The sequence below is a fragment of the Gallinula chloropus genome (assembly GCF_964237585.1).
Source record: "Gallinula chloropus genome assembly, chromosome: 20".
Classification (NCBI taxonomy): Eukaryota; Metazoa; Chordata; class Aves; order Gruiformes; family Rallidae; genus Gallinula; species Gallinula chloropus.
This window is the reverse complement of record NC_140105.1, coordinates 6,945,359-7,016,440: the sequence shown is the minus strand read 5'-3', so window position 1 is coordinate 7,016,440 and position 71,082 is coordinate 6,945,359. Positions and strand designations below refer to the sequence as shown.

General features: G+C 47.1%; 2 protein-coding genes across 3 annotated transcripts in view; both read left to right on the top strand.

The window, feature by feature from the left end:
- PRKCA (protein kinase C alpha) overlaps positions 1–22,523 on the top strand; it is a gene marked incomplete at both ends in the record, with an annotated part of 142,935 nt that extends 120,412 nt beyond the window's left edge. For both annotated transcript variants that reach the window (XM_084273498.1, XM_084273497.1), the window contains 9 exons: positions 3,691–3,834; positions 4,655–4,828; positions 5,958–6,049; positions 7,656–7,718; positions 8,210–8,348; positions 14,337–14,417; positions 15,835–15,942; positions 18,375–18,515; positions 22,359–22,523. In XM_084273498.1, the coding sequence (XP_084129624.1) occupies positions 3,691–3,834; positions 4,655–4,828; positions 5,958–6,049; positions 7,656–7,718; positions 8,210–8,348; positions 14,337–14,417; positions 15,835–15,942; positions 18,375–18,515; positions 22,359–22,523 (1,107 nt within the window). The remainder of the gene's footprint in view (positions 1–3,690; positions 3,835–4,654; positions 4,829–5,957; positions 6,050–7,655; positions 7,719–8,209; positions 8,349–14,336; positions 14,418–15,834; positions 15,943–18,374; positions 18,516–22,358) is intronic.
- A 26,479-nt stretch (positions 22,524–49,002) lies between these two features.
- CACNG5 (calcium voltage-gated channel auxiliary subunit gamma 5) lies at positions 49,003–52,459 on the top strand (the record flags this gene model as incomplete). Its single annotated transcript, XM_084273517.1, has 5 exons — positions 49,003–49,210; positions 49,919–50,005; positions 50,630–50,770; positions 51,407–51,552; positions 51,965–52,459. 5 exons carry the CDS (start codon positions 49,003–49,005, stop codon positions 52,220–52,222), a joined length of 840 nt encoding a protein of 279 aa, XP_084129643.1. The 3' UTR covers positions 52,223–52,459.
- Between the last annotated feature and the right edge of the window lie 18,623 nt (positions 52,460–71,082).

Below are 71,082 nucleotides of genomic sequence, written 5' to 3'. Positions count from 1 at the left end.
CCAATGCCCCACATGTTGGAATGTGCCAAAAGCTGAGGAGAAGTGGTTTTCTAGCAAAGCATCTGTTCAGAGAATTGTTTCCCATGTGGGTCCTGACAGGAAATTACCATTGTTGGGTGTGAAGAAGCTTTGGGAGTCATTGTACATAATGTCATTAAACAGCTCCAGTGGGCACAGCCAACTGGATGCTCAACCAGAGGTGAGGGGAAGGCCCACTCGGATGTCAAAACCCTGTGGAAATGGCCGCAGCAGATGGGTAGATGAGGCCTGCTCCACAGGCACACCGAGCCCAGCATGTTTCAGATGTATTTTCTCCAAATCTTTGCTGAATCTTGTCAGCAAATTATTGTTTCCCTGTACCTCGCAATGAGACAGAACATTCCCTCACTCTGTGGATTTTCTCTGGCTCAATGTAAAATAATTTTGATATGTGAGGATGTTTTCCTAATCTTTTAGTTGTAAGCAGAAATCATTCATTCAGGTTCTGAAATACTTTTGTTTTACCCCATATTCTGGGTTAACTTCTGTAAAAAACAGCATGGTTAAAGGCTTTCCTTAAATCCATCCACATCAACTATTTGTGATGAGTTGTGACGCTTCAGCTGAGTTTAGAAACTTCTGTGAAGCTTATGAGATGTTTTTGTTTAGGTTTGTACCTCAGGATGAGTTGAAAAACATGGAATATACACAGCAGCTAATTCTTGAAGCCAGGTAATAAGTACTAGATCTTTCAGGGTTTACTTAATGAAGATGCCTTAACTGTCCCATCAAGAACTTGGTGGCACAGGTAGCATCTGGAATGCCTTGGCCATGTTTATCTGATGTTTTTCAATGCCTGTAGCCTGATTTTGTTGCAGTAGCTTTGGAATATTTTTAAATAGTACTAAGAAGGAAACAAAATTACATGCCTGAGGCTAAGTCATAATTGAACCATGTTGCGGTAGTATTTTGGGAGGCTCTTAGTGGATCATCTGTGAAATGGTTTGGTTTGGATTATTATTCTTTCCTTATTCTTTTTTTTTTTTCCCTCCCAGTACATGTTTGCCAGTGTTGAAATTTCCAGTGTATTTTCACTGGGAGAATTCACATGCTAAATGCAAAAAGCTTTTTCCCACATGCTCATGAGCAAAATGATCAGTGGCCTAGCTGATGGGAAATATGGACCTTTGATAAGCTTGTGATCATTTAATAAGGTCATTAGGCTGTTCCACTTTGGGTCCGTGTGCTTTCATTGAGTCAGCCTGGTTGCTCTCCAGCATTTTGCAGATGCAACGTTCCTACGCTTTCTTACAAAGGGTTTGCAACAGGGTTCTCTGTTTACATGGGCTAATGCACCAAGACACCTCTGATGAGATAACCAGCTTGTCAGCTCCTGTCTGCCTTAGCCATCTACCTGGAGCAGGTGGCACCATGACGGCCTGGCCAAACATCAGGCACCTGATGTTCTCCTCCAAAATCTACCGTATGAAAACAGAAGTTACCAATTAGAGAGCAACCTCTAATTTAAAAATAATAAAAATGGAAGTAGAGGAGCATGTTTCTAGCTCATGGAATGTAAATGTTTTCCTGTAAGGGGTGCAGAGAGGCCTTGTGTTGGTTCTCTGATGTTATTTTAAGATGCTACCTTCAGATCCCAACAATCTCTTCTCGCCAGTGTTTGCTCTGGGCGAGTGCAATGCTTTCAGCTCAGGGATCCAGCAGAGGACACAACTGCCTGCTGATCAATCTGCCACACTGGTTTGATTTGGTGGTTTTTTAAAAAGAGCTGTTGACCCTCCGAGCCTGGGCCTGCAGCGCTGCAGAAAGCATTCCCTGCCCCGACAGCAGGTATGTACCCCAAGAAACCAACTGCCTTGGAGCAAAATCTGATCTGTGATTTGGAATGATACATCTTTTCACACAGGCTGCCAACAACCTACCCATCGGGTTCAAAATGCAAGAAATAAAGCTTGAGTTTTCCGTTCAGGGCCTGGTTTGGATCTCCCTTACTTGTTGTAGACATGGATATTTAAATTGCTGCTTCTTTCACAAGATCAGAGGCTGGCGAAGCTGCTCCTTTAAATCATTTCTTCACCTTGTACAAATAAAGATTATTAGGATTTTTCTCTTTTTTCCCTGTTTTGCTTATGGCTCAGTCTTACATTGCGGCCTTGAAAGGAGCTGAGTCCCACCGAGGCAAGACGTGACCTCTCCTTTACCGACACTGGATTTGTCCCAGCAGTCAGATCTGCGGTGGGATCCTTTGCAGAACCAGGGACAACTGTATCACAATTTTAAAATTAAAGATCAGAACCACCACAGTCCATATCCCTGTGACAGGGTGTGAGGCTTCCCGCATTTAAGTTGCAGGAGCAGTCACCACTCGGAACGTGCATTTTAAGTGACGTGTGGCTGTTTTATCAGAGGATCACTTGACATTGCTGCCTGCAGTAGTAGAGCGCTGGAGTCTTTGAATCCAGTCATCCTTTTCAACTTAGGATTTTAAACTCGTCTGGGGAGAGGAGAGTCTCCATCTTCCACTGCCAGCGAGGCTGCCGAAGGTGTAGGGCAGGTCAGGCTTTTAAGGTGATTTATGGTGTGGCTTTGAGTAAACTTTAATTCCTGTAATTTTCTTTACCTCTAAAACAGTGATAATATGCAAATACTGTCCTTTCACAGTGCTGTGAGGAAAGTAGTTATCCTTAAATGTCAAGCAGATGTCAAAGGCACAAAGTAAATTAACCATATTAGAGGCTATTTGCAAAACCAACACACTGGATATGGATAGATGGGGGAAGCACTTACATCCTGAAGTGTTATTAAACCTGCTCGGCTTTGCTTCTGCTGGTGTATGGGATTATTTTGAGAAAAAGAGGGATGTTATGTTGTAACCTGTGTTATCTTTTGGTGAGTCTTACTTTTCTCTCTTCTATTAACTTTGAGATTTGAAATGCAACTTACTTGAGCAATTTCATGGTGTCTCATAAGAAATACTGAGACTGTTGCAACCTTCTGCAAGCCAGACTGTCTTGCCAAGGCAGAACCTTTGTATGTAGTATTTCCCTTCCTCCCTTTTCCAGATCAACACTTGATTGAAAATCAGAGTTGATTGTATTGCTAGTTTGAAAGTGGCCATGTTCATCTGCATTAATTCCCATGTGTTATGTGGTTTGGTTTTTTTAATGTAGGTTATTTTTCTTAATGCATGTCAAAGATTTCCTAACTCTTGTTGTGCAGTGACTTTAAGAATTGCATTTTAAAAGAGAATGTATTGAAGAAGCTGTTTCTATTCTAAAATACCCTAAGTAGAATATGGCATGATATCTTTGAAAGCCATTATTTTGTATTTAAAACCAAAACTACTAGATAAGCCTGCTTTTGGCATGAAAATAAATTATTTTTTCCTTTGGCTTTGGTTTTTGCTTTGGTTTTGCTCTTCTAACCAGATAAGTATATCTGCTTTTATCTGGTTATAAATGAGCACAGTTTTCTACTTTAATTCACTTGATAATGTCAGAAATATTGTTGGAATGAGTCTTTGAAGCTGTGTCTGTGCAAATTTTGTTATGCAGCCTTTCTCCTGGGAATGCCACCTCAAATATGGTGTATCTCCAGTTCTAACCTTCACCCTGTGATCCGTTCTGCCAAGAAAACGGGCTGCTCTTCTTACTTCCCTGTTTTTGTGTGTGTATGTGTGTGTATATTCTTCAGAAAGCCAAACTTGGGCCAGCTGGTAACAAAGTCATTACTCCAACAGAAGACAAGAATTCAAGTGTGCCATCCAACAATCTGGACAGGGTGAAGCTGACAGATTTCAACTTTCTCATGGTTCTTGGAAAAGGGAGCTTCGGGAAGGTAGAAACTCTTGATAACTATTTTGCTCACATTCACATCATTTTTTCTTTTTTTCTTTTTTTCCTTTTTTTTCTTCTTTTTCTTTTTTTTTAACTTGAAGAATGAACAAATAATTCTCTAAGAATCCAAATACAGAGTCAAAAGGATGATGGACATTTTTAAGGGGAGATGTCTTAATGTGGAGTAGCATGATTCACTAAGGCCTGGCAGGCTTCAGTCATGATTGGGCAGTTTTCTTGGAAAAAAACAGAACTTATAAAAACCCCTTAGACTTTTGGGCAGGACATGAGACAGGTACTACCTGTTAGATCTTTACTTGAAGAAGCCATGCATGCTTCTTGGCAGCTTCAAGAAAATGATGTCTACTTTTCCAGCTTTACAACCTAGGTCAGTCTCCCAGTTCTGGGAGTCACCAACATTGGTAAGGCTGAATACTGGGACAACACCAGGAATGGTGTTTGTGTGTATATATTTATTTATTAGCTGAAAGAAAGGGCTGCTGTTTTCCTGTCTGAACAACCCCTTATATGATAAAATGCCCTTTTCTGAAGGAGTCCCTTGGGACTTAACATTTTATCAGCCTGCTGGCCATGTGCCTGTGATTAACCAGAGGAGTTTGGCACAGGCTTTGTCTGAACTGACTGGTACAGCTCATTGCAGCGGGTGAGTAATGATGATATTTTGGGAGTTTTGATCAAGTTAGTCTATACCAATAAAAGGAGAGGTTGGATTGCCATCTATACAGATCTTGGGGCGTATGAGTCACGTTCCCTCTTTGGTAGGTAGGAAGAATTTCACCGTGTTGTTTCTCTGTGTGCAGGTGATGCTGGCAGACAGGAAGGGGACAGAGGAGCTCTACGCAATCAAAATCCTGAAAAAAGATGTGGTGATTCAGGATGATGATGTTGAATGTACAATGGTTGAAAAACGAGTCCTGGCATTGCAAGATAAGCCACCGTTCCTGACACAGCTCCACTCCTGTTTCCAAACAGTTGTACGTGAGCTCTGTCTTTCCTGCCATCCTGATGTTTTCCATGCTATCTGATGGTGGATTTTATCAGCTCCTTAACACTTATTATTATCCAAACTACTTATCATAGCTTCTGCACATAGGAAATTGGGAAGAAAGAGATGCCCCATGTACTTACCCCTTGTATTTTAAACATAAAACCTAGGCTGAAAGATTCCTCCATACAGGAATTCAAGCAGACCTGTGTGACAACTGATGAATTCAATCATGTGTGCTTTGCTATGTCAGACACAAACATGGATCCCCAGAGGTTCCTAAATACTTCTAAGGATCTGAGAGGAGTATGTGAAAGGTCTTCATGGCTGTTATTATATTGGGAAGTGATTAGCTGTGAATCAGTTTGATGGATTTCATTTTGGTTTTATCAGTGAGATAGAAGAGGTCCTAGTGAGAAATAAACTCCTGTCTCCCTCTAATTCTTTATCTTTCAGTAACTTCATTTGGAACCAAAGAAGTTTGGTGTCATTAGTAAATGAAAAATCACTTTGTTTAATCTTATGTTTCTTTTGAGCAACTACATTTTAAGTGTAAGATCTTTAGTACAAATGTCTAATGCTTTCTGGCTAAGGAGGATGGAGGAAATGCTGAAATATGTGTCAACAAGAAATTAATTTAGTGTCACTTGTAACAGGCCCAGGTACTTATGTAGACTCTACGACTACTTTTCTTCTTTAAAAAAAAAATGTAAAAATATTCTTAAATACCTCCCAGTTTTATTAAGAAGGATGAGACATAGCCTCAAAGCAAGACTATTAATCCATCTTCAATTTTATTTTTTTACATTTATTTTTAGAGATATTTTTCAGACAGATCTCTATGTGAATAATGATGGGAACCATTACAGACATGTAATGTATAAAAATGCATCACTAAAATTGGCAAATCTAGATGGATCTCATCAGTCATTTGCTCTTGCAGGTTTTACAAAACATTCCACTTACATTTCCTGATCTATCCATTTTGCCAGAATGTACAACCAGTCCTAATAACCTTAAAAGCTTTATAATAACATATTAGTGACTTTTTTGCTGATCAATGCATATCTAATATCTTGCCTAATTTATTTACGTGCATCTTTCATACTTTACCCTAGGACCGTCTGTATTTTGTTATGGAGTATGTGAATGGTGGTGATCTCATGTATCACATCCAGCAAGTAGGAAAGTTTAAGGAGCCACAAGCAGTGTGAGTGTTCCCATTTGCCTATTGAAATCATGGCATCGTCATGCTTAACGTTACTCTGTACAAGGATGAGGTTTCTTTATCACACTCTCTAGTAGCACCTTCCCAGGCTCGGTACAAAGTCTGGACTGGCCTCTTTGGAGTGTGTTTTTTAAGCTGTCCAGGGCCCAAAAGTTTCTTTTGAAAATGTGTTTGCACACAGAGACCAAAGGTAGCTGCACCTTTCTATTCCAAAATACAGCACAAACAAGGGCATCCAGTGCCTATTGTAAAAGTAACGAGAGTTTAACCAGGGCATCAGGAAATTAAAGACATTACTTGGTGTTCTGGTGATGGTTTCTAAAAGTTAATATGAAAAAAGTGAGTAGAACATTTCAGTCTGAATTCATGTTAGAGGGGAAAGTAACACAAATAGACTCAGCATTGCAATATAAATTATCATTTATACAAGATAAATTCAGTGTATAGCTTATAAGAATTTTGGTGACCCCACTTTTTTATATAAGCTTTATTTGGGATGAGTTAATAAATTATTAGAAGTTGTTTATGTACAGGGTAATTGTATATCTGGTGTATCAGACAGCAACTGATAACAATCTGTAGCATATTCAAATGTGAATAGTTCCCTTTGAGTCATGCTTATAACATCTCATCATCATTTATTAATGTTTCATAAATCATTTACCAATGAAACTTTAAAATCAAGCGTGACCAACAGATTTAAGAATTCAGCTAAAATAATTTCTTGTTTTGATTTAAGTAATCAGGGCTGATTTAAATGAGAGGCCTTCTGGAGACAAGTATTTGAGATACAGAAGTACATTTCAACACTGTGCTGAATAAAATCTAGATGGTGTCAGATCATCGATGACTCCAGCTAATGCAACTTGCCAACACCTGCTGAGAGCTATGGTGCTTTATGACACCTTACATCTGTGGAGCATCTCCAGGCACATGTGTTCACAGGCACCTCTGATCAAGTCTTTTAGTGCTAAGCTTTACATTCCCTGATGCTAGCCTAATAATTAATCTCATCTTCAAATCATCCTCTTGCACGTAATGTGCTCAGTTCCACTGTGACTGGATTCAAACATCCATCAATATTATCTATCCTTTAACTACATTCAGCAATTATATTTTATATGGTAATCATTTGAATTATCTTTATGCAATTAATCCATTAAGAGCCTGTATAAAGGAATACTATTTCTGCAGATTATTTCATGCTGTGTGACTTGCACTGTGAATTGAGCTGCATCCTGAATTCAGGATTGATATGTGATTAGAGATAACGACCTTTGCAGGCAGAGTCAGAGTCAGATCAGTGCAGTGAAATGCTCTGCTCCAGCTGCACCATTTTGTTTGTGGCCCAGGGAGACATTTTCAATTATTTTTTTTTTAAATTCTGCATTATTTTATCATGAAATAGTCAAAATAATTTGTTAAAGTCAAATTGAAGTGTGGTATCTTTTTTCTCGTCAGCAGTCTCTATATATGATATACTCCACATGTTATTATACTTTCAGTCTTTACCAGATACATTGCTGAAATATTTTGTCATAAGGAAATCATGGGGCAATAACAAATGTGTTTGGTTTTTTTCACACAGGTTCTATGCAGCTGAGATCTCAATTGGGTTATTCTTCCTCCATAACAGAGGGATTATTTACAGGTGAGTATAATCTGACATAAGTAATCGTTGAACTGTCTTTAAAATCCCAAAAGGATAGGTTTCTGTAACATTTTAGTGTGTTTTTAAAGCATTTTATACAAAGCAGACACTGCAGTGCTCTGTTGGCTGCAGTGGTGCACAGTAAACCACAGTCACTTTACCTTTGCCCAGCTCAACTTGAAAATGTGAAACCTTCTCTTCCACATTCCCATGTGATGTTTCATGGTTTTGCACATTGAGAAGTCTTGGTGTGAGTGTGCTCACAGTCATCTCCCTCTGCCTTTCCATTAGTTGTCCAGTTTCAGGGCTTATGGTCATTCTTACATATCTGCAGTGGGGTGCCCAGTGCCCTGTGGGCTGTAGATTGCTGTTCACATGCACCCCTGTCCCCTCTGCCCCCAAATAGCCACACATATTCCTCACCTAGACTCAAATGAGTTTGCCCTAGTTGAATCTAAAGATTAACATTCAATTCCTGTGATTCTTCACAGAGATCTGAAATTAGATAATGTGATGCTGGATTCAGAAGGACACATTAAAATAGCTGATTTTGGAATGTGCAAAGAACATATGTTGGATGGAGTAACAACCAGGACCTTCTGTGGCACTCCAGACTACATTGCACCGGAGGTAAATATTGGCCATTGCAAGAACCTCTTAGTCCCTGTGTGCATTCTAAACACCCAAGTTGAAGTGGCTGTAACTCTGATGCTCTGTGGATGGCACCATTTATACTGCTGCAGGAATACTGGATAATTTGGTGAATTAAAGCATATTTATTGATAAGACTTAACTGTTTTAAAAAAAATAACTAGTTGATTGAAAGCTTTTTATGGGATGGGTGCTTCAGATTTTGTTTGTGCTTGCAAGACCAAAAAAGCAGGATCACCACCCTGTGTTTTAAATCTGTAGCCTGGAAATGTTTTGCTAAACTTTGTGCTTCAGTTTGTGAAGTCACAGAGACTTCCTGGGTGTTGCTGAGGTCATCGATGAGGTCATCAAGTGAGTTGTTAGGAACAAATACAGCTTCTTTAACAGATTTCTCCGTAAGTTCACACAGCTGCCAAAATGCTGTATCTCAGGGCTTGTTTGGCACTTTCAGGAAATCACAAACCGCTTGTTGATTTTTGGGAAAGGACTCAGTGAGGTCTGGAAGCTTTTCACTGACTTCCCTGCAAAGCTACTGCAGACTTTTCTAGGTGTTCTGGGTCACTGCTCTTGAGCTCAGGAAAGCTCTGGTTGTTAAAAGCCTGAACAAAGGTGTAAGATCAAGTTTGAGTGGAGTTGACATAAAAAAACCTTAATTTGCCTCAAGTGATCTGTGATTTGGTGATAGCTGTGCTAACACTCAAGCCACTGAAAATCACATTCAAGCTTAACTGCAGTGGGTCTAAGAATGACGATTTGATCATAATAAACACAGCTATGCTTTAAAGTACTGTAACTAATATGAGCTTAGAGGCAAGGTTTTTACTCTGGATACGATTTGTATTTCACTAGTTTAGGTATAAAACGTTAAAAACAAGCACATGTGGTGATTTGGAAACGATTCAAATATATTAATATTAAAATCTGGTGTTTGTGCATACTGAGCTTTCAAGAGTCCTGATTTGTTTGGCTGCAAATTCAGTGGAAGAGGCTGGATCCTCATCCAAGATCCTCCGTGTTTCACCGAGTGCTGGGCAAGAGGCAGCTCTGGCTGGAACATTGCTGGCTGGAATTGAATGTTTGTTGGAATGTGGTGTATTTGTACATGGACAAATAAATTAGTGTCTAAGGTGAATTTTGTCATCTCTCTGAAATTGGAATGAAAAATAGTTTGGGGTTTGTTGGGTTTTTTTCCAGTTGCTAATTCGTGCTTTCCAGAGTGAAATATTGTGTATGATAAAAGCTTGTTTTTTCACAAATCGCTGCTGCTTGCGGCAGGATACCAGAGCAGCCAGAGCAGTATTTCATTTTCTCCTGTCAAAACATAAATGAAGCCAATATTACAAATTTTAAAGTGTCCTTTCTGTGGCAATAGTCCTGTGCCAGTTAATACCAAAGAACGTGTTGTCAGTGCCAAAGTGCTCAATATATGGGTCAGCGTTGGACGGATTTATCTTATATTTGGAAATTTCATATGAAGAAATAAACATTTTACCAAAACATTCAGCAACTGGGAGGAAATCAGTCTTAGGCTTTCTGTTTTCTTACAAACAGATTTGATTATGTTTTAGTCGGCTGGTTTTCTTTGATTTCTGAAGCCATTATTGTGACTGACAAATTGCTAACTGGGTCTGTGGCAAACTTCAAAGGAAGGTTCACACTTTGCTTGTTGATGCATTTCAGCACGTTTCCATGGGCTAAAATTTATAAATTTATAATAGATTATAATGAGGGTTCATTTGCACAGCACCATTCCCTGCTGGGTGGAGATAAATGAGCTAAATCTAAATAAAGAGTTGAAGGTATCTAGCGTAGGGTAGCTCTGTGAGCGTGTCACGCTCAGACGTAAAGGATCAGCTCTTTCCATCAGTGTTTGGGAAGTAATGTGGTTGTCATGGGTCTGAAGGAGCCCGTGCTGCCTCTACGTGACTACAGGCATAGTTCAGAGAGAACACGGCTGGGAGGACCGCATGGGGCAGCTCAGCTGGCTCCACACAAACCATCTCTGGGTAGAAAAGGTGGTGAACACAGCGATGCACTCAGCAAAGTGGACTTATGCCCTTTGGTGTACTGTGAAATAACACTGTCCCGCTCTGCTGAATGGGAAGTTGGTGTTTGTTACCTACATGTGCACTGTGCACAGAGTTCCTACTCATTTCTTCAACCTCTGCAGTGTGAGGGATGTGCAGAGTTAAACTGGTTGCATCCCAGGGTTCATTTCTGCTTCTGTCAGGCAGAAAGAGGTTATCCAGTCAAGAATTTTTATCCATGTGCTGAACTTAAATATTAATGGTTAGAGTGGTAAAATAGCAGTGAGATCAATTAATATTTGTATTTCCTTGGCCAGTCAAGAGAGACGGAGGGAAATGGATGTCAGGCAGGTTAGTGGGAAGGGGTTCTGCCAGCACAGCCCACTGCCTGCAGTGCAGCACTGAACCCCACCGTCCCCACAGCATCCCTGCAGCAGCTAGAGCACTAACTTTGAATTTCAGCAGAATTTAATTAAAAACTCCATTCCCCTTTTCCTCCATCTAATAGTCTCAAAACATTCCATTCCAACCTTGCATTTGCTGGGATTATGGGATGCTAAGAGGTATTACAAAAGTTTGGAAAGTGTGCATTTGACTATGTCTCATGCTAGTAATATTTATTTCTTTTAATAACTGGGTTTTAACTTTTCCAGTAGACGTAAGATATGTTTGCAAAAGACTTTCTCTTGCCTCTGGGATATAATTTTTTCATACCAACTGGCTACCAGCTGCAAGCTGCAATGATCTAAACATTCCGACAAATTGCTGGTATTAATCTCTGTGTCCTGCTCTTAACTGTGTGCCTGCCTCAGAGGAAAAAGGGGGAGAGGGGGGAAAAGTGAAAGAGAAAAAAGCAATCACCATTCCTCTGCCAGTCTGGCTTGATGGGGAAGGTCTTCCTGAGCTCTCAAATCCACAGCTCCTGAAAAGGCAGAGCTCTTAAAATGTGGAAATAGGTAGGGAAAATGGGATATTGGAAATGTGAAAGGAGATTATAAAGGCTGTCATTTAAATTAATGATGGGAAAGGAAGGGGCCTGTCAACCTTCCACTCCTCCCTGGCCAGTGGAAAGCAGAGATCATAGCTGAAGGAGGGTACAGGGCTTCGTTTCTGGGCACACGAGCTCCCTCACTGCTCTGTGGGTCTGCTCTGCACACCGCTGAGACAGGTCATGTCAATACACCTCTTCTTATTCAAAAAGACATCAAAATTTGTATGAGCAGAGAGGATTCTTTTGGCAGCCGCCGTGAGGCCAGCAGCGATGGCGTTGGGCACAGCCTGTGGTAGGCAATACCTGGTGATTCTGGGGGAGGAGGAAGCAGCTGCAGGAAATGCAACGTTCAGAACTCACTGGTTTGGTACCAATGTGTGTTTGACTGTATATTGAAAACTCATCTGTATCCTCCCACATGTAATTCCTCCCTTGAAGTGAGAGTTCTTTCCCCTCACTTACATGTTCCAGTGAACGCTCAGAATAGCTCCTGTTGTTACGAGAACAGCGGGTTGGTGAATGAACAGGGCAGATTGCTCTTCTGCACTTCACTCCATCATCATCTAACCAGGACTAAGCTGGTGATTCAAATGGAGTCCATTCAATTGGGATTCGAAGGGAAAAAGCTTCCACTGTAGAGCAGCAGACCTGCACTGACAGCGCCGCCTTTCCCTACGTCACTATAGGCTCAATGAAAACACAGTGTTTTCATTGCATTTGCAGTGGGACCTTTCCAGTGCCAATGGGATTGATATCCATGTTTATTTATCAAATCCCACCCTTCCATTTTGCAGCTGGTCCAGGTGTGTGCAGCTCAGAGGCAGCTCTGGTCTGTTCCTCAGGTGCTTCTGCTCTTGTCAGCATGAGGCATCAAATAAATACTTCAGCCAGTGACAGAGGACAAAACATTAGTGACTCTGACCATATGTTAGGTTCAGTGTTAGGAGCTTTTCTCATGCTAATTGTGTCTCTTGATGATTCTGTGATATTTTTTCAGAAGCTCAGATTTAACACCATTACATTTGCTGATGAGAACGCTATTTAGAGAGCAACCCAGTCTTGACTCACCTCTTGTTGGATAAACAAACAGCATCACTGAGTCTGTGCTTTGCTGCGTCTTTCACTTCATGATGTTGCCTTGCCATATGTAAAAGATGTCTTCTCCTCAGTAATCCCATCAAACTCTTTCACAGCAGGAGGACACTGGCCTCTGTCAGGACAGACCTGACTGCCAGGGTGAGAACCATGGCAGCGTAGCAGCCTTGGCTTTCTCAGTGCCATGGATCCATCTTTTCTCATTTGCTAATTGAAATAAACTGTTCCTACCAAAGCCACTTAGAGGGACGGAGCACACTTACTGCACAAAACGTTCTGCCCTTACAAATTAATGGCTTTCTGAAAAATACCCTTGCTTTTTTCTGATCCAATACTCTTTTCCATGAGGAGAGATTCTCAGAGAAGGGCTGTGGATGAAATGTTTTACCATTTTCTGTGTGAGAAGGCTAGTATTTTTGCTGGATACAGTTTTGAATGTCTTTGGACTTTAAAGAAGCAACATTGATTCCAGTGACTCATTGGGAACTTCCTGGTGATAGAAATTAAAAGGACAGTAACCAAGTATGTCACCAGCTATAAAATGAAATGAATGTCCCAAATATATATTTTAAAGCCCTTATTGCTGCTAAAAGACAACTAATAAAGATTGTCTTTGTGCCTTCCTCCAGCTGAGAATCTTGTTACTGCCTCTGGTTGTGTAATAGATTTCAAAGCACGATCGATTTAGAAATAGTTTCCTTTAGAACCATTGCAGTAATTTTTAATTAATGTGCTGCTGTTATCCCAGCGAAAAACATATATTCACATAGAGACTATAATTCCACTTCGTAGCCAGGCGGTCCTGCTTCACTGAACTGGTGACTCACTGTTTTCCTGAGAAACTACAAAACTTACCAGTTCAACTTGTCTTCCAGACAACTGAAAAATCTAGGGCTTGTGATGTGTACTCATCATAGTATTTTGTTTCAGAAGCTACATGACTGCCTCGGTTCTCAGCTTGGTCTGGTGGAACACTGGGGTTGGAGGATCTCATCCTGCCTTCCCCAGTATGGACAGGCAGTGGCCAGCACGTCCTGCACCCCTTCAAGTTTCAAAATATCCCTTCACAGTTATTGAGAAGGAGATCTGGGAGAACATCTGCACCTCAAAACTCCTCTGTAGCGTGCCCAAATGCATCTCTTAAATAAATTAACACTGATCTCTGAAGAGGCCTCGATTAAAGAAGATGACGCAGGAGGGGACCTGTGTGCTGCTGGCACTCACGGCCTTCCGTTGTGTCAGGACTCAGTTTGTGCTTCTGCATGAGTCAGATGTGAGCCCAGAGGATGCAAAATACTTGACATTTCCATTAGGCTGAACAGCAGAAACCCCTTTCTTCTCGGTGTAGCTGGTATCTAGCTTCCTCCTCTGAGTAACTTAATCATGCAACATGGGAGAACGTAACCCAGCTTTTCAGTGTCTTCCTCTTTCTTAAATTTTTACTCCTTTTATAGCAGGACAGAAATATAAATATTGAAAAGAAATGAAAGGCTGAATTATTGATAATCTGTAAATCAAGTGAGTCTCGTGATTTCAAGCTTTGACATAAATGGGTGAATCAGGTTCTTTTGCCTTGTGTTCTATGCTGTGCTGCTGTGCTCCCTCCTGTGCCTCCAAATGCCCATCCCAAGGGCTCCTGAGAGCCACATTTCTGAGGACAGCAGAATACCAAAAGATGTGGGTGGGTTTAGATGAACGTTTGCAAAGCAATCCAGCTCCCACTGCAACCAGTGATTAGCTGGGGTGAGGATTGCAGGATTGGCTCTCTGGGCTTTTTCAAGGAAATACATTCATCTCAGTATGTCACTATTTATCTGATATGTCACAAGACTGTCACTGTTTGTGGTTATACAGATTATTGCTTACCAGCCGTACGGGAAGTCTGTGGACTGGTGGGCGTACGGAGTGCTGCTCTATGAGATGTTAGCTGGCCAGGTAAGAGTTAGCCTCTGTTTGCTGTGACCTCCTTCTCCCTCTCCCAACACTGCTCTGTTTCAAGGCCTTCTAAAGAGTTAAACCCTTGGGTGATGAACTTGTGGCCTTTTATACCAATATTATCTCCTTGTACTCTTGACTGACTCCACTGAGAATGCATTTAGGCTTTAAGCTCTTTATATTGCACCCACACAATCAAGCACTGCCTTTGAACACAGCTTCTTTGTGCTGTAATAACGTTATAAATAGCCAGCTTCAAAACTGAATGGGAGACACTTGAGTAGAAAAATGCATGTCAGATGGAAGAAGTACCATTTAGTAGTTTGAAACCATGGGGAGACATAATAAGAGCATGTATATGCTCTGCATTGCAGTTAAGGCACAAGAATACAGTGTTTGTGTTGTATGTCCTGGGGGCAAAGCCTGGGTCTCACCACTTGAAATACACGGGGTTACAGACCCCTCGCGCTGCACAGTTAATGAGATGCTGCTCTCTGACTCGCTCAAGTAGAAAAGCAACGCTGTGCTGCAGTACACAGCAGACAACTACCAACTTTGAGGAGTTCTATCAGTCCTGGGCTGACACGGATTTGTGCAGTTGGCTTTCAGCGAGCGCCAGTGAAAGGCGTGTGTTTCCTAAGCTTAAAACCTACATTTTGAACAAAAGCCTTCAAACAGTTGCTCCACTAAACTCCAGTCAACATTGGAAAAGTTTTTAAAGTGAGGCTGTTAAGTTGTTAAGATTTGCAGCCTGCATTGCAAACACTGGGCACCTGAACACTGTTGAGAAAATGAGATTTCCCAAGGTGAGCCCTGCCTAATGCCCGGCTCTTGGGGACTCACCCCTAGGCACTCTCCTCATCCCCTCTGTTTCAAAATAAAATGCTTGTGCTACAGCCTCCCCTTCACAGAGGCAGGCTCTACTGCCCTGTCTTCTAAAACCAAGTGGATTTTAACTGGAATTGAGTGAGAAATGGATATACCTTAAGAGAAGGTCATTGAAAGTTGCAGTCTTCAGACTGCACCCTTTGAAGTATTCCAGAATACTTTGAAGTATTCTGGTGCACAGTAGCTTTAAAAGCTGATTAAAGATGATCATGAAGATAATCCTGCACGCATGTCATTAACCTGGCTGCTATGCTGGGTGCAGAAATGAACTTTTCTCCTTGATTTCTACCTGAGACTGCTAAACACACAACTTCTGGGTCAGAAGATGCAGCTTGGTGTGTATTTCTGGGCGAGGACCGCTGCTGTACACAATTTGCTTTGGGCATCTCTGACTGGAGACAGGTTGTTGGGCTGGGTGACCGTAGTATCAGTGTGGCCATAGCATCCTCACACCATTTCATAACAAGGGGGGTAGTTTTCAGAAAGCCCCCAAGCCAGTAAGTAACTCTCTGTGATTTATTTTCAACAGCCGCCATTTGATGGAGAAGATGAAGATGAACTTTTCCAGTCCATAATGGAGCATAATGTTTCCTATCCAAAATCACTGTCCAAAGAAGCTGTCTCCATCTGCAAGGGGGTGAGATAGATGCTTCCCTATCATTAAGTTCCTTTTTGGCAATCCTTGTGAATAACTACATTTGTCTGGCTTCGACACGGCACTGGAGTATTTTTTCAGTAGAACTTCTGTCAGTCTGTGCTAAGCTGTATTGTCATGAAGTTCTCATCACTTGGTGTCACTGAGAAGCATTCAGCTCTTCCTGCTATGCCTGCTTGGTTTATGGTAAGAACAAATGTCAGAATCAGTAGCTGCCAAATGCAGAGCAGAATTTATGAACAGGACGATGGTGTGAAACATCTCCACCCACGTTACCTCTCAGCCCTCTGCAGCACAGCTCCAATTTCCCAGGGTGAGGAGGTTTCTCAGTTTGGATGGGTACCAGGTACCCCAGCAAGTCCTCAGCCCACTGTGCCTAATGAGAGCAGCAGAGCAAATGAGTTAATAAGTGTAATTTTTAAATGTCAGTAAAGATGAGCTGCTGTGAAAATTTTGAGCGTAAACACAAGGAAACTGGGGGGAGTCCTGATCCAGTGGTAACCTGGGTGGCCTAAAATTCATTATAGGTTCTAAGTCAATTTAGGTTTTTTCTTCAGGAACAGATTTGACTCCAGAGGATTAGCTCAGGAGGAAAAGAATTCGTTTGACTTTCCTTTGACTCGGTGTGATTCCCTAGAGTCCTGCCAGTCTGCAGCTTTTCCAAAACACTGTCTGAAAAGCATTACTTGATGTCTTTCTTACACTGATAAAATATGACTGCACTTAATATCAGTTAATTTGGTATTTACTTTTCTCCTTTCTTTCGCAACCATTTATTGTACATGAGCTGGGTATTAATCCCTTAAGGAAAAATCATCAAGGAAAAAAAAAAGCTGTTTGAAACAACAGGGTAGCAGGACAGACTGCTCTGATTTTGGAGCCTATCCCAGTGTAGATATGCTGGCCAGCAAAACCAAACCTTGATGTATTTTTGTAAAGTACGTGCAGATTGATGCCTCATCGTGAAAAATCGTATATTCAAAGAGCACAGTTTGAACTTGATCTAATTACTGTGATTTCAGCTCTCCTGCTTGCTGCTCTTCTACCAGATGCTTATGCAAAGGGAGATCAGAAAGCTAAAATTGCGTTGCTGTGCTAGGCTTAAGGTCAAGCCCCTGTGACACTAACACATTCATCATCTGTATTAAACTAACAAATTAACCCCAGATTTCAGCAGGCATTACCCCTGAGCTGAGAAGTCAGTGTGAGAAAGCTCTGAACCTCATGGGTATCAGCAGCTCAGGAATCCTGGGACTGTGCACCATGGGGCAAGGCAGACGTGCCCCCTGTGCTCCTGAACTTGCATTGTCTGCTTGGCATCTGTCCCATCAGTTCAGAGGTGATTGGGTTTGGTAGATGCAGTAACTTCAGAGCAGAATCACTGTTCACAGCTCCATGTATCACCTGCCCTTAAAGCAAGGCGTTTAGGAAAGGTAATGAAACCAGAGAGGTGGCTGTTCAGCTTGAAGCAGGATGTGGTTCCTAGCCCGGTGCACAGCCGACTTCCCAGAGTCTGCTGAGAGTCGCTTTTATTTTAGGTTCAGAATTGGAATGAGATCAACTCAACATTTGGAGGGAGACTAAAGCAGCACAGCTGAGGTTTGAAAAAAGATGTGTTGAAGTATCACTCAGCAGTATATTAATCATACATAATTTGTAAAAGAGCTTTAAAAAGTCCCCACAATACTGGAACTGAGAGTTGAAGGCTACATTGCTCAATTCCTAATGTACATATCAATTGAAAAGGCTTTGAGGAGCTTGTTAATTAGGAAGTGTATTGCTGTTTCCAAGCATGCAGTGCTGGTGGGCTTGGGTGGGGTTTTTTTCCCCTAAATCTGCTTAATCTGTGCAACTGGGTGTAGTATTGACCGAGATGTCATTAAGAATGCAGGGGAGGAAACACAGATTAGATATTGTCACCTGGGTGCCAACACATTGTAGGCTCTGTAATGAGATGTCTCCAACAAGCCCAGAAAAATGAAAGGGGTGGGGGTTGTACTTCATACAGCTTTAGTATATTGGAATTTATTAAGTTTAATGGATTGTTGAGGTAGGGCAGAAGCTGTTCTGGAGATTTATATGACTGATCTGAAAGTCTGAAGGTGAAATTGAGGAGTGAGTTGTGACCTGACAGGACAGCAGCATGCCCTGGGCACTGCCTGCCCACACCTCCAGCGGCAACCTCTGCCAAAGAGGGAAAAGCTCCTGAGTGCAGCCTTGATTTCGCTGCAAACATGCTGTCTCCTGTAATCAAACAAGAAAACTAATCAAAAAATGAGTTTCAGCTTTCCAGAACAATTTTATTAGCAACTTGCATCTTCAGGAGAGAAGCGAGAGCGTCACAGTCTGGGGAACATCTGTCCCACTTTCACTCCAGCATTAAATCTAACCATTTGGTGTTTTCTTCCTAATAGCTAATGACTAAACATCCCGCAAAACGCCTTGGCTGTGGCCTTGAAGGTGAAAGAGACATCAGGGAACATGCTTTCTTCAGGAGAATTGACTGGGAAAAACTGGAAAACAGAGAGATTCAGCCACCTTTCAAACCTAAAGTGGTGAGTGAGATGCCAAGTGCTTCCCTGGATAAATGTGTCAGCAGTGATGCCTTCCCGTGGGGTGAGGTTAATGCTGACTTGATGGTGCTGCAAATGTGGGACACTTCTAAAATAAGGCAATTTGATTATGGCAGACCAGGCTAAATCTGCTCCTGTCTTGGCACCCTGTAGCATAACCCAGTGTGCTTTGTTCCTTGGAAAAAAGTCACTGGGTGGTTTGAGTCCCGACTGGACTCATGCACCACATGAAAGGTTGAAACTGGGAAGCCTGGTGTAATTCACATCAGACACCAGAGCCTGTGTGCAGCTCCTGAACAGCATCCAATGTTGATGATTAAAGGTACCTGAATTACTGGGGTAAAATTCTTCCACAGTGGGCTGCACAGCACAGGGGGTGTATTCCCCATTCCAGAGTGGCAGCTGCTGGTCTGGCAAGAATATTCCCGGTTTGTGCACACGTCTCTGTAGGAATGTTGTAGAGACACAGACAAGTGGAAGATATCCAGGCCTGGAGGTTGGTGGCCCTGCCTGTGGCAGGGGGTTGGAACTCTGTGATCCTTGGGGTCCCTTCCAACCCAGACCAGTCTATGATTCTATATCCTAACTCTGTAATATAACCTGAAAAGCTCTATTTGTTGACCCAGAATTTCCTTCAGTGTGTACTGAGCTTTATTGACAGGCAGAGAAAAGTATTTGCACCCAAGAACAGAAGCAGCTGTAAATTGTTGTGTCCTACCATTGAATTCTTCTCTTAACACTTTTTTATTCCAACAGAGCCACGTGGCTGGCTGTAGCACTGCAGCTATAGGGTCACTGCTCTGGTCACTCATTTATTTACCACATGGTATCACACACTAATGAATGGAGGGAGGCTGCTACCCCCTGGCAGAATATATTCCTCCCTTTTTGTGTGCAGATGACTTTTTCACATCACCAGGAGGGGACTTGTGTGCCAAGAAGAGTGGTTTCTGCTGGGGGACATGCTCTGTTCATACAGTGTGGGGTTTGCACCCAGGGAAGGGTGTAAATAAGTAGAGTGGGTGGTGCTGGCAGCCCTGCCCAGCCCATCCCCAAGGGTGCTGTCCTCTTTAAAACATGTTTGAGGGAGATTTTCATTACAAGCTTCTTGAGTCAAATTTAAAGCTGATCGTAAAGCAAACCTGCCTTCACATCTGTAAGTTTTATTAGCTCAGACACTAAGTGCTTAGACTCTCCTTGAAGCTAAAAGTGATGCCAGCATGAAGGTCCTGCAAGCTGGAAGGTGCAGTCTGGTCCCGTCACAGACCATTTCATGATGGGTCCTGGCTCCTCTGCAGAGCAGCTGTGCTCCATCCCCCTGGTTAGCGCCTGTTGTTTATACAGGCTGTTAGTAAAACACACCAAGGTGTATTCACACAGAGCCTAACTTTCCCAGAGGAAAATCATTTCAAATCCAAGTCTGATATTTATGTAGCCCACGTATAGCTTGTTTATCGTGACTGCTGATTCTATTTATATGGACTCTAGGAAGAAAAGAGCACACAACCCTTAGTCTGTTTGAAGACACGGGGTATTTATAGGCTTTGTTTGAGGTGTTTTTTTTCCAGAAGGTCTTTCTAGGTGCACCTTCCCTAGGAAGTGTGATGCTGCAAGAATAATCCTGCTGCTTTTGCACACAGGCATGGTTCTCATGCAGCACGGAGCCACAGATTTTGGGTCAGCAGTTGGTCAGTTTAAATAACATGTTCCCTTCCAGATTGACATTTCACAGGCTATAGGCAGGGACTGATGATTTGGCACAAGGACATTTCACTCACGATTGTAAATTGAGGAGTTCCAGGAGCGTCCTGTATCTTCAGTACTGCATTGACCCTCACAATAGCAATGCTGCTCTCTAATGTGACGACAGATATGAAATTGAAGATGCGAATTTATCAATAAAGGATCATATTAGCACCCAAAAAATACAGAAATTCCAAGTAAGTTATTTCTCAGCCCTTACTAATATATGCAGCACTGAGAGGCTTCATGGAGTCAGAGGCTTTGGTTTCCATATACAGCTTTTTTAGTACCTTCCACTTCTGGGGAGGGGGGAAGAAAATAGAACGTGATTTTGTGGCAGAATGGTGCCTATCTGCAGAACATCTTTTTAGCAAAAAGTCTGCCCTGTATAAACAGCCCTTCTGTTGCTGCTCTGAGTTGATTGTGCTGCCTCTAAATAAACCTGACGGTTAATTTGGGGATACATCAACTTTAATTCCAGTGATGGAGAGGCTTCCCCATGTCCGAGCTCTGCTCTGTCCATTCTTGTTCTCAGGGATTCTGTACCAAAATGCATTGGCTTCAGTGGGCACCAGGGTATTTGGTGAGTGCAGAACCCTGGGTGGAAAAAGCAGACTACCATTAGTCTGTAACCCATTGCAGTGTCCCTCTGCTTGTGTTCCTCCAGGACTGAACAAGGGTCCTGCTGTGCACACCGTGCTCTGGTACCTGAGCATGAGGTTTTCATCTGAAACATAAACCAGCTTGTGCCCAAGGCAGCAACAAGTTCTTTGCAGCTCAGATCAGGCAGCTTGTCCCAGGAAATGCCAGGGGCTTTGCAAAGTCAGACACTGTGACCAGTATCCCTTCTCAGGATAGTCTCACCTTCAGATTTCCTTAAGCAGCTCCTGCTCAGCTGGTTCCATGAACGCGTGGCTTCAGTCATGTCGTATTAGTTCAAAAAGATCAACTGCTCTATTGTATGAACCATCTCCCACCCTCTCCAAGCTATATCCTCTAAGCCTGAAGACAAGTGTGATGTTATCTTCTAACCCCACAAGTGGATATATTCACTGACAAAGTTGTGTCAGAGCAGCAGTCCTGCAGGGATGGACAGAGAGCAGAGGGCCAGGGACAGCGGGAAGGAACATCCAGCGCCTTTATTGCACAACCACACTTACCTGAAGATCTGTTACAGCAGAGTTTGGAGAGAAGCAGATTTACCAAGTTCCTGTAGCCCTCTGCACAATATTCAGTGCCTAGTTTTCCTCAAATACACTTATATTTTCTTGCACCCGACCTCATTGTGTTCCTCTCCCACCTTCATCCTTTTTAACTTGCCTCTAACCCTCTCAGGTGATGCCTGCGTTCCTCAGAGCTGCCCTTCCACAAACCTGATTTCTTTTGTTTTCTGTTCTGCGTGAGCTGTGTTCAGCCTGTAGCTAAATATAACCCCCCTCCTCACCTGGTCACTGAGAGACACATCTCTCCTCTCAGACAAAGAAAAAAAAAGGAGAAAACCTGTGATAGTGCATTTTGTAATGGGGAACGTTCCCAGGACACACTCATTCCCTGTCCTAGCTCCCTCCTGCAGTCCCCAGGAGCACTGCTGTCTTTTATGAATTTACAAGAGTACAACAAAGAATCAAAGCATATAAATGAATTGCATTAAGCCTTCTGCAGATCATAAAGGAAACAGAGACTCACACGACAATTTAATTTTGCATCGTGAAGGTTTTAAGAAGAATAAAATGACTTGACAGATAAAAGATCTCTTGCCAGTACACACCCATAAATATGATTTTTTTCTTTTTTTACCCCAGTAATTCTGAATGGTTAAGCCTCTTTACCTTGTCACCTCACGCTGACTCTGGTTTTCATCAGAATTCACTTATTAGAACTTCTCCACCTGGTTTGTTTGGGGTTGGGGTATTTTTTTTTTGTTAAAATAATCTGAAAAGAAAATTTTCCCTTAACTTCTCCTAAGGAATGAGGGAAAGCCTTGCATGTATCCTGAAAAATCCACCAGAAGCTGGAACTGCCAATGTATCCCTGGGCTTTTTTTCAGCCTTTTTCCTGTTTTTCTTTGTTTTTCCCTTGCAGTGTGGCAAAGGTGCCGAGAACTTCGATAAGTTCTTCACACGAGGACAGCCGGTGTTAACGCCCCCGGATCAGCTGGTCATCGCTAACATAGACCAAACCGATTTCGAAGGGTTCTCTTACGTCAACCCCCAGTTCATACATCCCCTTTTGCAAAATGTAGCATGAAACAGGAGGAAAGGAACAGATCCCACAGTGGGGAACGGCCCTTAACCCTACAATTTTTAGGCTTCTGCCTTGTCGATTCCATTTGGGCCTGGAAATTGTAGGGTTAGAAAGTGGAAGACTGGGGGAAAGGCCACTTTAGTCAGGATTTTGGCTTTGCAACAGTGATGTTGTCTTAACAGGAGATAAATTAGTGTATGGTGCCCGCTTATCCTTCTAGAAGTCACCACTGACTTGTCTAAACTTACCCGTTTTTTGGTACGTTATATATTTTTGTAACTTCCCACTGTCCTTTTGCTCCCTTTTCCCCTCTGCTGGGTTAGAAACAATCTAACAAAAGAGAAAACAAACCAACTAACTAAACCAAGCCAACTTTGAACCCCTAGTCCGGTGTGGATGCTGGGAGATAGGAGCTCTCAGCCCCGAGGGACTGCTCCTCCCCTGCTCTTCCTGGTGACTTCGGGGAGATCAGCATCACCAGAGACTGGAACAGCGGCGGCACCGGGGAGGACAGGCATTGCAAAAGCATTGCTGAAAGTACTTGTTTCAAAAATAGGACAGAAATAAGTTGAGGAGGGGGGGTGGGGTAAGGAATAAAATCAAACTAGACCCTGAGGCTTCATAAACCGATCCTGTACGTGACACCAAGTCTAAACGCACTTCAGCGGTGGCCAGATCTTTGCTCTAGGATCTTTGCTAAGTAGCATGTGATAAACTCAAGGGTGAAATTTTGTCTTTAATAATAATAGTAATAATTTTAATAATATTTTTGTGAATTTTAATCTCCATGAGATTATTCTGTGATCCAGGGTGCCATTGTTTGTTCAGTTAATTTAATTTACGCCACTCCTCGAGTTTACTGTTAACTGGTTCTGAAACCGACATTTTACTATGGAGCTTGTTAACCTGGAATGTAAAACAAAACTGCAGTCCCTTAAATCTCACTTACACATGTTTATTTATAGTCTGCAGGATAGGGCAGTAAATCAAAGAAAGCATTATGCATCCTAAATTAACAACAAACGCAGCCCCGAGTGACTTCCTGATTTCTTTGGAATTTCTCATGAAAATCAAGTGAGATTTAGTCTTAAATTAATCAGTTTTGATTCAGAAAACTTGGGGCTGTAGAATAATCAAGCCTGAAAGAAGCAGCACCTAAAACGTTTTATTGACAGAATGGAATTTAATACGATTTTACATATGCTTCATGCAATGAATTTTGCATGTTTAGGTAATAACTCTTAATAATAAGGGTTAATAATAAGCAGATCTATAGTACTGACATAATCATATCAAGCATAAAGAGTATTATAAAAATTTTATAAAACAAATTGTGCTTTATTTGTGAAAGTTCTTGTTCTGAATTACATCATTTAGATTTAGCTAAATGTTTTCTTGCTCTTGGTTTTTACTTTAGGTTTCGGATATTGTTAATGGCTTAGGGTATAATCCCTTTTTTTAAAAGTAGATCTACTTTTAAACAATAATTGCTACTCGCAGGTTTTATACGAGGCTCGATGAGGCTTTCATTTCACGTCTGCATATTACTTACAGAGAAGGAAATGGGCTTTATTTGCAGTGATGAACACTGTAATTAATGCAATCTTCTCCTCTCCTCTCACTTAGATAAAAAAAATTTTGATATTTCCTCTTACAACTTACCAGAAGATATTAATGCAAATAGCAGTAAATATTTTTTGTGCATATTTGGGGTTTGTTACAGCATGTACAATAGTAGCCAGTGCATTTCCCTTTCCTTTTCCCCTCTGCCTTGTTGGTGTGAGCAGCCATAGGCACTGTCTGTCTGTCAGATGTGCATGACGATGCCAGAAGCATGATGTCTCTGTTGCTGCATGCAGACTGAGTACGATTTTTTCCAGCATGTAAACATACTCAACAAGTAAGATATTTGCCATACAAGACTTAAATTTATACTAGAATATGTAACTGGCGGGGGGGTGGGGGGGGGGAAGTTGGGAGGGGAATCCACTTTCTAATCATCTTTTATGACAATAAAACATGGAACGTGTGCCAAAGATTCTGTTAGAAAGATCCGGTCCTGCGAGCTGGGAGCCAGGGGGGCAGGTTTGAGGTGTGGGGATGGCCTGTGGTGGAGCGGGGTGGTTTTTGGGTGAAATGCAGTGCCCTCAGGAGCCATGTGCTTGGTGTCTAGAGTGTGGGATTGGTGACACCCCAGAGGCAGCCCCAGCCCTGAGCAAGGAACATCTCCCCGGATCAGGACGAGGGGGTTCAATGAGCCAACCGAACCCTGCTGAGGCCCAACGAGGGGTCCTGGCTGACTTAACACAAACTCAGATTGTTGCCTAATTAAACAGAATTCACGTTTTTAAAAAAGATTTTAGGAGTAAAAATTTTTAAACCAGTTTGTGTGAAATATCAGCCAAGCCTCAAGGTTAATTTTCCTCTTGTTATATTGTATACTTTTAAAATGATGAAAGCCTGGCCAAGGGCAGTATTCCGGAGTGCTTAGGTTTTCCTGAATGCCCTTACCCTGCCATAGTTTAGGAAAATCTGAGCGTCATGCTGTAGATGATAGATTCGGCAGGTTCCTGAGGCTCAGATTTTGAGGGAAGGGGCTCTTCAGTCAGTCTGTCTGCCAAGAGACGGTGTTACATGGGTTCTAACAATGTGAAGTGAAAAAGAGACCTTTGAAGAAGGAAAATACTGGGAGAAATACCCACACATGTGTTTTGGGACTAAGTGAAGCAGAACAGGGGCAGAACTGAACCAAGCCAGAAACAGGCAGGACATCCCCTGGGTCAGTGTTCCCAAACAGTTGTGGTTTTCCTGGTGAAATGCGACTTGCACAGGGAAGTCCCGTTGCTACGCAGCTGTGATGGTTGGTGCTCTTCGCACCAGAACGGGGCATTAAAGAGCTGGTCCAACCTCTGAACAGGGCTGCTCGATTCCTGGCTGCTTCCCATACCCAGTTTCTGAGGCACTTGCATTCGCTCCCCAGCTTTTTCTGATGTAGAAGCAGAAATTCCTCTCTCAACGTCGTTACCTCGAGTTCCTGGGCTTGCCACGTCTCACTGTTGTCTTCTGTGGGTGTCTGTAACTCTTCCAAAAAGGTACTGTGAACTCATGGGTCCTGCAGGAACCTGCCAGGGTTGGAGAAGGCAGGGACTGAGCATCGTGTGACTGCTCACTGCTTTGCCTAATGCCACTGGCACATGAGCGCTGACGCTTGGACCAGCTCTTTGATGAGAACTCCAGGCGGCTTCCTTATCAGCTGGAAATTTATAATGGCAAGAAATAAGTATCCAGCAAGGGGTTTTGTATCTTTTTAAATGTTATTTATATAATATTTTTCACAAGGTTTCATTGTCTAGGGAGAGAGTATCAGCAGAGGGAGAGGCATCAGAACTGTTTGCTTTCAGTTGTGCTCAACAGCAACCCCGATCTGAGCACCCACATTGTCACACAGATTTCTAAAAGTCAAATGGAAAATGATAATACACCAAAGCTGGGGGGGACACACATATTTTGGGAGCTGCATTTCCATCCCACGTGTGCTTAAGTCCCGAGGGGCTCCTGAGCAGCCCCATTCCTGCCAGGGGAGGCACAGGTCTACCACCTAAAACCTCCCAGATGTTTTCAGGGATTAAACAGGAATTACCTGGCTCCTAGGCAGATTTCCTCATTATTTGGTCATCTGGGTGTTTTTACCTACCTTCAAGTCACTTCAGCAGGGTGGGAGAGTTCCAGGAGAGCCCCTTCGCCTGCCAGCCTGTCTCAGGATTGCACATATGTGAGGAGGAGAGAGCACATTCCCATAATAAAATACTCCCCCTTAATCCAATTTAGGGAAGAAATGCAATTTAGCTTCCCGATCCTTCTTTCCAGAAGTACAAATGAATTTCCCTTTACAAACTGAAGAAAGTTTGTCTGGAAATGGGCTGTTCCTTTAAAAGAAACTCCGCATATCTCAACACTGTCAGCCTTGAAATCCACCCTGTCTTTTGGGGCAAATTCAATTGAGCAGTGCTGGGCTCCTGTAGGATTACTAAAGTCACAGGGAGGGAGGAATTTGTCTCCTGGCCAGAACAGTGAGGTGTCCAAGGACCAGGACTGAGCGGTACCTCCTGCAAAGTCTCCTTTCTCAGTCCACACACCCAGATGCAATGCCAGTTAAATGCCATAGGAGACAGGGGCAGTTACCAGAGGGGAACATCCTTACTAAGCAAAACAGAAATAATAACAGCCCAATAATACAGCTTTGATATGAGTAGAAAGCACACTTACAGTATTGAGTTTACAGTGGGCTTTCGGACCTGCCACGAAACTCCTGGAAACATTTAATGTGATTTTCAGTTTTTTTCAACCTCAGCCTGAGTTCCTGTACACAGGGTTTGTCTCTTCACAGACACAAGTGTCAGCTCCGGGCGACGCGTTGCCTCTGTGGGCTGTTTGGTGGGCAGGCACTGAGCTGTAGTAAACAAGTAGGCAAGCTAAAGCACTTTCTGCATCGGCTCCACACTCTTAGAAGGGATCTGAAATAGTTGAGTTGAAGGATTAAGTAAGAATTAACTCCATAACCATGTGTGATTTCCTATGCCAGTAATGATCAGTAATTAAATAGCCTTATAAGGAATAGTCATCATGCACTACAGCCCTCCGGTTCCTAGGAAAACCTTCAGAGAGACAGGGCAAGTTATTAACCTCTCTGCCTCAGTTACCTCATCTGTAAAATGGGGGTAATAATACTTACTTACCTCACGGGGAGGTGTGAGGACTTCTTGGGTAATGTTTGTAATATGCTTTTAACCTGAAAAGAGTTGTGTAAGTATTATTATCATTTTTACTCTGAAATCAGCTTCCTGGAGTCACATGGTATCACTGGATATACCATGCTGTTTCTACTTTTTTATAGAACTTTAGTAACTCTGCTGAAAACGCTTAAAGAGAAATAAAAATCAGATCTGATCTGTTTCTTACAGAATCTGGAGTCCAGCTTTTGTGAACTGGAGTCAGGGTGCGGTGGGGAGGGATGCTTGCTGATTGGGTAGGTCAGCTGCACTTACCTCTTTTTCCAGTTACCGAGATTTCTACGTGCAATTAAAAAACTCCATATTAAATGGAAGTCCTAACAGAACTGATCATTGTAGGGTGAGATTCCCTATGAATAAATAAGGTCAGCACAGCTGTTTTGTAGCCATGTTTACACTGACTCCTGTTGAAGGAGAAGCGATGTTCTTTATGCAGCTGGGCCATCCATGAGAGGTTTATTCCGTTGATATTTAAATAAATTCCTGTGTCGTAGAACTTTTGCTTTTCCTTTCCTTGTGTGTGACACTTAAGAAAACCACCCTGGAAACAATGATTTTTTTTCTTCCACTGGTGTGGGTCGACCAAATAAATAAATAAATTAAATAAATTAAGCAGTCTGTTAGTAGATTTAAACAGTGATGTGCAGGAAGAGGAGCGACAGCGCTGATAACCAGCCCCAGCCTGCTTCCACTGAGGCTCATGTCTCACCACCAGACACACTGCTGGTGGGACATTGATTTTGTGAGCTGGTGACAGAAAGCAAAGTTATGTTTCTGATCTTGATAAACCTTTTCCTTTGAATTATTGGAATTGTATTGACTTGCCTTCTGCTTCAACCCTGAGAGGCAACACTGCCAATGGCTCCATCCTTCCAGAGCTTCGGGTGCCCCGTCCTGGCCTTGCAAGGCATCCAGCGGAACTGCTCCAAGCTCGCGGTGTGCTCGGTGCTTTGCTGGGGCTGAGACAGCAGCATCCAGGTCTGGCAGCACTGAGCCTGGCAGCCCAAATTCCACAAATACATTAAATACCCGCTTGCTGCCGCAGCGGTTGGGCAGAGCTGGGCATTGGGGCTCATCTTCGGGCGGCTTCACATCCCTGAGAGTCAGAGCCCACGCACTCGGGGCAGGGGAAAGGGTTCCTGTGGTGATAATATGAATTTAATTTGTTCCCCACAGTGCCTGTCACTTACTCTCTCTCATGCTATTAGAATGAAGGTAAGAAAAGCAATTTCAGCCAAATGGAGCTTGTTGCCTCTTCTAGAAACGTGTGTTTCCCAGCCCCTGCGTTAACGTTGTGTGGTGATACACAGCACACCTGAAACTTCAACATAATGCAGGTTATTTAATGTTACTTTTTTTAAACAGGGAATAACCCCATCTTGAGCTCATTTGTGGTTTTGAGTATTATTTTAAGACCCACATTTTGTATTTATAAAGAGGAGAACATTATTTATTTTCTTCACCGTTTAGCTGCAAGATGCTACCAGAAAATCTGGAGAGGCCGTTCATTTCTCAAAAAACAATTAAAAAATTAATAATAATCATGGAAGTATAATGAGCAAGGCTGATGTATAAATTACAGCATCTTTTTTTTCTTAATTCACAGTATCTTCGATCTTTGTTTGCATGAAATGCTTTTGTTAAATATTAATTGTAGTTTCAAAGCAAGTGTGTATGAATAAAAATACTGATCATTACTTCTGTGAGAGTTGGGTCTGCCTTCGTGAAGCTTCATCCCAAAATTGACCCCACAAAGCCCAGAGGCTGCAGAGATCCCAGCGTGATCGGTCACAGAGCTCACCTACATCCTGACCTTGAGTCTCTGTCCACACACCTTTTAACCTGGGTCTTTTTTTAGTTACTGTTAATAAACCAAGAGAAAAAGGGGTTTAAAGATAAGTCTGTAAGAGGATTTGGACATGCTGAGAGGTGAGCAGGTGGCTCTTGGAGCCGGCAGGTCCCTGGCTGTCCCACTCGCTGTCCCACCCCGGATGGTCCATCCCACCCTCTGCCTGGGGTTGGTGATTGATGATGCTCCGGGACCCACCTTTGCCATGAAACACTTGTTCTAGCACTCGTGGAGGAGAGGACACGGCCTCCCAGGCTGATGTCATTTTATTTTCAAAATGTTAAAGCAATGTACAAATATTGTGACAGCTTGACAGACAACTTCTTCTCCTGCTCGCTCTCAAATGTATCGAATCTCATGCTAATTCAGTAATTGGGTTAGTTTAATTTGCAGAAAAGCCTGGCTGAGTTTGCCCAAAGGAATGGTTGAAATTCCCTTTTTTTTCCCTTTCCCATAGAGGCATTTCCAGGCTGCTGTGTGGTGCTCAGCCCTCATCTAATGCATGTGGCTTCTCCTGAAACCCATGGACACGGCTCCTCTCAGCCCTTGAGAGCTTTGTGCCAAGCAGGAGAGGGAGTTAGTGGGGATCTCATTGCCCTGGGCTGGTGTGTGTGCAGAGTCAGGGCAGGAAAGGTTGGACTTGATCTTGAGGGTCTTTTCCAGCGTCCTCAAACCTGCATCCCCCATCTCACTGGCTGTTTAGGGGATGGTTGGGATTTCATTCCCAGCCATGGCCTTCAGGTGGGATTTAGGACTTGGTCCTGCTGCAAGGGGAGCACCTAGCTCCCCAGGAAGGAGCTGCTAGGGTTTGGGATGTTTGGACCTGTCAAGGCTCCTAATGCCCTGCGATGGTTACACACCACTACATACAACACAGCCTTTAAACCTGCTGGAAACAGTGTCCCAAATGTACCCGAGCTCTTTCCAGCCTCAATTCCAGATTATTAAGGGAGAAAAATTGCTAGTTTGCAGCTCATCCCTGCTCCCCTGCCAGCACAGCAGGGGCACACACACATCTCCCTCTCTGGTTGGACCAAACCAGCAGCCGCTCATGGAGTCGTCAGGGTTCCAGGTGAGATGGAGCTCGTTAGAGGAGTCTCTAAAGACCCTCCAGACTGATCCCTGGGGAAAGGCAAGTCTGGCAGAGGTGTGGGTGGGTGGAATAATGCTTGGGCCTGACAGGAATTTGGGTAGCAAGCATCTGAGGAGCCAGTGCCTTTGGAGCAAACCAGCTGCAGGTGAGTCTGTTCCTTTGCTGGAGGTGACGATGGGCTCCTGGGTGAGAGGAAGGGGATTTGTACAAATTGCTCAGGTTTTTTTTCACTTTTTCTAAGCAAGCAAGGTTGGGCTGGCAGTCCTTGGGAAAATGAAGAGTTAAAGGCTTCTGCAGGAGAGGCTGAGTCGCTCCATTCCAGCCGCATCCCGTACACAAGAGCATCTCCCTTGGGAATGCTTCCAGCACTCAGCACTCGATAAATTACAGCAATTACTCATGGCCACCTCCCCCAGCCAAAAGCGTGTCCTCCCTCTCCCAGCCCCAAATTCTCTTCAGAGATTTGGGTATTTGACTTAGAAATCTCAGAGTATCTTTACAAACCTGGTATGTGAGTTGCAAATACAACCATCTCTTCGGAGAGCTGCTAGGGTAGCTAAAATTATGACTGCATTAATTACCACAAGGTAATTATAATCCTAGCTGCTTCAGCAGAGTTAAACCTCCGCTGTTTGGCCAAAAAAAACCCCAAGTAAGCCCCATGTGAAGGCTGGAGCAACAGTAAAGCAAAGAAAGAGGATGGAGCGCCCGTATCAAGAAAGCTCTTCCCATGTGTGGATGGGTTGTCCTCACAGGGATGTTGTCCCTACCTGCATCAGTCCTCTGTCACCTTCCCAAAGTGATGTCTGACCAGGAGGATTGTCAGTGCCAGCCTGGTCCCACCAAGTCACATGCAAGGGTTTCTTTTGTCCTTTTTGTTGTTGTTGTTTTCACTTTTCCCAAAGGAGGAGCATGAAATAAGGCAGATGTCATGGGAAATGAGTCAATGCTGTCTCCTTCTCAAGGGACTTGCTGCCTTCACTGTCAGGGTGATGGTGTCAGACACCAGCTGCCACTTCCAGTGTTCATTACTGGTCCCTGAGTCAGCGCCTGACATGCCAGCTCAGGAGATGTTGTTGCACAATCTGATGAAGGGGAGGAAGAAATTCCAAAACCAATTTAAAGTGCAATACCTGAGTGAGAAAAAAACCCGACCCTGCGATGGAAGTTTGCTTATAAGTGTTTTAAATCTTATTCTCACCCAACAAGGCTGGCAAAATCACCCCTCTCTCTGTCTGCCTCAGCAGAGCCCATGACTCACATGCTGGGGATGAGCTCCCCTTTCCTCAGAGGGCTCAGCCCCCTGACCATCAGTTGGGAGCAAAAGAAATGCAGCTGCCCCACAAAGACAGCAGCAGTGTGGCTGTTTGCTGGGCTGGTGGAGGGGTGTTTAGTGTCGTGTCCAGTATTTGGCCCATATGGCTGGATGTTGACTTTCCCCCTCAGGAGCACGGGGTGCAAGGTCTCTAACTGCTGGTGAGTATTTGGGTCATCACAAATTTCCTGATGAAACTGTTTTGGGGAAGGATCTGGGATCTGGGAGGCTGTGGACACATACTGATGTTTCCTACATCCATCCAGTGAAAACTAATTCCTCACTGCTGCCCCACAGTGCCACAGAGCCAGAGCTGCTCAGAGGGTTGCAGTGCTCCACATCTCTACGAGACCTGTGGTTTGTCCTGGGTGAGGTTAGCTCCCGCCCCCCCAGCCATCCTGGGGTGTACGTGAGCTCCGGGTGTACATGAGGGTTACAAAGCTGCCCCAGACCCCGGTGTGTAGGGCTGCTCGGGACACTCCCATGGCCATAGGGGCAGTTCAACTGCTGGGCTGCCCAGTACAGTCTGGTTTTCAGGGACTGGCCTCTCAGTAACCCGTCTCTCATTCTCTACTTGCCACTCATGTGCAGCCCCAGGAATCTCAGGTACCTGGGTAGCCTGGGCACAAAGCAGCCTCTCCTCAGGCTGCAAAGCAATGCTTGGTCTGTGTCTGTGTTGTTTCTGTTTCAGCCCTGGGGACTTGATCCATCCCCTTTATCTCGCCCATCTATTCAGAGCACTGGCTAAAACTCAGCACCAGTAACAGGGACACTTCCAAATGCCTACAAAACACTCTGCCACAGCCCAGATAAAACTTTGTTAAAGCTTCAGCATATTCAGTGACACCTCCAGAAACACTTAACAGGATCCATTTGCTGCCTCTGTGAGTGTGACCATGTCTGAGGCACTGATCAGGTGTGATTTCAGGAAAACCCATCAGAAATTGTTACAAAAACCAGCAACGAGTGCAGGAGCAGGAGGAGGGAAAGAGCACAGGCCAGTGATCCCAGCATCCCAAAACTCATTGGATCAGTTCCTGGTCATTTTGGGATAAGCCATTTAGCATTCTTGTGCCTCATTGACCCTAACATCATTAAAAGATTGGTAATGAATTTCAGTGCTGTATAAATCGCATGGAAAACTATTACCCTTAATACAAGCGCTGTGAGGCTTTAATAATTAATGTCATCTAAACTGCTTTCCAAAACATGACCTTTTAAATCTGATGGCTGTGGCCAGAGCCATCCCTCATCCTGCAGTTAGCCTGTTTTCCAGCAGCCTGGATGGTTCTGACGGGGCCATGCCAGGCACCCCAGATGGGTGCCAGCCCCAGTGACCACGGAAAGGGGGGTAGTGTGGGTATCTCGGCTCCTTTCGCAGAGGGTTAACAAAATATGCCAACAGAGAGAGCACAGTTACGGCCAGTACATCTTCCAGCACTACCCCCTGGCATGGTGACATGGTGGGGTGTGGGCACGTCACCCCCTTTCCATCCTCCTTCCCTCCAGCCTGGGGGACACACAAGCTGTGCAGAGCCTCTGTGGGGTTCAAGGATGGAACTGGACAAGCTGCTGGAGCAAAACTCCTGAAACCAGCACATCCTCAGCTTTTATTAACTGGGTTCAGACTCTCATGCTTACAGAGGTGTTTTATTTTAAACAAAGTGTGTAACTTCCTCTCACACGTGCACTTCGTTTCTCCGTGAGTCAGAGCCTCTGGGGAGGGCTGGCTGAGAAAGGCTCTGTCCCTTTTTGTTTTTTATAGGCTTTCTCACAGCATGTGGGTGCAGAGATAAAAATAACGTTGCACCTCTCCTTGTGCTTCCTCCCGAGCAGCTCCAGGCAGAGGAATGTGCAGGAGGAACGGCAAGTGGAGCTTCAGCTCCCACAGCCCACAGGAGTTAATTCTTCTGATTTAGTCATGGCACAAGAAAACCCTCCCCAGGGAGGGGAGAGCGGCTGATGTTCCTTGGTGCCATGAGTTTTCTCTCTTTCCCCACTTCCAGTGTTTGAAAGCTAAAGGAAAAAATATGATGTGTCTGCTGGGATAAGGAGCAGCTGTTGTACCAACCTGTGCTGCCTCCTGCCACGGAGCCATTCGGAGCAGCCCATCCCAAGGTCTCATCCTGCTTGCACAGACGCAGTGGGTGTGACAGTTGTGGACCCCAACCCCAGGCTGCTGATGCCAGTTTTGCTAACTCTCTCCTGCAAACACTCGTGGAAAGAGAAAAAAAACCTCTTTCCAGCAAGTTGTTCCCAGCCTTTGGAAGGTTGTTCCCCTGGCTCTGTGCTGGGGCTGCTGTGCATCTCAGCTGTGCCCCAGTGTCTCCCCGTGCCCCTCCCTCCCCCCAGCCATGCTGCCCACGAAAGGACAAAAAATAGCAAGTGCTGAGGCAGCTGGCACGGAGCATCCATCACCTCCCACACGAGTCACAGCAGCTTCAGCATCCCGCTGCCGGTCTGTTGCATCTACCTGCTCGCTCCCCTCCGTCCTTGGGCAAACACTGTGGTTCCTGGCTGGGGCAGACTTTCCCTTCCCAAAACACTCCTTACAGCCCCGTGTACAGTTAAAACTGGTTGGTAGCTGCTGTCTGGCACTGGAGCAGAGCCCCCCCTGCGTGGGCTCGAGGTGCGGCTGCCCGTGGTGCGGCTCATCGCAGCCGGTTTGCTGGGCAGATTTGCTGCCTGAATAATTCAGTGTGGAGAAGATTAGAGGGAGCAAGGGGCAAGGCAAACCTGGGACCCACGTTTACAAGACCAGGCCTTTCATTGCATGGTGTCTGGAGTGCTTCAAGGTGACTTCTGCTGAAAAGGAAAAGACCAGGGAAAGGTTCCCTGGAGATGTCACCTGCAGGAATTAAGCACTTGGAGTTAAAAGGAGATGGGCTCTCAGCACCCTGCTGCATCACTGACAGCCCAGGGAGAGCTGCTGTAAAGAATTGCTTCTGGTCTGGGCCATTAGTGAAGCTTAAATCACTCCTCACTAATAAGATTTGACCTTGGATACATCCTAAAAGCTGGTATCTTATGTCCATGGAGTTTCATGCTTCCAGACTGATTATGAGCATGGCATGAAAGGCTGCTCCACCAGCACAAAGATTGGCAGGACTCCTCCAGCCCTGCAGAGACTGGCACAGCTGAATAAGGTCCTGTGATATGCAAGATCCCACCTGGCTTCACTCACCACACAGTGGCTGGGGTGGAGGATCCTCCCTCTTAGGGAGGAGAGAGCTTAGCAGGAAATAGGGAGAAGTGGGGAGGTTAGAGTGATGCTCCTGTGGAAATGCTGGGATGACACCTGATGCTGATGCAAACAAAATGATAAAAACCCAGCCATGGTGGGATTTGGCTGAGTCCTGCCCCAGATTTTGGAGGATGCTGAGAGGATGCAAAGTGCTAATTGCCCTGCTTGGGGCAGTCACACCAGGTCCTGGCTAGAAGAAGGAGTTTTCACTCCTGCTGTTAGCAGTGAGAGAGAAGCTATGGGGGAGGAATTATGGAGAGCTGCTGGTGAGGTAGGATCTCTCAGCCATACTCCTTGTGCTGCACTGGGCTTTGGGGCAGCATCTCACAGCCTGGCCCCAGCATGCCAGTGTGGGATGCTGCTGGTGTGAGTGTTGGCATCGTGCACATGGTTTGCTGTGGCAGAAGTTGTTGTATGAGACAAGCAGTGATGGAAAATCCATCCCAGTGTTTTAGCCTAAGTACATTTGCATTGAAGCAGAGGGGAGAGGGAGGGGGAAAAAGAGACTGAAGCCTAAAATGTGTGTTTCTAATTGATTATATGCATGGCTGCTGGGGGGCTCTTACACTGTAATGGTTAATTATGTCACAGGCTGTATGTGCTGCAGCCTTTATTCATGTTGTATTCAAATAATCCTGCACAGTGGCCAGGCAGCTAACACAGCAGACTGCCTGTCAGGAGAGAAAATGAAGGTCTGCTTTGCTTTGGTTTGGTTTTTAACAATATAGAGAAAAGAAAAAACTATGAACAACCAATTACTGTATTAAAATGAAGTACCCTGACAGAGAGTGATGAACATTTGGGTCTATCCTGCCTCTTGTAGCTCTTTTACTTTACTGGCAATTCCCTGCTGATTAGTTCCATCCCAGGGAAACCTCCTCCTTCTCCTCCCTGGGACTGGGGATCCTGGGGGGCAGCACCTCTCTAACCACCTTTTTCCAGTGCAGAATCCATTGTGCTGACTGAATGCCTGCTCTTTACTTACTATCCATCCCCCAATGGATTTGCTGCCTCAGTTCTTCCTCATGAAGGGTGTCTGAGAGGTACTAAATACCTCGGGGGCTGCTTGGAGAGCTCCACTGAAAGATGTGTCTTTGCAGTGCTGGCCAGTTCTTCCTTACATGCCTGACACATGAGCCCAGGAGAACGTGCAGAATTCCCTATAACATGAGTATTGCTGTGATTTTGTGCACAAGAGCATAGGAGGAGATGCAGTACCACAAAGACAAATAGCCAGCATGCTCTGGCTGCCAGCTGGGACCCTACGGGGATGCAGGTTTCCACCAGCCTGGATCCCCCTGGGGTTTCAGTCTATTGGGCTCCACTGTGCTTGGGTTGGAGGAATCACAACTTACACATCTGCAGCAGGTTCTGTTCTTTCTGCCATTCACAACAGAGCTCAACGAGGCAGAGCACACAGCTCCATCAACTTAGAACAAGCCACCCAGCCACCACCTCCCCTGCATCTCATATCTCACCTGAGTTTGAGTTATTCCATTTCAGATACTGCTGGTTTGTGGCCTGGGAATGCCTTGGGCAAGGACACAGCATGTTTTAGCCACAGCCCTGGGAACTGGTGGAGTATTGCTGATGTAAGGACAATGGGAGAGCAAAGCTGTGTGGAAATTGTGATTTATGACAGACTGAATTTATCAGATTTGTATTTAATGGGTTGGTTTTGATGTTTTTCCTGCTGGGAGACCCCAGCCGTGCCTTCCCTCAGAGCCCCCCAGCTGCCCTGCACTGCTCCTGTCGCTGCCTAGCTCCTCCTGCAGCAGCCTGGCTGGAGCTGGAGGAGCCCCCCCTGCATGTGCATAGCCATGAAGCAGAAAAAGCTCTTGGTGCAGAAAGCACTGTACAAATCTGAGCTTCAGGCATGGTGATGGGGGCCACGAGCTGCCCTTGGCCCTGCTGCTGGGGCTGGCAGCTCATGTAGCAGGAGTTACCTGGGTGGTGTGTGACCCTTTTCATGTCCTTCCTGCTGGATCCAAAGAAGTGTCCTGTTGCTGGACACCCTGATGGAGCTGCATCCATATTCTTGGCTCTGCCACTAATTTTCTATGTGTTTTGGCTGAACGACTCAGCCTGGCACTGGTTTCCAGAGCCCATAGCATCTGCCCCCTGTGTCCCTCTCTCCTTTAGCCTTGGCTTCTTCCCTGCCCTGTTCTGAGCCCCGCCAAGTTGGCTTTCTCCCGCACACTGGCTTGCTGCCCTCCAATCCCAACTGGTGTCTGCCCTGTCCTTAGATGTGCATTTGTTTGACACCGGTAGCCAGAGCCAGTTTTCCCTTTCCCAGCTCCCAGAGGAGTTGTGTCCTGGGCAGCACAGCCCACCCAGCGCTGTCACCCCAGCCAGTTCCACCCAAGGGGAAAGAACCCTGTTTTACCAGGTGGGAGGTGCAGGGGGGGCTGTGGGTGTGCAGAAGGGGGGATGCACAGAGGGACAGGGACAATATTGGCTCCCAGCCCTGCTCCAGTGGTGAACTGGAACCACCAGCCACAACTGAGGGACTGGGGACAGATGGAGGTGAGAAGGAAAAGGAGGGGACCATAGAAAAAGAAGGGGGAGTAGAAGGAAAATGGGGGAAAAAAGGGAATGGGTAAAAGGGGGGAGAGGAATAGGGAATGGAGAGATGGAGTAATGAGGGGGCAGGGTGGGAGGAAGGAGGGGTGAAGGGAGAAAGAGGGAGGGAAGGGGGAGGGAAGACGGGGAGGATGGAGAAAGAGAAGGAGGGATGAAGGGAGGGATGAAAAGGGGTATGGAGGGAGGGAGAGGTGGGCTGTCCCCGCCGGCGCCATGTGATGCCCTCTCCTCCCCGGGCTCTCCCGGCCCTCCCCGGCACGGAGCATCCCCGAGGCCGACGGCCGCGTCCCGCCGCCGAGGCAGCGCCCAGGGGCCGGTGAGTGCTGCGGACGGGGACGGGGGGGTTGGGGGGAGGGAGCTGGGGACCCTTCCCTTGTCGGGCCGGGCTGCCCCGGGGAGGGAGAGGGAACGCAGCCCGGGAAGTGGCTTCGTTGGCGGGGGTGTGTGGGGTGTCCCGATTTGGGTGTGAAAACCCGAAAGTTTAAAGCCCGAGCGGGAGGCGGCGGGGGGAGGGGGGGGTCAGGGAGGTGCCGCCCGGGTGGGAGCGGCAGGGTTTGGGGCACGTATTGTTCGTACCCCCTCGGAGGCAGGGCCGGCCGTGCCCTCGGCAGCTCCCATGGGGAATATCGGGGCGCCACGGGGGTACCGGTGCCCGGCCCTGGCTGCCCGAGGCGCGGCCAGGCGCCCCGCAGCAATGGCCGGACCCGGAGCGCGGTGCCCCTGTCGCCGTGCCGGAGCCGTTCGCGTCCCTGCGATGGGAGCCGGGGTGTGCCGGAGCCCCGACCTCAGCTCCCGGGGAGCTGGTGAATCCCGGCTTTTCATCCCCGGGCTTTTCCGCCACCAAAAGGATGGGAGACACAGAGGCCATCTCTCGGGCACCGCGAGCATCCCTGTCTCCCCCGGTGACTTCTGAGCGTTGAGCTGAGGAAGGGAAGTGTGTTTTTCACAGGGAACATAAAAACCTGCCGGGAGTCAGGGGCTGCCAGTGGTTATCGGTATAGTCAATCCCCTGGAGAGGGGAGTGTGAATCCGTGTGAGGCTATCCGAGGAAGACCTGACCTGGATGTTAAGTCAAGTAGAGAGGGGGGAAAAAAATGCTGGATCATGTGTTACCATATGAACAGGCAAATGGGGACATGGAGCCTGTCTCCTCTTCCCCGTACACCACTTATTCATGCCTTGTGAAAGGTGGTGGAACATGAGATGTGGTATTTCAGCCTCTCTGGCAGCGAGTGGGGAGGGGTTCTGACACACCGTCCGGCTCTTGATTAATTGCCTGGCATTTTGTAGAACTTCATCAGCCCCTGATGCATGATGCTTCTTGCAGATTTTTTTAGGGTTGGTCCTTCCAGGCACGAAGCAGCAGGAGGCTCATCCGTGGTGTCCAGAGAGCAGTTCTGACTTGCAGCACCACCATCCCCACCACTGTCCCCACCGTGTCCCTTGTGCCCCCAGAACCTCTGTGGGTGATAAAAGCAGCGGAGCCCGCGCCAGAGCTGGTAGGTGTCTGCATGGTGCAGGTGAGCCTTTGGGGAGGGCAGCAAGGGCATGGCATTCTCCAAAGATAGCACTGCTTCAGCCAGAATGCCAAAAGGGAGTATTTCAGCTAAAAAAGGAGTATATCCCCTGGCTTTTGTGCAGTAGCAGTGGGTGCTGGACACATGAGGTGGGCAGGCAGCTTTCACAAGTGCCATGGGTTTGGGTTCCCCTCAGAGGCTCATCTGCTGCTGGTTTTTAGGGGCACCATTTCAGTCTGTCACACCACAACCCATGTAAAAAGCCGAAGGGCAGCCACCCATCCCGCTGCCATCACGCCTTGGCTGCTGTGCGGCTGCTCCACGTGGCATCCAGGGGACAGAAATGCTTCTGTGTGTTCATTTCTCCAGTCCCTCACTGTATTATTGTGGCTGTTGAATATATTCATCGAGCTGAATGAATCCCCACCTGGCAGCATCCATACCGCAGCATTCACAGCTTTAGCTTCATTTATGGAGGGGAAGGGAATATAAAATACAAAAGGGAAATAATGCACAAGCCCCCAGAGGCTTCAGCAGCATCAGCAAGCTGCGAGCGGAGCGAGGGTACAGCTGGAGCGGGCGCCGGGAGCCTTTCATCAGGCAGCTGGGAAGATTTAAAGCTGTGGTTTTAAGGTGGCATTTTTAAAATAACTGGGTGCTGAAGTCTTGGTCAAAAGTTATCTGGGAGTCGTAATCTGGCTGAAATGAAAGGGGGCTTGGGTTCTAGGTGTGCTCTGGGAAGAGAATTTAGAATCCAAGTCACACTCATTTTTATCACTGCACAAACTTTGGACATTTATGGTGTAGTCTCCTGTGGGATTTAGTCTGAGTGATCCTGCTCTGGAAGGGGGTTGGACTGGGTAATCTCTCGAGGTCCTTTCTGACTCCTGACGGTCTCTGACTCTGCGACTGTAAGTATTTACTGGGAAAGTGGAATTTGCCAAAAGACCACACTGATGCCTCATCGCTCTCAGAAGCTGGGCTGTTAATGAGGAGCAGCAGGGTTGTGGCTGGTCCATTGGAAGGTGGGACTTGCAGCTTTTCCTCTGTGACAAAGGAGGTATAAGTGCTTGTCAGTGAGAAACCTTGTTAGAGTGGTGCTCACAGCTGCACTGAGGGGGATTGTTTGAGCAGCACAGCACATGCCATCCTCTGACCTAAGACAACTTGCAGATAATTAATTTTCCCACTCAATGCCTGCCCAGTGCTGCTGGGTGATGTCCCCATCCACAGGGAGCCCGGGCAGGAACTTGCTCACCCTTGAAGCCCTAGAAGCGGGCAGCCCCATGGTCCTGGCTTCTTCCCTGGAGACATTACAATAGGTGTCCCTTTTCTCTGCGGCAGCTCTGGTTGGGAAAGTCAATGCTTATTCTGTACATCAAGATCACATAACCTGACCATTCCACCCAGCAAGGTCCACAAACCAAACACCTTTCCTATGTGAAGATGGGACCAAACTTCTGCGACCACCCAGTGTCAGACCTGCAGAGCTTGTGCACAAAGACACCAGCACCTGAGGACCTGTGTCCCAAACTCCTTCAGCAAAGCCAGATGGAAGAGCCAACAGGTCTGGCAACTGGGTTTAACGGCAGCTGTGAATGGCACTTGGGTCGTTAAGATAGTTGCCGGAGGTGTGGATGGTACAGCTCTTCTCTGCTCTCTCTATGCCATCGTTTCAGCACTCAGAGGCTTTCTAAGCAGGGAAAGGGGAATGCGATGCCCTGGCTGACAAGGCACCTGTGCTTCATCTCAGCAATTGTGTTTAATCGCGCCAAGGGGCCGGAGGTCTCAGTGGCCCTGGCTGGCACGTGCAGCTTGTCTGCAGCCTCCAGCGTCCAGAGACGCCAACGGTGCTTGGGGGATTTCTCATTTTCTCTCATTTATCACACTGGAAGTGTTCATAAAAACACTCCAGCTGCCAGTGCTGGCGAGAAGAGCTGCGTTGGCGAATGCAGAGCTTCATGGGACTGCCCTGCCTCCACGCACAGGTACTGGGCTCACCTCTCCCTGCCACCGACACGGGGGAGGCGGAAGAGCTTTAATTAGCTCCTGATGCTATTTTTTACCTCCCAGCGATGCTTAATTTAGCAGGAGCTGTCATGCTCTGATCGTTAAGGGGAAAAGAGGGAAATGGGTGTTGGCCTGGCAGTAGCAGCTGCATCTCCTGAGAGCTGGGTTGGTAACTGGGGCTTTTCTTACACCTTCTGTAGAAGTAAAAGTTTATAGCCTGAAGAAATTTGGTGTGTTGGTATTACACAGCTTATGGTTTCTGTTCGTAGTCACTGCAGTTTAAAACAACGTAAATATCTTGCAGAAAAGGTGCCTGAGATCTTCAGTCATGCTGTGAGCTGCCTTGCTGCCGGGAGCACACAGGGACCTCGAAAAGCTGTCACTGTGCAAGCAAGATGCTTATTCTCCTCTTTTTAACACACAAGGCCATCGCAGGACTTTGTGCCATCTTAAATGACACATGGAAGCGAACAAGAACCAACTGTTAGAGATTTAATATTCCACGAGGCCGGCTGTGGTGTGAAGCGGGTGCCTGCAGCTGAGCCAGCTGCTCTCCCCCGGCCTCTGCACAGCGGGTCTGCACTGCCCTTGCTCATCCCCACTGCTGGGTTTACTCAGGCTCACCCCACGCCAGCCGAGCTGAGCAGAGGGAAACACCAAAACCAGAAGAGGGTCACCGCGTTACTGGAGTTTATGTGTTTAGGATAAAGAGCACAGCCTGTAGCATGCAGAGGTGAACAGCACAGCCCAGCAGTGGGATTTCTTATAGCAAAGTCCCCAGATGGTTTGCTGTGCAGCACCAGACATTCCACTCCCCCCCCCCCCCACCCCACACACACACACTTATTGTGCTTCTGCTGCTCTTTGTAGGGTATTGAAACCAGTTTGACTCACGGCCCTGACTGCCAGCACTCTGACATGCTGCAAGCAGGTGAATATTGTATGTCAGCTTTGATGTGCAGAGGGTGAGAGGGCATTGGGAAGGACTCTGCAAAGGGAGGCTCTCAGCTATTGTTAATGATGTGAACTTTGAATGTCTGTGTGTGTCTATATATAGATATTTTAGACCTGGAGAAGTGGGCTTTGGGCACACGGGAGATACTGCCAGCTCAGACCTTTAGCTCTTGTTTCCCTGGGGAGAAATGCACTTTGTGTAACGATTTCCTACAAAACCACAGGGTAGGATCTGCCGGCGTGTGGTCGCGGAGCCGTGCCAGCCATCTGCCTGTCCCTGTCTCCCAGCCTTGTGCATCCTTCACGTGAGCCGGTTGGAGGCAGAGAGCCGAGGCTGTGCCCTCTCCTTCCGTCCAGGAGCTCTCCACTGCCTGCTGCCAAGGCCACCCCACTCCCAACTCTTCCCAGAGCTGCCCAGCAGTCAAAGCATCCATCAAGAACCCTCCGTGCTGTGACGCTTTGCCTTGCAGTCATCTGCCAGAACCTGAGCTTCCCACCTTCACAGCCAACGTTCCAGGTTTTCCGCTTGCTTCAGCTGGGGTGAGAAGAGGTAAGAGCCTTGAACGCCAAGGAGAAAGGAGACACACGGGTGGGATGTGCTTTAGAAGAGATTTGGGGGGGGGGGATATTTGTGGATCTGGAAAGACCATGTGAATGAGCTCAGGCTGTGCCAGCAGTGTGTGAGCCGGGACTGGGGGAGCTGTTCGGTCAATGATTTTATTTGTTGAAAGTTGCTGGCATCATCTGAAGCCATTAGTGTGAATGAGCTGGAGCAGAGCCATTACCCCGGCAAGCGCGGCAGCACAGGCACGGTGGCAGTGGACAGTTGGGGGGAATCTCTGGTTAGAGGACTGGGTGGGGAGATAAATCTCAGTTGTCCCTTTGTCCTTGGGAATATTATTCCATGTCTTTGTATTTGTTGCTGGGTTCAGTTGCGTAGTAACAACCATCCTTGCAAACCTGTCCCGGGAAATAGGGCAGGGTTTAGAAGGAGAGGGACAAGCAACCGTGGATCAGTCTTGAGGGCTTGCTAGGGAGGCTGTGGGTTCAGCAGAAAAACACGGCACTTCCCATACAGCACGTCCTTCACTCTTGCACTGCCACGAAAGGATTTTTGATCAAGCTTTAAAACATAACTTGGACAAGACACGAAGCATGGGAAGTGCTGGGGGAAAGGGGAATTTCTCAGAAAAAGATGAAAGTCAAGTTTAAAGGAAGAATCCCACATAGTCCCACTCATAAAATTAGTTAGTGGCGACCGTTAGCATGCGGTGGTCACACGTCGTTTCTTCTGATTACTTTTCAGGTCTCCTTTCTGTCTGCTGGCAAGCAAAAAATTACCAGGTTTATGATTGCTGTGGCTCAAGCTAGGTTTAAATAACGCATAACCAGCCTTCTTTTTATTTAATTATTTTCTTAAGCCCTCTCTGGAGAGCCTGGGAGCCCAGCTTGCTCCATCGACTCCACGCTGCTGTTCCTGCCTGGCCGTAATGGCAGTGTGGGGCCGGCACCCGCCGAGGGGAAGCTTTCAAGCCCAGTATTGATCCTTTGGAAGTTTATGGCTGCTGGTAGCCTCAGTGGCTGCTGCTTGTTCAAGCTGCCATGAGACAGACTGTTTCATTCCTTAATATCAGGCTAAACCTCCTCCACATCAAAAAGATTTATTTCTGTGCTTAATTTTTCCAATCCGTGATTGCTCCTGCGGAACCCAAGCTGCCATTTCGATGTGGCACTAATGCAGCTCTGTAAAGCTGCCTGGTGTATTTCTGCCCTCCCATGGACAGTGTGTAGTGGTGGGGGTGCTGGCAGCCCAGGATGGGTCTCCTGGGAACCCTTACAGACCAATTCCAATGCCTGTTCCCTTCAGCCATTCCCTCTCTCTGTACCAGTCCAGGAGATCCTGCTTTCCTCTGCAGCCATCCCTGCCCTCCTTCAGCAGTTACCTGGAAGCAGAGCAGTCTTGTGCTTCTCCGCTGCCTGTAGCACGCCTTTCCCAAGCCTCAGGAGGGACCTCTCTTCCCAAGAGGTAATTCCAAAGCCAAAACTATCTTTCCTGATTGCCCAGTTTTCCAGGTTAGGTTTGTGGAGCGACTTCTCCTAGGTCCCCACATGGAGTAGCAGGCACTGCCCATACCTCCTCCTCCACCTCTCCTCGGCTGAGCTGCATATGCCCAGCTGTGGCTGAAATCATCTCATCTGTGCTCACCTCACCACGCTGGTAAAACCCTTGACAGAGCATCATTTGGAGTCAGCTGGATGCAGGCAGCACCTTGCTCTAGCATGAGCACCCTCTGGGTGCTGCATAAGCTCCGTGGGAACTGCTGTGGCACTTTGTGACCACCTTGCTATTCCATTGTGGGGAATCATGGCCAAATTAGGCTCTTCTGGATTTGGCCATAAGGGAACCAGGGTGCCGTGGTGCTGTCAGGAGGAGGGTGACAGTGAGGTGTCAGGAGGAGGGTGGCAGCGTGGCAGGGGCCTCAGCACAGTTCTGCCTCCCCAGGCACTGCCAGCTGCTAGAGGTTTAGTTCAGAAAGAGTCACTCTCCTTGACCTATTTATTTTTGCCCACGTTTGTGGCCTGTGTCATGTCCCATGGAAGAGATCGTGCTGCTTGAAGGCCCATTATTTTTAGCCAGCCCAATTTTCTTGTTGCAGCTTAGTGTGAGCTGGTCCTTTCAGTTCAACTCCATCACAGTTCATGCTCTCCTGCACTCACCAGCCCTTACCCAGGTCTCTGTTCTTCTTTGTACATCAATCGCTGACTCAGTGGGTTCCCTACTTCTCACCACCAGGATTAGCTCCTTCTCCTTTATACTCTGCTCAGCCTCTCCCACTACTCCAGGTCCATGGCTTAGCCTCCGATATCCCTCTGCCCCAAGCTTTCACAACTGCAAAGGCAGGCCCTGGATCCCCGCACCCCTCCCCAAACCAAACCTTCTCTCCTTTCTGCTCCTATAACCTTGGCTGGGTGTCCCCTCCTCACAAATGCCAGGAATCTGGAAATGATGCTTTAGCCACATAAAAATCAACATCTGCCTCCTGGGCCTGGCTTGGCCTCGCTCTTTCTACCTCTACCCAGGACAGGAGGGAGCGTTGCTTTCTGCTGAACTCGGATCATGATTTATTGCTGTGACCCATCCTGTCTGGGCAGTTGACCAGTGATATATTTACTTCTCTCAGTCCATCCACGTATCCCAGAACTGTGGTTCATGCTTGGCATTGGGTCACAAAGGGGTGGGCTCAGAAATCCAGACCAGGATAATTAGATTCTCTTTGTGACCGTGGGCCAGGAGGTAAGGACTTCTACTCGCTCCAAGATTTGGGTGAGCTGTGTTAGGAGCCATGCCAATACTCATTTCATTTTCTGAAGGGGTCGGTCCCGGCAAGGGCCATGTGCAATTCCCATCAGAAGCTATGGCTCCAAGACAAAAAGAAATTCATTATGAGGGCTGCAGATTGCATTGCAGACTGCCTTTATTATTCCCTGGACTACTACCAGAAGGCACAGTATGATTGAAGGAGCAAGAACAGTTTTAAGGTCCTATTTCTTGGAAATCTTTAGGGCTATATTAATTTAATTTAAAATACAGCTACTGTTGGAAACCAAGCAGCATTGCCTTTTCGGCTGCAGGAAGCATAACACAATTGGTAAAGGTTACCAGGGACTAAATCTGTGCTGAAAATCCAGCTAGTTCCTGTCCGTGCCCTTGAAAAATCTTTCTCTAGGGAGCCCTGCTAATTCTCCAGGCACTGGCTGTGGGGTGGGTTTGTGGAGCCACTGTCCCTGCCTCCTGTCCCCCAGCGCACCGGGTTCGATTTTATGTGCCAGCAAGGCAGTAATAGGGATCGCTCTCTAATGCATCCGTGATTACATGGAAATTGAAGTGTGAGAGAGAAAAGAAATGAGGCAATTGAGAGGCATGACTCTGCCGCCCGACCCCTCTCCCAGCTGCTAGCATCACCCAATGACCAATATAAATGATGCCAAATGGGTATATTTTCCAGTACCTGGTGTTGACGGACAACAAATCACAGGAAATATTTAGCTATTTCCCTCTGAATGGCTTTATCTGGACCTCCTCATACTCCCTACTTTGATTTTTGGCTCCTTATTAACGAAAAATGTGCAGGGAGGATGTTTGTTGTTGGTACACGAGCCAAGAATAGATTCCAGCTCCTTTTACCATTTTGGTGCCAAAATGCCAAGAGGGATGAGACACCCTGTAGTAAATGCTGCTCATTTTGAGGCAGCAACTAGAAATATGGCTCTGACAGAGTCAGGGAGAAGAATGGATGAGCCAAGCAGTCTGTCATTTGCCCGGTCACAATGCTGGATCAAATGGGATCTACAAAGAGATGGGAAAGGGTGTTTCACCATCCTGCGAAGGGGTAAAGTGGTGTCCTAATGTCTACAGCTCTGTGCTGGTCTCTCCCTTTGACAGTAAAGATGTCCCCAGGCTATCAAAGTGCAAGATGTGCTTTGCTGTCCCATAGCTACCAGTTTCCTCTGTAGCTGCTAATTCCTCAGGGAAAAAAAAATCTGAGCATCTCCTCTGCCTATCCCACTCCTCACACCCTGGCAGGCAAGTGTCTCTCCTGGGAACACGTCCTGCTTTTCCTGAGCTAAGGGAAGCATTAAATAAGAACACTAAAAATGAGGCTTGCTAGCAGAGCCAAAGGTGGAAAGCTTGCAGGAGCATGAGCTGGAGCATGTGCTTGGGCTGTCTAAGCGACAGCATTCCCCTTCCCGTAGGTCGGTACCTTCTGGGAAATGGCTCAGTGGGAACGTAGGAAGAGCCAAATCCTTAATTTCATATGGAGGAGAATTGTCAGAGCTGTTTCAGTGCTTGAGGGTGCAAGTACATCTGCTTCCTACCAAGATGTACTCGTCTGCTTTGGACTCGGGGTAGGATGCGATAATCAAAGTCTCTTTCTCCTTTTCTGTCTTTCGCCCAACAATCTGCAACTCTTCCAGCAGCGTTCCCTGCTTTTCCCTCTTACTGCTGCCCAGAGCAGTGAGCTGGAGCTGCAGACAGGCCTTAGGCCTTGTGTCTGTTCACTAAACACGGTTCTTTGAACTCCACAGTAACTACAAGGCTCCTTCACATCTGTCTTCTGAACCCCGCTGTAAGATCAGCCTGGGGCCGAGCTGGGGGAGAGCTGGGTGCTGTGTGCTTGTGCCATGGGTGTGTGGGGGTGGCACAAGCTCCCCAAGAGAGCCTGGTTCAGCAGCAAAGAAAAGCTATTAGCATTGTCTGCTTGTATTAATCATGAGGGAGCCACAGCAGAACATTATCTTTGGAGGATTTTGAGCGTAAAAGTGCAAGCTCTGAGGACTCTTGGCCTCTCTGAGAGCCACTGCAAGCAAATATTAATACATTTACATCAGAGGTGCAAGGCAAAAGCTGTGCTCCAGTCTGCTCTCCAGCCAGGTGTGTCCGACCAGCGAGCCATCATCTCCCAGCCCAGGCAGGAGCCACGTCTCCCGATCTAATCGTGCAATCCCACCGCCTCTGCTGCAGCAATAACAGCTACAAGGCTTCTCTTCCAAAGAGCCTGTTCTCCAGCGTGTGCCGCGGCAGCGAACGCCGGCTGTGAGCGCAGGCGTGACGGAGCGATTCCTGCGCGGGTTCAAAAGCTGGCACCCGCGGAGCCGTGCGACACGTGCGCCCCGGCTCCGCTGCTTATTCCTCATTATCTCAGGAGTAGGTGTTTCAAAGGAAATGTGGGGTTAGGAGGGCTCTGCCCTCCTTCCCAGGCAGTGGGACACAGCGGGCGAGCGCCGTGATCTGCCCCCAGCCCTCTCCGTTTCTTGTCCCTTGAAACTCCTTGCTGTGTGAGCAAGCCTTGTGCAGTTTTAACAGGAGCCCAAGGAAGAGGCGTCCCGCTGCTGCTGTGTTAAATTTGGCAGCTTGTGTTGTGTGGCTGGATTTATGGGGTTTTTTTCCTTATTGTTTGCAGTGCTGAATGAAGGCAAAAACGTGCCTCAAAATATACATAGCACGGTGCTTATCTGGGATTCATTCTGCCTTTATAAAAGTAGTCAATAGCGTTATCTGCCTCGCTCTCACTCCCCAGAAGACTGTCTCTCATGCATATCTTTTCCTTCTCGCTCGTCTTCCTTTAATCTTTTATTCCTGTGGCATTTTTTTCACCCCACATTAATTGCACTTTTGCTCTGCTGCACCGAGAACTCTGCTTCCTGGTGACATTTTATCAGTCTTCAGGGCACCGTGAAAACGGCTGAATTCTGCAAATTAGCAAAAAATCAAAGGAAAAAAAACCCAATTCCATTCCGTAAGTGACATGGGAGACAAGGGAATGTTTTTTGCCTCCTTCTGTAGTGTTTTCCCAGGGCCTGACCGCAGGAAGTGCCAGCACTGAGACTCTGATCCAGGAAGCACAATAAAGGGTGAGATATTGCATCACGCTGCTCTACTTTCAGTCACTTAATGATGTCATTCAGTGTGGGTTGATATAGCATGGGTTTTGCAAAATGGGGATCTTGATGTGGGTAAATCTGTCCTGGAAGAGGAAAAACCATGATACTGAGGGGAGAAGGGAGGAGGGTGAGCAGAACTGCTCAGGAGTGAGTTTTGGTCTGGCAGCTGAAAGTCTCTTTGTTGATCTGTTAATGCGGCATTTGTGAGCACCAACAGGCTCCTGTGCTCTCACTGCTGCCCTTAGATAAGGGTCTGTGGATGGCAGATGCTGTGGTTCAGCTACATCCTTGGAGAGACAGGCACTGGGTTTGGCTGGGGCAGCTGGAACTTACCTGCAGCAAACAAAACAGAAGCCAATGAGCCGCTCCTGGCCATCCCGAGCCGCTCCTGGCCATCCCGAGCCGCTCCTGGCCATCCCACACTGCTCCAGCACCAGGACCCAGCATTCAGCACATCAGTGAGCCCTGGGTCCGCATGGGGCAGCAGTCGGGTGGGATTTGGTTCCAACTCTCCATCTGTCAGGGGCTGCTGTGATTGTTTTAATGGCTTACTTCAGCTCGACCTAAATAGGCAATTAAGGGCAGCGGGCAAAGCCATTTGCCCAAAAGGCAGCAGACAGCTCTGTGCTGATGGCCGCGTGCCCTCTCCTGGCAGCTGTCCCCACCGCCACCTTGGCCCCCCCATGCTTTTGGGAATGAGCACCTGTGGCAGGAAGGCGCTGACCCTACTCAGCAGCGTGTTCGCCGTCTGCGGCCTTGGCCTCCTGGGCATCTCCGTCAGCACCGACTACTGGCTCTACTTGGAGGAGGGCATCGTCCAGCCCCAAAACCAGTCAGCAGAAATCAAACTGTCGCTGCACTCGGGGCTCTGGAGGGTCTGCTTTCTGGCAGGTATGTGCTGTTTGCTGCCTCTCAGCATTGTACCATGGCAAGGGGCTGGGGAAAATAGGATTTTTAGAGGCTGTGCCCATCTTGGCTTCCAAACTTGGGCACAACCTGAGTAATGCCACCAGCCCTTGCCCAGCTTTAACACTCAGATGGATAAATGTGCCTTTGGGCACAGGTTCTGGGAGAGTTTATTGCTGCTGTGCCAGACCCCACTGCCCCCCCGTCCTGCTCCATCCCAGCGTCACGGCCACAGCACCTTGGGCAGCAGCTCAAAACTTTCCATTCTGTGCGTGCTGCATTTAGATTCAGGTCAGCTGGACTGGTCCTGTGCCCGCGCCAAGTTTGATGAAGCAACTTGGCTGCAGGTTAAATCAAACCCAAGGGAAAGGGAGTCTCAAGGTGACTGATGGAAATGTCATGAAGTTTCAAGCACTGCTATGAAAAAGTTGGGGGGGTGGGGGTGAGGATCTCTGATACGTACCCCAAGGTCCTCAAACCCTCCAGCTTCAGGTTTTGTGTAGAAGGGAATCATTTTGCTCAAGAGAGATGGTAGTTAAGAGATGTCTGTGCCCCAAACACCAACACCCAAAGTGGAAGCAGTGCTAGAAAGCAGGGTTGGTTTTCTGCATGCACTGAAATCCATTTTAAAGCCCCACCAAAAATGAAAAGATGAACATGCTGCCGGTGTGACTCGGTCTGTGTCTGCTGCAGGTGAAGAGCGTGGCCGGTGCTTCACTATCGAATACGTCATGCCCATGAACATCCAGCTGACGTCTGAATCCACAGTCAACGTCCTGAGTAAGTACTTTGGAGGGGTCTTGCTCTTTGCATCCTGCAAAGCACCAAAGGGTCACTAGGGATGCCCCCCAGTCATTCCACTTTGTGTTCTTGCTAAAGCAGTCCCTAATTCCTTGTCAGTGCAAGGATGGAACTACATTTTTTTGCAATGTGAATCACTGAATATGCCTGTAAGCTTTTGGGGATATCCCTTTCTGATGGCAGGATGTTCACAGAGGCTCTAAGCTGTACAATTTCCTGACACTGGCTATTCAGCGCTGATGTTGATGGAAGTGTTTGGCTTTATAGTCTCCTCTCCATAATTTGCAGCTGTATTTATTCTGTAGCAGTCAATTTTACACATTACATAGTGGGATGAATTAAGGATGGAGTGTCACAGCTCTTACGATGAATTCTGCAGACGGTTCTGATTTAATAAATAGAAGTGTTCAACAAACAGCGTTGCAGAGAAGCTAGAGCAGCAGCCTGCAGCACAGGGGCACCCACAGTAGCCAGGAGCAAGGAAGGACACAACCTGGTCAGAGAGCAGCAGGGCTGCAGCCATCCCACCCAGCCAAGCCCGTTTCACATGCTGTCTCCAGAGAACTGATCTGTTCTCGCTTTCTTCTGCTCCTCTCCTACCAGAGATGATCCGCTCAGCCACCCCCTTCCCTCTGGTCAGCCTCTTCTTCATGTTCATCGGCTTCATCCTGAGCAACATCGGCCACATTCGGCCTCACAGGACCATCCTCGCCTTCGTCTCGGGGATATTCTTCATCCTGTCTGGTGAGTTTTGCTCGGCAGCTTTTCTCCTGAAAACCCTTGTGCATGGAACACAGCTGCTTTTGTCACTGCTGTGCTCTCCTAACCCACTGTGGTGGCTCCTTTTTGGTGTCATCACCCACAGAGACCCCTGGCTCAGCCCCCTAGCCTGCTCGGGCTTTGCAGGGTGGGAAATCACCCAGCACAAGACCTGCTTGTGGCAGCAGTGAGGAGATGTGAGGGAAAGCACCCGCCACCCGTGCAGGAGCAGCTGCCAGGGTGCAGGGGGAGAGAGGGCATCTCTCACGGCACAGTGGTTGCTGGAGAGATCTGAACCTTCAAACTGCTCAGCTGGGATGTTTCTACATGAGACAAGAGAATGTTTTATTCATGGTGTTGTGCTAATGTTAAACAAATAGCTGTGACAGCCGAGCTTTGAAGCCAGCTCCTACCCAGTGCACACAGACTAGATCGAGCAGGTAATGGTTTGAGGGAAACCAGAGGAACTCAGCAGGGTAGCAGCCTCTTTCCCCAGTTATTTCAAGCACATTTCCACAGTCTTACACTTGCACCCTCAAGTCAGGTCTTAAAGGAAGGCGCTTCTTTAGTGGTTTCATGCCTGCAGCATTTCATCCCATCTTCCTCCTCGGTTTCTCCCAGGTCTGTCACTGGTGGTGGGGCTCGTCCTCTACATATCCAGCATTAACGATGAGATGCTGAACAGGACGAAGGACTCAGAGACGTTCTTCAATTACAAATACGGATGGTCATTTGCCTTCTCTGCCATCTCGTTCCTTCTCACAGAGGTACCCAGCAGCTGTCACGTCCCTGTAACCGGCATATCCCATTCCCTAGGGGGGACGTTGAGGCTGTGAGCAAAAAGAGGACTGAGGTGGGGTTTAATGTCAGACCATGAGGGCAGATGGGTAATATATAGTGGTGGGAGACATGCAGTGGGGACACATCCCAAGCCTGGAGCACTGCTGGGGCATGCGATGGTGATGTGATGCTGAGCATGGATACAGAAAAGGAGGATATGCAGTTGTGCCACATTATTTACTACAGGGACCCGGGGCATGGGGCAGTGAGGTTACTGTCCTCAGGAGCCTTTGTGCATCATCAGCAGAGAGAAAAAACCAATTTCTATTTCTGCTCTGTGGTGGTGGTGAAGGCAGCCTTAACGGGGCGAGCGTCAGGCTGTCTCTCTCTCCCCTGCAGAGTGCTGGGGTGATGTCCGTTTACCTGTTCATGAAGCGATACACAGCCGAGGACATCTACCGACCTCACCCCGGCTTCTACCGTCCCCGCCTGAGCAACTGCTCCGACTACTCAGGGCAGTTCTTGCACCCGGACGCCTGGGCGCGGGGCCGCAGCCCTTCGGATATCTCCAGCGAGGCGTCCCTGCAGATGAACAGCAACTACCCGGCTCTGCTCAAGTGCCCTGACTATGACCAGATGTCCTCGTCCCCATGCTGAGCACCCTGCACCCGCTCCCACCCAAGCACCGATGGTCACCTCTTCCTGACTCTGTTTGTCTTTGTTTTGGGTGGGGTGCCTCTCTTTCAGGGCAATTCTCTATTTATAGGAGCATAACTATAGCCACAGAGATTGGTTATATAACCAATAATGTATCTTAGAGAATTGGGATATTTTCCTCCTGGTTTTGGGTTGGGTTTTTTTTTATTATTCTTCCCTGCATATCTAAAAATCTCTCCAAAGTCGTCTTCTTTCAGCTCATCCTGCTGAGCAAACAGCAGTTCTGCCTGGGGGATAAATCCTGGGCTGGACTCAAGAGCTGAAAAAAGAAAATAGAATAAAACTAAGGAAAAGAAAGTGTCCTTTTTTTGTTTGTTTAGGTAGGCTGCAAAAGTTTGTGCATTTGACCGTATCATTTAATTTTAGACTTACTGGCCTAAGCACCAGCAGGCATGAAAGATTTGTGTAAATTCCCAAGAAATAACCATCATTAGAAATACATAAATTTGGTCTCAATTCAATATTTACTGATCGAGCTCACTGGTTGCTGGATGCCACTTTTAAGCTGGCTGTAATGGGAAATAGCCATCTTTCTCCACTATACCTCAGCAGGCTTAGACACGAGTGGGTTGCTGTTTCTCTGTGACCACTCACAAACTGTGGCTTAAACATCCCATGTGAGGCTGGGGGCACTGCAGCCCTGTGTTCTCTGGGCTACTGGGGTGGCTCAGGTGCCCACATTTCCTCCATCATCCCATAGACTGGAGGTCTGAGGAGTAACTGGGAGGATTTCCGTGCTGTATCGAGTGGGAAACTACCTAAAGCCTTCCCATAGGCAATGTTAGGTGCAGGATTTAGGGGAAATTGTGGCCAGAAGTACAAGTTATTTCAGTGAAAGGCGAGATCCCAAACGGGTGTAAAGTGATGTACCTGAAATTAATGGCACAAGCCCACTGTGGTTGGCTCATATTTCATTTTGGCAAAAGAACGGTGTTTTGGCTGCTTTTACTGTGTGTGTATAAACCTTGTTTGGGGGTTTTAAGTTTTAACATTTCACGTGAGGCTTTGGCACTTTTGGTCTTAGACAGCTGCCAGGGTGAAAGTGTCACTCTGATGGAGAAGGAAGGACTGTGCTCCCTCCTGTGTGCCTGTGCAAGCCGTGGGCTTCTCACCTCAAAGGGGAAAGCTTCATCCAAACCATATTGCTGTTCTCCCTGCTTTAAACCTTTCTGAATTTTCCTTTCTGCAAAACAGACCCCTTCAGGGACCCTTAGTATGTCTGAGTGTGTTTTGTCTCACTGTCATTAAAACACATAGGATATATATGCGCTTTTAACCTCATTTGTAGCTTACCCTGTGATGGATGTTGCACCTCTTTGTTATTCTTTACTATTTATTATTAGTTATTGGTTTGTTGTTTATAAACTACTCCAAAGTAGGGCCCAGGTCCTGGCACAGCACCACTGTCTGCACCAACTCAGCCGCCCGTCCCGCGGGCCATCGCTGCTGTATATCCAGCCAAATCTCAGGATGGATTATTTCCTCTCTGGCTCCTTCAGATAAGCAAGTAACGTATATCTAGGGTACAGCTGGTATCACAGGCTCCTCGTTTGCCAAGTTCTAAACCCAAGCCCTTTTTTAGCAGGCACAGTTGTATTCACCCTTAACTCTCAAACCTCTGTTTCCTCATTCTCAGGGCCAGTTTGTCAGTGCTATGTGACAGGTTTGCTGCTGGGAAGGTTCAGGCATTAAAGCACAACCCAGTCCCACCTCCCAGTGCCTGTTAGTCTTCATCTGTTCACCCCAGGCAGATAAAGCATTAGCTTTCCTCTGTGTGTGGTGTGAATGAGGTTCCAGGAAAGCTCTGGGGTTCACAAGCAATGATGTTGCATTTCCCAGAGCCTGGTCCAGTTTGCTGAACTTGAAGTTAGTGGTTGCTGGTGGCTCAAAGACAGTTGCCTTTGCATCTTCGCCTTGATGGATCCTTTATGTTCTCCATTCTCCTTGGAAGGGAGGCCTTTGGGATCACCAGAATCACCGGTGCTCAGAGGCATAAGGGCTGTCTGTCCCCCACAGCTGTGTCCCTCCACGCTGGGGAGTTGTTTGGTGCAGTTAATCCTGTGCAGCATCGTGAGACATCCCTGGCCCCAAGTGGAATTTTCCTTTGTACTAATTAAAGACAGAATTATTCATTTTATAAATTAAAATGTCTGCCTACATAAGCAGAAGATGTGAAAAAAAAAACCCTTCACGCTTTCCTCAAGGCCCCAGAAGGTTTTGCAGAGTCTAGGGGCAAATTAGAAAAGTAATTATTTTAATTCATTGGAGAGATTGTCATCATGTGGCTGCATTGTGAGCCTGGGCGTTTGCACGTTCACTCAGTGAGCACGAGCCCTTCATGAGAGCAGGACTGCCAAAAGAAGTCTGTCAAAAGAAGTGCTGTTGGTTCAGCAAATGGTAGTTTGGGGCTGGAAAATGTGGTGCTTGGTGACATACAGGTCACCATGGTTGTGCTATGGGGTGGTATTGCTGTCCCTCTCTCTAACTGTGCCTGGTACGGCAGCAGATCTCAGCATTGATGGCTGTGGGCCTCTGAATGCAAGTGTCACACTTTCATCAGCTGTTCAGAAACTTATCCAGAGCCTCTGAGGCACAGAGACACGAGCATGGCATAGGCATGGTGGTGGAGCAAGCTGCAGAGCCCAGTCACCCTGTGAGGTCCTTCTCCCCTGAGCATCAGCCCATGGCTGATGTTTTCCACAGCAATAAATGCTCCATAAATAAATGTATCCCCCTCTTTGGACACCTACTCATGACTTCAACATCTCTCCTAGTTGTCTGGCATGGCTTAACCTCACCTTAATCTCTGTTATGTCACGTACTCCCTGAAGAACACTGTTCAGTTGCCTCCGTTGGTCTTTCTCCTGCCACAAATTCTGCATGACTTTGCCTCATGGGCCAAGCCAAGCAGTTCAGGGCCTGCTAGAAGGTAATCACATGCCTGACACTCCTACTGGGAGCCACCTTCATCCTCTGCTTAAGGTTTTTTTAAATCAACCCACCTTTCTGTAAGCCTAGGGAGGCATTTTGCATCCTGTAGCTGGAGGGACATGAAGGCTCCTCTCTGTCAGGTGGGAGAGCTCCTCACTCCCACCCCTGGGACATGCCCTCCTCCTTGCACCCTTACCCCAGGTGTGATGGGGCCCTGGTGAGAATGGGCCCCATTTGCCCCATAGGAATGTCCTGAAAACCCTTATTAGATGATGAGGTAAGGATGCAAGAGGGTAATTAAAGACCAATCATGAGCAGTAATTAAGTAACCAGGAGTGATAAGGGTGTGCTGGGTCAAGTTTTCCCTCAGTTGCTGCTGGGGTAGGTTGTGGTTCCAAAGCCCTTTCTTGCCCAATAGAAAAATGCCATTTTATATATATATATAAATCTGCATAAAGCCATAGCTGCAATGCTCTTCAGTGTTACTCTGCTTGCACCTATGTTGCTGGTGGATGTGGTGAGCCACTGGGCAGGTTAAGGTGAGGTAAGAGCTCCTTCTGGGTAGTAACCCTCTCTGGATGCAGACCAAGAGTGCTGTTGAGCTGTTTTGGCTGCTGGTGAAGCTGCTGCTGTGGTGAGTTGAGGTGTGGGTAGGTGTTTTGGGGTAACCTGGTCCTGCTCTTGCTCAGGAGGATGGTTTGGAGCTGATGTTTGTGTGGGGAGGGGAAGAGTAAATCCTGTAACAACAGGAACAAATGAACCTTCCTGGTGCCTCCTCTGGAGATGGGACTAAGACCTGTGCCCTTTCATTGGCTTTGGGCAGACAAGACTAAAAGGCCTTTTCTTAGGGTGAAGTTTCACCTGCATGTTGCTGTGACAGGGCAAGGAGCTGCCTCGGGCACAGTGTGCACGGTTTGGGGGTACCTACTGCACAGCACTCTGCTCGCCAGTCCTGGTGTTGGGTTATTGATGCCATTTGTCAGCCTTGTGTATCCATCTTCCCAAATGTGAGTCAGCCCCATGGGCTGTTCAGGGTGTGCTAAGACATTAAATAGCCTGATTCCTGTGGTTGGTAGCTTGTTAGCTGTGCAGAACCAGCGTGCCCGTGGTGGGGATGCTGTGTGACCAGGCAAAATGTTCACCCAAGTGAATACTCCCCCACTAATGAGAAGTAGCTGAGAGATTTCTTCTTCTTTTCCCTTCATTCTGAAACTTATTTATTTACTTTCTCCTCTGGTGTTCACATCTACTAGAAATAACCCAGCACTTTCCTCCTTGTGTCTCTTGTCCAGTTTTAGGGCCTCCTGGTGAAGTCTCCTTCACCCTGCTGTGACATCCCTTGCTATGTGGGTCAGGCTGCTCAGCCATCTCTCCTCTCCTACGAACCACATCAGCTCTTTAACTCCTCTGCCTGCAAATTGGCCGTGCTGCAGTTGGGCATGTTAAAGCTGTGACACTGCAGGCACAGAGCAGCGTGTCCCCAGCACCCCAGATGTCCAGTGGGTGCCACCTCACATGCCTGGTGTGCTCAGCTGGCCTTTTCTCCATGTACTATGAGGTTTCTGTCCATCACTATTGTGTAGATAGTGATACTGTGTAGATATCAAACTGCAACCTGTTCCCATGGATACAGCAGGTTATGGAAAGGGAAGAGATGCCTCTTTGTTTTAACTTCATGTACAGTTTTATACACCTTAGATTTTGGATTGTGGTGATCTTGGTGTTCAGTGGCCATGATGGGCACACAATGGCTGCAGTGATTACCCTGTGTATCTCCTCAAAAGGAACGTAGAGGTTGCTCTGGGTGGTGTGGGACTGCTCATTGCCTGGCCCTCCCCATGGCTGCAAAATATGTGTAAAATATGTTCCCTGGGTCATGCTGGTTTTGGTGACAGGCTCTGCAGTTCCCCATATGCTGATAAACTACCATGTCCCTACGGGTGATGTGTGGAAGGGCCTTTCGTCAGTCAGTGCTGGCTAGTTCCACAAATGAAACTAGTTAAAGCATACATGGATGGATGGAGAGGAGATGATGCTGCCAGCATTGCTGTCCTGTAGCCTGGTGCCCATCACTGCAGGAACTGTGGTAAGTGTGTAGCTTCACCGTGCCAAGCTCCTTGTTTTCACACCACTTCATCCTTGAGCCTCTGGCCAATTCAGCCTTCAGTAGGCGAAAGGCTCTTTTTTTGTTATTACAGTTACAGTTTGCAACACAGGAAGGTATTTCAAGCAAAAGATTAGCCCCACTCCACTGTGTTGCCAGATTCCTCTCCCAGGGGCTGTATTTGAAGAACACGTTGGCTCTCGCTGGGTGTTTCCAAGTGCTGAGCAGTTTGTAGCGTGGTGTTCTGCAGGCTCTGTCTGGCATTTTAAGTCAGACCACCTCAGAAATCCCCAAGCCTCACCCCCTCCTCCATTCCAAGTGAAGGGAGAAGTATTCACATGGAAATTGTGATTAATACACCTTGAGAATACACAGCTCTGGCATTCAAGGTTATTCCCCAACACACCATCATTTGTGTCATCGGCTCCTGATAAATCTCCTGGCTGTGATGAGATGCAGCTGCTTTTAATCTCCAACATTAGGGCAGTGTGAATTCATTTTTCTGAGGCAAAGCCACATGTGTCTGGGGGGCAGCAAAGGTGTTTGATGACTTGGACCCGCTCAGATCAGCAGCTGCTTCAGTGGAGCCTGGTGCAGCTCTGGCTGCTCCGAGGGCTGCGTCAGCCAGCGTGGCTGGGCTCTGTTTTAACAACTTGCTTCAGAGATAAGTCCATATTAGCTGAATTAGTCTCAACTACCATCAAGCACCTGTAAATCTGCATGTAGATGAATCCCCAGACCTGAGATTCAGCTCTCTGTTGCTAATCAACAACCTGCGTAGGCACATGTTGAAATCCCTTGGACTCCGGCAGGATCCACCTCGGAGCCAAAATGAAGCCTGAGCAAAGCGCTCGGCTGAGCATGAGCTGTCTTTGTGGGCATGTTTAAAAGCACCTGGTAGCAGGCTTTGGTGATGGAGAAGCTGGAAGGCACAAAAGAGGAGATAGTAAAGAGCCATGACCATAAATTTCTCCTTTTCCCACAGTGATAGCATCTTTAATGAGGTACGTGTTCCCGAAAATATAACCCTGAGGTTCTGGCATCTGCCTGGCATCTTGACACGCACCAGCTTCCTGCTGCAACTTCAGGGGGAAAGTCTGCTGAGAAAGCTGAAAGGTGTTATTTAATTAATAACAGCTAATTGGAATAAGTACCGAAATGTCACTCAGCTTCTCTGGAGGTGAGCGTGGTGACTGCACCTCTGCGGGGAAATGGGAGGGTCCCGAAGCCTGGAGGGGCATGAAGTGTCACGCACACAAGCAGAGAGCAGCAGCGATTTACGCCTCAGTGTGCTGTCATGTCAGTGCAGGTCAGATCCTGCTCATTTCTCTATACTTAATAAGTAAATCTATGGTATTTAGGTTTAGCATAACTGAGTGGTGTGTGGGCCTTAATGCTGGTTTAATCTGTCTCCAGCTTGGCTCTTCAAAGTGAGGGATAAGTGAGACATCCCTCTTGTGGGGCAGCATTGTGCCCAGCCAACGTCTTACATTGAAATAATATGGCTTTTAAAGCTGCCTTGCTTCAACACTAGGCAAGTCCAGATATCTGACTGAAAGCTCTTATTTACCCTTGAAAAGCAGGTTGTGTTTTATTTTAGTGGGAATTACAGGGTCTGTTTCTTGAGAGAGCATCCCCAGCTCCTACTGGTGCTTAACGAACTTTGGGATGACCGTGTTTGTCCAGGACAATAGGATTATGTATAATTTAGTAGCAGTATTCATAATTTATATAAGCAGAGAAGGTCTCTCTAGCAGTGCAGAACATGTACATGTAAAATCCCCGTCAAATTATTTATTTCCATATAAATTATGTACTGTCAAAACTGTTCTACTGATCTGAAGGTTAAAGGCTTCATCACAGGAACGCAGCAGCTCCCCGTCACTTCAATCAGAACGTGATTATTTGCAGAAAAAGCAGCCAGGCAGTTGTGGGTTTCCTATTGATCTGCTTCAGCATCTCTGCCTGGCATAGAACAGCTGAAATACAAGAAATAAAACCACAAACCTACAGTTGTTTTATCTTTCCATAAGAAGTAGGTCATATCCCCAACTGAGCTGTATTTTATTCATGTAAATACATTTTTACAATTAAAAATGCAATAAAACCCACGTTCATGTCAACAGAGCTGAGGCCTGGGCCAGGGTTGATTTTGGGGTCCCCAGGGGTATGGCCCTGTGCCCAGCACCTCTCTATCTCCTTGGCTGGGGGCAAGGGGCCTGAACCACCAGTGTGGGAGCAGAAAATCCGAGCGAAGTAGGGGGGGAGTGAGAGCGCTTAAAGCTCACCAGATTGAGCTCCATATAGGAATAATTATGGCTGCTATTTTGAGGAGTTGTTTAATAACGTTGCACCGATGACAGCCTGAGATTATAACACTGCCACCTCCACACTCCTGGGGGCTTTTTCTTTTCTCCCCCCTTTCCCAGCCCTCATCAGCTCTGGCATATTTGCATTTTTCTAAGCCTGTGTTACCAACTATCGTTCTCAAAAGGCTCTTGAGCAAGCTGGGAATTGCTTTGCAGGAGGGGAGAAGAGGAGGCACTGAAGTACGCTGAGGAAGCCGTTGGTCGTGATGTGTACATAAAGTGCATGTCAGCAGCAACATCCACTTTCTCATTTGACCCAGTACAATATTTTGGGTCAAATTAGAGCTGCTTCCAATGAGGCTGAGGTCACCCTACAGTACAACTCCATGCAGTGACCCACAGAGAACAGTTTGCCTGTCTCAGCTTCCCTATTTATAAACCATTAAATATATTCTTGATTGGCACGTTGGTACTTTGGGTGCAATGTGTTGCCCTTAGTATGCATACTGATCATTAATAATGCTTTTTTCTGGAGGTTTAACATTTTGCTTGCACTGCATGGTGATTAGCACTGAGCTGCTCTTGGCAGGATGCTCCCTCCTCGGTGTGGGGCTGTGTGTTATCGCTGCAATGGAAAATGGAGCTGCTTATAGAAACTGCTATAAGAGGGATGTCAGGGCTGTCTTAGGGACCTGCACCGCCAGAAAAATGAGGAGCCAGAAACAGAGACAGATGGGGAAAAAATGAGCTAGAAAGAATGGGGCTTTCTACCACATTTTCCTATCTTCCTGATGTTTCATTTGTAATAAGACCCAAAAAAAATGGGACTAGGTCCAGCTGGGCTTTGTTTGAGAAAGCAGGCAGGAAAGTGATGCCCCAAACTCATAAAGAGGGGTATGCAAGGAGGGTTTCACAGCATCAAGCCCAGCCTCAGCTGCACCAAGGCTGGGCTCTGGCCAGTGCCTCCTCTGCAGACATCTGTGGGTCACTAATGGGGGGTGGAAGAAATTCTTTCCCCACTTTGACCAGATCTGTCCTTGTTCCAGGTGATGCCATTCACCTGGGGGTTTTTATGTAGTTGATTATTTCTCGTTGTGTTGGGGGTGGAATGGTCCTTTCTGTGTACAACACCCTTTTCTAGCCAGCAAGGGTCAGTTGTTTTCCTGCTCCATGCTGGAACTGTGCAGGGGACAAGAGGCTGGGAAGATTAAATGCACTTTAAAGTATTGTGAAAATAGATCAGTCAACCTGTCCTATTTGCTTGAGGGTCTTTGGAGTTGATTTGGTTGGGTTTTTTTAAGATGTCAGGAAAAATGCTTGAAAAATAAATTAGATTTAATTTAGCTCAGAGTAACAATTAAAACTTGGAATGGTAAGAGCCTGTTTAGGCAAATTAATTAAAAGATTGGCACATGAAATTCATGTACTGTTGTCTTTCACTGTCCTAGTGAGGCTGGGAGACCTTCAGACTGGGAGACTTGAAGGTGAGGTCATTAATTCAACATGTACTTCGACCAGCCAAGCCTCTAACTGTCTTTTGTGACCTTTGGCTGGTCTCTAACCTGCAATATTGTGGGCTTCTCCCTGAGGGGGTTTTCTCCATCACCGCCTCTTCCAGCCTATTTCATTTAAAGCGATTTCATTCTGCATCTCCAAGTGCGTCCCCAGGAGTGGAAGGAGCACACGCGTCCCTCCATCTGCCCACAGCACCCCTACGGGTAGAAGGCATCTCCACAGCCTGCGCCAGGGGCAATGGCTTTCCATCAGCGGGGTGACCCGTGGGAAGGGCAGAAGGGTAAAAAGCCCTTAGGAAGTACAGTCCTATTTCCTACTCTCTCAGTAATGGAGACAACATTTTTCATCACTTATAATCAAATTGAAATAAAACACTTTCTGTTTACAACATCAGAGGGATGCTGGGAAGACCATGGGTCACAGGACAGAAGGTCAGACACAAGAAGACAGCCAGCAGATGCAGACGATGATGGGTTGTATGAGGCCAAAATGGCACAAAATTCAACCAAAACTTGCAACTGTTAAAGAGAAGTTGAAGTTCCTTGTCTCTGCCTCAGCCCTGCAGTGATGCTGGCATTAAGGCTCTCTGGCTGCTCACCATGTCCTGAGCATGCAGCAAGGCTCAGAAGCAGCCACAGGAAGACCGGTGGCTTCTGTGGCATCCCAGCTGCAGCGCTCATCACATCAAATATTCACCATCCAAATGGATGCAGAATGCCCACAGCCCACGTCACCGCCTGCCTGGCAGGTCGCACTCCCCACAGTCAATGTGAGATCTGCACCAGTGGCGAGCACTCACTGGCAGGGACGTGAGGGACCTTCATTAACAAGGCTGAGGGAAGCCCCAAGGACTGAAATATTTAAGAGCAGCCAGGATGAGGCCGTAGTAACTAACTCAAGGAGACCAGTCCTGCACTGGCAGCTCTGTTTGTGCTTGCAGCCTCCTAATCACTGCTCAGCGGCTCCAAGTGGCAAAGAGAAACACTTGTTAAAGCATTTTGCAGTGCACATATCAGAGAGGGCTGTGTGACAGGACCCAGCATCACTGAACTACTACTGCCAGGGCATCTCTGTCCTAAAACCCCAAAGGATTTCTTGCTTCCAACAGGTTTTGTGCAAGGAGCTGCAGCAAAAGCTGGTATGAAACTTGTCTCCCCGCTGGTCTCAGCAGAGTCTCCTGCCTGCCCCTGTCCAACACATCTCGCTGCCCATGGACTCACCAGCAGCTGGGTTTCCAGGGACAAAATAGGTTGTCAGCAGTATCTCTGTACTCCCTGCCTGCATTACAATGCTTTTCAGCACTGAGAATCTGCAACGTTTGGCCTCCCTTTGCAAACTGCACCAGGGTACCTGGGTACCAAGTGCCCAGCTGAGAGATGCCATTGCTGCTGGGACAAGGGGAGCAGCACATCACTGGGTAGCAGCCCGAAGGGGACCTCCTGCCTGCCTGGAGTAACACTACTGCACGCCCCAGCACTTGCATCTGGTCCAGGTAGTGACCAATAATTAAATAACAGGTAGAGAAGAATCCCCATATGCTCTCCAGTCATGTAAGACACAAGAGGCTGTAAAGTTCATCATTAATCCTGGAGCCAGGAAGGCTTAAGCCCAGGGGATTTAAGATGTGGTTTGACAAACGCTTTCATCTTTTTATTTTTTCCCTCCGCATTAAAATATTGTGGAATGAGCGTGTGGAGCCCTGAGCTCGCGCTCTGTCGCAGCCAGGCTTTTTAACCTTTCCCCCCGGCCCTTAGTTGGAAACGGCTGTTTGGGAGGGCGGGGGGGGGGGCGGGCTGGGGCTGTGTCCGTGTCCGTGGCTCCGCTCCTTGCAGCCGGTCCGGGCAGCCGCAGCCCCGCCGCTGGTTTCGCAGCACCCTCTCCTGCTCCCACGGTGAAACAGCAGCCCGGGAAGGCTGGGAGCACATCCTAGGAATCGCTTTTTCCATCTCCAGCGATCCTGTCCAGGCTCTTCAGCGTCGCTGAGCCCCGCTGGTAATCTCTGGGCACGGAGGCTGCTGGCAGAGAGGCTGGGAATCCTGGGGGATCGCGGGGGGGCTGTGCTTCGGTCCTGTGCTCCTCCGCGAGAAGTTTGTTCAAGCAGAGCTCAGTTCTCACTCCAGGTGTATCTCCCATCCACTAATAGGATTTTGCCAGAACAAGAGTATTTTTTAAAGAAACCCCTAACAGAAAAGACCGGGGTAAAATGGGCTGAAAAATACCTGTACCAGACTCGGCAACATCGGGATTAACATCCCCTGTCCCACCCCAGGGACACCTGCTCCCAGAGCAACATCCCAGCGTGTGGCTGGAGCAACACAGGCACAGAAATGGGAAGTCATTCAGCTGGAGTGACAGCCCTGGGATCAAGCAGTGACCGAAGAGGAAGTAACACCATCACCATCACCATCTCGCAGCACATCCGCGTTGGTGCTGCAGCACAGCATCTAGCAGAGGCTCTTGCTCAGATCTAAGCCAGACGTGTTGCTGAGCCAGCAGAAAACCCCGGGGCTGCTGGAGGGATGTGAAAAACTTTGCGAGGGAAACTAACACTTTGACAAGCAGTGAAGTAACAACCTGAGACTGGCTTCTGATGGCCCTGTGATCTGTGGTGGGTTCTCTGATGTCTGGTGGATATTCATTCGCATAATGATCCTTCCTCCGGGAAGGGCGTTAACATCCTCATCTTCTTTCATCCAGCTAGTTGTGGTGACTTTGTAGCACTCTGATATAGCACCAGCTTGTGTCTCTTATCGAAACAGCTTGGAGGTTCAAAAGGTGCAGAGTGAGGCTGGCAGGTCGACAGTCGTGCAAAGTTACGGATACAGAAGTGTGCACAGTCAGCATTGAAGGCTGGAGACACAAACACGGTTTTGGAAGGGAGGAAGGGTTAAAAAAAAAAAAAGCTGAAAGTTTTATGAATTCTCAGCAGACAGGGAAAATGCTGTGAATGGGAATACACTATGAAAAGGCTTTATGGCAGAAGGAAGAACCTCTGAAGTGCCACTTAAGTAGTACCGTGATGGGGGAAATAGAGCACCTTCAAGCAGAGAAAGCCAAACAAGAGTTTGGGTTTAGATAAAGGAAGCAGAAAGCACAGAAGCAAAGGAGCCACTTAAACCAGCATGGAGGAGCAGGGGGAGAGCACCCAGCCCTGTGCTGGGGGGTGGTAGAAAAGAAAGTACAGGAACTTTCTGGAAAACAGAGGCAAATATGTAGCAGCAAACTCCCAGGTAAAAGCATTCCTGTGAGCATGAGAACCCGCTGCATGGGTGGTCTCACCACACCCAGTGTGTCTCCCCAGCCCTCCTGTCCTGCACACTGTGGAGGGCATCTTGGGGCTGAATAATTGATTTTGTCCTGTATTTTCTGCTCATGGGTGGCTCTGAGCCCTGGGTCTGGCAGGAAACCCTGGATGACATGCTGACTGCAGGTGTCAGGCTACAGCCGCCAGATGCTGTCACATGCGATTACTGAAGACTTGACTGTACCTTGCCTTTCTGTTCTGTTGAAATGCTGCTTTTATGGCATTCAAGGAAAGGGTACCACCCTTTTATGGCATTCAAGGGAGGGTACCAAACTCCTGCCTTTGCCTAGACATCAGGGATGCTCAGTGTTCACACTGGTGGATACAGGAGAGCAGAATGGGGGCAGATGCCCCAAAAGGGAAAGAACCTGCCAGCCCTTCCCTGGGTCCATAGCTCCAGGAAAGGATCTTTATCATACAATAATGGAGCAGGTTTTATTCTGGTGAAAGAGATGTGTCAATATATACCTCTTTGGCATGATTTCTGGCAGCTGAACTTTGATTTGCATGACCTCTGCAACTACCTCGGGGATACAGCCACACATAACACATGGATTTTTGCTGATAAGAATTGAATGCCCCTGGTGTGGACAGAATTGACCCCTTAGTAAACACTGCCCTAATAAAAGCTGCCTTGAATCAGCCAGACTGCAACACTGGGCAGCTGAAAACGGGCTGCTCCCACTTAAACGTGGACAGGAGGGTCAGGAGAAACAACCTGACTGCATTCCCTGACCGGCTGGAGGAAGGGAGATAGGACAGAAAATGTCCATCATGTACCAGGGCAGATGAGCACATCCTCTCACATGCCCCAGCAGCTCACTGAGGACCAGAGCATGGCAGGAGGAGAGCTAAAAAAATCCCTTGTAAACTAAAGATGTGTCGAGATGAAGAATCCTCCTGAGTTTTCCTGTTATTATTTTGAAAAGAAAGCAAATTAAAATAATTTTTATTATTAAATGAGCCTATGTCAGGAAGCCAAAGACCTCCTCAGTATCTGCTTACATTATTAAAGGGAATGAATCATTAAATGCACCTTGAGATGCAGCCACAGGTATCAGGAAAAATCAATCCCCAGAAAAGAGAAGCATCATCCAAGAACCTTCATTTCAACTGCCCTTCAGAGCAGTTCCAAGATATGCAGGGCCCTGCTCCGGGAGGGCACCTGGTTCCTTTAATATTAATAACCCCCATGCAGCGCTTAGCAGCACACAGCTCTCGGGCTGTGGGGAAGGCTGCTGCTTTCTGTACAGAAACCATCATCCATGGAGGAGCCCAGGGCTGGGCTGGGGAGAAACACAGCACTCGCTTTGTAATGGTGCTGAAGGAAAAAATAAGCATCAACTCTCAGCAATAAGATACATTAGCATGACAGATGGCTTGCAGAAAGGGAAAAAAAAACTATCTCGGGTTTTGAGATTTGTGCTGACTGAAAGGAACTATTCCAATTAGCATTTGTACAGACTAATTGAGGAGCATTGAGAGTATCAACCTAATTTACCACCATTGTCGAGCAGTCATTGTTCTTGATTATTTTTCTCAATTATCCCTTCAGTCACAAGTCTGAGGACAGGGAAAATGCCACTTTGGGTTTTGCTTTCCTGTGCCTGTATCCAGTCTCCCTGTTCCCTTCCCAGGAGGGGTCGCAGAGCTGTGCCAAGCAGCTTTCTGGGCTGCAGCTCCCATCCCATCCACAAAGGTAAGGCAGCTTCCCTGGATACCCCAGGCTATTCCTGCCTGGTTAAGCAAGTCCATCACGAAGCAAACATCGTGATTCATCAATATGGCTGAAGGCAACTGAGTTTTCAGCCATACGGCCATGTGCAGCTGTCATTTTGCATCGCCATACTGCACAACCAGCCCGGGCTTCCTCTGGAAGGAAATCTCCAGAGGCATCATATGGACCTGGGGGAAATGCCTCTTGGCACACATGCTGGAAGCCATGGCACCCATCATTTATCTGTCTCCTTCTGTTCATAAATGAGCCCTGAAAGGCAAGTACTTTTTGCTCATGTGCTGTGGCTGTGCCCCTGGGTCCGGTGCAGGGAGTGTGGGGGCCAGAAATCAGCGCCTAACCACAAAAATTCCTCTCACTGATCCCTGCCTAGGGCCCTGCCCAAAGAAAAATGGGAAAATACTCTTCATGGGGAGTTATATCCTTCCAGGAACAGAAGGTGGCAGACGAGCTTGCTTTGAGTGCCCGGCACAAGTCACCGTGATGTTACTCAAAGTTTAGAGTTGAATTTCTCAGTTCTCCTGCATGGTGGGGAAGGAGTGTGTGTGTGTGTGGGGGGGGGGGGTGGTACGGGACATGGGGAGGAATCTGCACCCCGAGCCCGGGGAATAGGAAAGAACCGGGCAAATCAGGACATAATAAAACCTTTCAGGTTAAGACATTTCTCGGTGATGCTGTTTTGGAAAGGTTCTTGGGTAGAAGCACCCAAAACACATCTGAGAGCAGAGAGACAGAGCTCACCCCAATGCAGCCTGTGCAAGAGGCAGTACTGCGATGGGGGCAGGAGGACACTGCCTGTTTTCTGCTCTGGTTTGGGGGTTCTTTTGCAGCACATCTGTGCAGGGCTTCCCCACAAGCAGCTTTGCCCCACGGGCTCTGCTGAGGGCTGAGGCTGCAGCACCTGCAGCAGTGGGCCTCTTTAGCCAGAAAGGGCAAAGCAAAGGCAGGACATCCCCCCAGCCCTGAGCAAAGCTCTGAGTGTGTCCTGGCTCAGGGCTGGCAGCCTCCCCTCTGTGGTTCCCTGGACTGATGGATGGATGGATGGATGGATGGATGGATGGATGGATGGATGGATGGATGGATGCCTGCCATGAGCAGCTGTGTCTGCTTTTGAGTTCCAGGGGGTTTTGGCCCCTTTAATTTGGGATGAATGGTGGGAGGTGGTGGGCTATAAATGGGCTGCAGCACCTGTGGAGGGTTTCTGCTCTGGCTGGGCAGAGCTGCAGCAGTCCTGCCTTGCTGAAGGAAGAGGAGGAAGGTAAGAGGTTTCTCTGCTCTAGTGTTGCTGCTTTCCAAGTGAAGTTTGTCTTCCAAGTGAAGTTTGTCTCCCTACGTATCTCACCCTGTAACCTGCTTTTCTCAGAAGCCTCTTCAGGCATCAGCAGAAGTTCTTGCTATGGCCAGGACCCCTGGAGACCCTGCTGGGGCTGTAGCCTGAGCATCCCCAGGTGAGCTGCTTGCTCAGGGGTAAAACAAGCACCTTAAACTGGGTGGCAAACCCTGCGTCTTGTGGCCTTGTGTGGATTGTTTGGGGAGCTGGGGACCTCTCTGTGCTGAACTGTGTCACGGGCCTGTGGAAGGGAAGAGGGTTTGTTGATGTGAAGGGCTTCAAGGGAAGTGAAAGCTGCTTTTTGCAAGCTTTAAAAGCCATATTTTTGTGTTCCTGTCTTCACACAAATAAAAGCTCTCTTGACATGTGTATACAGACCACGTGTGGATAAAAATGAGATAGCTTGCTCCCTAAGCAGGAGAAGGGCAGAAGAGATGTGCCAGAGAAAATAATTATGGTCCTGGTGAGGCAGACTTTGATTAAAAATGAGTTTCTCCAACCCTCAACCAGAGAATACTGTAATCAGGTGGTAAACCCCTGAGTGGATAAACCACTCGGCTACTAATTCCTCTATCCATCTTCCACTGCAGTAAAGCTTGTGCTACAGTTGGGATTTTCAGTTTTCACCTAATCATCAGGCTGCAGCTTGATGCTGCTCATCACCCATTAATGGCAGCCATAAGAAGAAAAGATAATTTAAAAAAAATAGTAAAAATCTCCTAAGAAGCTAATTCCCCAGGTTTGGGGAAGTCTCTTCAGGCTCTGTGTGTGGAGGGAGTTGCTGCCTGACCTCTGCTCTGTGACAGGGCTACGCTGTCAGTCACTGAAAAATCCTATCTGGAGGCAAACTAGCTTTCAGGAAAGTTGGGCTCCATCTGCCATCTCTGGGAACATGGGGTTTCGTGCTTCCAGGTGATGGTGCAATACTCAGTTTGTGCTTTCTCTCTGTACAAGGATACTATTTTCTTTCTCTGGTTTACCTACAGCCTTGTCCAAACTCAGAAGAAAGTCTTGAGACTGGTGTAGAACTGGATTTCTGAGAGTGCTGGTAGATTTTTTTTGACTGAAACCCTTATTTGTTCAGCCCTTGATCATAATAACACACAGTGACATTATGAACAAATAAAATAAGCCTTGTTATTTACCTTCTCAAACTAATTATTAGTAATTCAAAGCTTGCCAATGAAAGTTAACATTCCCACCCTGTATCTTTACAAAAATGGTAGGCCGTGGTCTATTTGGAGGCAAACAGGACAGCAATAGGGGTGTATCTTCTACTTTGTTCCCTGCTAATATCTGATTTATAAAGAACACCTTTAGCTGGGAATTGTTTTCAACTGAGGTGCGTGGGTGCTGGCGAAATGAGCTGTATCACATTAATGTGCTCTTCAGGATTCAAAACTGTTATGCAACAAGGGATTGCCAATTCACACCACTTCTTTAATAGGCTTTCTAATGTATACTTTAAAAAATAATAAATAAAAGCCTGGATTGTGGAGTTTTCTTCTGGAGCTGTCTAGGCTTGCTATCAGGAGCAGCTTCAAAGCCACTTTTCTTTTCATATGCTTGTCTGGGGTGTCTAAGTGAGCATGATTGCTTTTTCCTAAATGAATAGATAATTTTGCCTTATTTATAAGTAGAGCACCAGGATTTCTTGTCTTTGACACTATTGGGCTGAATCTCAAGATGGCTTAGGGTACCACGTGTTCCTTACCTAATGAAATTCAGGGGTTGGGTATGTTTTCCCTTCTACCTGAATTTGTTTCCAAGTAATGTACAAGCCATGGTGTGTTCAAACACACTTGAAATATTAATGAGGCAAGTAATGGCCCACTTTACTTGAAGTTTGACATAATACACAAGTAATCCTTCACAGGTCTCCATTTTAGTAACGATGATGATAAAAACATCTAATTTTCTCCCTAGCCCAGTATTCTGGTTGGGTTTTGGTGTGTAGCAGTCATTAGCTAGGCAATGGCTGATCTCGTTACAGCAACAACTGCCACAAACGTGCTCTTGCTGGTGTGTGAGTTCTTGATGCAAAACTGCTTTTCAGGCCATGGGCTCAATTTTTGGTTGAATTTCCAAGGCTGTGGTTACATAGGTTAGCTGCCAGAAAAACCTGACTGACCACCAAGATGCTGAAATGCTTTTAGGGCCCCAGTACCTTCTGATCCAGAGCTTGGGGTTTTGCTACTCTAGCCTGGGCAGATCTCTGAGCTTTTCCTGGGACCAGCAGGGAGGCAGGGGTTGTATGGACAATGGGACTTTGGCTTGATGTGCCATATATGTTCTGAGGGATGTGCTGTCCTCCTAATCTCTCTGTGCATTGCCTTGTCTAGCTGCTGCCAGCTTGGCATTATTACTAGAAGGCCCCTGAGATGAAGTTGCCTTTGGAAAATTTGACTGAAGGGCCAAGGTGGAAAAAAAGGAGCACAAAAGTTGCCCACAGAGTTCAGCTTCACTGATGGGATGGCTCCTTGCTGCGGTGGCCAGCTCAGAAGCAGGGGCAGGGGCCTGCAGGGAAGGTGAATGCACTGCAGAGCTCAGTCTCCTGACTTTACAAGTCGTTGTGGCAGGACTTTTGCTAATGCTATGGCTTTCCTGGAGCCTCAACCACCTCAAAGCTGCCTTCTAGGAACTGCAGCCTCCTTTGTGACCCCAGAGTAGAAAGTAGGTTTTGAAGACTTTAAGAAGCTCAGCAGCTTCAGAGTGAATCTGTGAGAGCTTCGCATCACCTACAAACCCATTTTCCTTAGAGTGCTGACTTCTTTCAGGACTGTCAGACTGTTCTGTGCTCAAGCTTTATTCAGACCTTGCAGTGAGAGATCCCTACGCCTGGGAGCAAAAGCTCTTTGGGCCGGGCTGGGGTGGCAATGCTATACCAGCCCTGGGTTTGGGCTGGCCAGGGCTCCAGTGAGGGGTATCCCAGCCAGCGGTGGGTTATCCATTGATGCAGCTGAATGAGAAGTAAATAAGACTGACTGTAGACTGCAAATAAAGATGCCAACAGCCTGAGCTTGAATTATACATCAGGCTGGAGCCATTCTGTGTTTGCTGAAGGCAGCAACCCCCCTGCTATTAAGGCAGGCAGCTGGAGGAGCACTGCCCTTGTCTACGTAACACCCAGTCCCCTCTCCTGCTTTCTGCCCAGTAAGGAAAAGCAAGATGTGGGTCTTCCCTGATGAAGCAGAGAAATTGGTTCTGCTGAAGGTAAAGAGCTACCCCAGGAGGCAGGAATATGTCCAAACCCTGGAAATGTAAATCACCCTGCAGCAAGAGCTTATCTCAGGAGCCCATAAACCCTGTTGGGGAGAGCCAGGCACCTCTCCTAGCTCTCAGCTCTGCTGCTGGTGTTGCAACAAAACTTTCCCCTAAGAAACTGCCTGGAGAGGCACATTTAGAAGCCCCAGAGCTGAGGGATCTGCAGGAGGACTGAGGCTTCCATTCATACTCTTACACCAGAGATCAGGTGCCATTCTTTCTTCTTCCCAGAGCTGCCAGTCTCTGGGCCAAGTGAGCTGCTGTATTTCCTGCTTCTGCTTGTTTCTTTGTTTTCCACTTGTCGCTGC